A 72,089-nucleotide genomic window follows, 5' to 3' on the forward strand; every position below is an offset into this window, starting at 1 on the left:
AGGCATCACCTTGGCCCATTTGGTAAAATAGTCAACTGCGACTATGATATACCCATGCCCCCTGGTCGAGGTGGGGTTACATGTCATGAAATCAATGCCCCATTTGGCGAATGGCCCAACCGCAACTATTGGCTGCAGAGGTGCGGGTGGTCTTTTGGTTTTGCTATCGAAAATTTGACAAGAATGGCAACTTCTGACTGCGGTTATGCAATCTTTGAACATTGTTGGCCAGAAGTATCCTACTCGTAAGATTTTTTGCGTTGTAGCATATCAAGACTGATGCCCCCCACACGCGCCTGAATGACAATCATTCAAGACTTTTTCGGCCTCCTCATGGGTGAGGCACCTTCTCAGAACTGTATCGATACCACGACGGTAAAGCATATCACCGACGATCATGTAGTCTTTTGCTTGGTATCGAATACGTTTTTTTTCGGAGTGTGAGGTGTTTGGCCTGTATTTTTGGGTTTGGAGATAAATTATTATATCTCCATACTACTCATTGCTTGCAGATATCAGAAACAAATTTTCGTCCACGATTGTTTCTTCGGATGTGTCATCGTTGGACGACGATGGCAGATCGCATAATAATTCTGCAAATACTAGAGTTTTCTTCGACTTGGATTTTACAAATTCCAAATCAAACTCTTGTAGGATTGCTATCCATTTTGAATACTTACCCCCCAGCAACTGTCGCGACAATATATAAGTCATGGGGTTGTAATCTGACAGAATGGTAGTTTCCCGAAAGAGGACATAGTGTCGAAATCTCTGTATCGCTTGAACAGCTGCAAGTGCTAGCTTTTCAACGTAAGAATATTTGCTTTCTATATCATTTATGTTTTTACTTAAATAATATATAGGATGTTCAATTCCATCGACTTCTTGAACTAAAACCATTGCGATGGTTGTATCCGCTGCAGCCAGATATAGGTTAAAATCTTTTTGATAATCAGGAGCGTACATTAATGATGCTTTCATTAGGGATTCTTTTAAAGCATCAAAGGAAGCTTGCACGACCTGATCCCAGACAAAGGGCACTTCTTTTTTCAAAAGGCGTGTATAACCTTTAGCAAGTCCGGCGTAATTTGGAATGAACCTCCTCAGAAAGTTTGCTTTCCCTTGGAGTTTCTGAATCTGAAGCAAATTCGAAGGTGGAGGCAAATTTATGATTGCCTGGACCTTACAGGGGTCGAGACGAATTCCGTCCTTTGAGACTAGAAAGCCAAGCAAACGACCAGAACTGACGCAAAATACACATTTGTGTGGATTAAGTCATATCTTGTAGTGTCGGCAACGTAGAAATATCGCTCTTAAATGCTGCGGATGATCAGTCCGCTTTAGCGAATGAGCCGGAAGGTCGTTGAGGTATGGTTGAACGATGTTCTTGATGTCATGGAAGGCATAATTCATTGCCCTTTGAAACGTCGCCCCTGCGTTCTTCAAACCAAAGGGTAATTTTCGATATGCGAATGTGCCCCACGAACAAATAAATGCAGTCTTTGACTGGTCCTGTGGGTGGATATTTATTTGATTATACCCGGAGAATCCATCCATGAATGAAAAGATTTTGCATCCGGTGCATTCATCAATTATCTGGTCGATGAAGGGTGTAGCGTAGTTGTCTTTAGGACAAGCTTGATTTACATCCCTATAATCAACGCACACTCTAATTGTTCCTTGTTTTTTCATAACAGGGACAATATTCGATACTCAATCGGTTAGAGGAACCGGGTAGATGAAACCAGCATGGAGAAGTTTTTCAACTTCTGCCTTAATGGCAGCGGCTTTCTTGGGTTGCACCTGCCTTAGCCGTTGTCGTACTGGTTTGACATCTGGATACATCTTAATTTCGTGTTCAACGATACTCGAGTCAATGCCTGGCATTTCAATGTATGACCAAGCAAAGACATCTCTGAATTCACGAAAAAGAGCGTTTATATATTTCCAGTTCTGAAGGAGAACAACATTTGCCAACATAAATATTCTCTACAACCTCTGTTTTGGTCGAGATATTTATGGCGATTGTTTCTTCAATGTTGGACAAGTTTCGCTCGGAATCCACCGTGTTTACAGTATTTGATAGGAATTCAAAAACTGAAGGATGATAAAGGTCATCTTGATTATCTTCTCCACAATCCGGAAGAAGGGAACGATGGTGGGAATCATTCCATGGTGCCCCTTCAATTACCATTGATTGGACAATTCCTTCGTCGGTGACATGCACTCGCGACCAAGGATCTGAAGGGGTACCATATTCTCTAGACCTATCTATCCAAACGCTTGATGAGCGCTGATTTGGGTTTGCCTCCCATGCTAGGAACATTGATTGCTACAATATTTCCGTTGGGCTTGGGGGAAAAACCACTGCATGATCCATGTCGATATCGTTTTCTGAGATCTTTTTAGAAGATATCATGTTGCAGGTTCCTATCGACGCTACTTCCGCCAGATTGATTGGAGGTGGAAGGGTGAAAGTTCCCATTAGTATAGGATCTTTTAGTAGGCCTACTCCAATATTTTGAAGCGAATGGGGGCTTCCATGGATCATAGGAATGCTTCCTGTAACTTGAGAACCATTGGGGAGGAAGTTCTGTTGATCGACGATTGTAATCCCTCCTTGAAAGGGAAATGCAATCTTCCTAAAATAGGTCGACACAACAGCTGCCATGGCATATATCCATGGTCTTCCTAGTAGGATGTTGTAATCAAGATTCCCATCGATGACTTCAACATCTATTTCTACCGTTTTCCCTCCTAGTTCAACTTTCAAGTTACTTAGGATACCATATGGGGTATATGTCCTTCCGTCGAATGCTTTTAATGTCGTCGAAGATCGTGATAAGGTTGGAGATCCTAAAGTTTTCCAGCAACTCATCGACATAATGCATGTAGATGCCCCCTCATCAATAATTGTTCGATGAACAGTTTTGTTGAGGGCTTTCACTTGAACAAGGAAAGCTAGTTGAGCTGGTAATTGAGGATCGTATCCTTTATGATCGAAGGATACAAGATTGGAATCCTTTGGGTCTATCCCACCAATGGCTGATAATAAAGCCTGCCTTTGGGATGGACAATTCTGTAGTACTTCAAGAATCGACATAGCGGATGGCGATTGGGCCAAATCTTCCACTATATCATAATGTTGTGCCGCTCTATCGCAAGGATTGAACATTGACTTGTGTACTACTCCCTTTGGCAGTTTTATTGTCAATTCAGGGATGATGGGTGGTGCAACTTCTGTCGAAGTTGTTGTCGAACTACTAAGTTGATCTTTATCCTTGTTGTTCGACAGCTGTGGATTCCCATAATCTTTGTTCCTTGTCGATATCAAAGCATCATTTTACTGTTTTGAAACCGACAACATTAGCACTTGAGACAGGGAAGCATTTCTACTTTCAACCAGATTTGTTCCTGGATTTGGAAACGGATCAGTTAACACTGCGGAGGTTTTCGAATTCTTGAAGAATTTCTTAAGCTCAACCCTGTGTGGACAATTTGCGGTCCGATGATCATCATCGCATATCATGCATGGAAATTTTAGTTTCCTATCTCCAGGAGGGTTTGAAGAAGATTTTTCAGGTGATGATTCCTCCTGTTTCTTCTTCTTCCCTTTGCCTTTTTTCTTGCTCCCTGGTTGTTTGGTTTCTTTGCCTTTATCTATCGATACGGCATTTACTTCCGAAGCAAGAAGTTCATCTTTTGCATTTTGACCTGAAATCTTACGGGCCTTTTTGGATGTAGCCTTTGTCGATTTCGTGTCTGTTGTGCCAATCACGCCATCGCCGGCATGAGAGTCATTGTTCGATTTAGGAGGAGGAGGAATTGAGAATTCCGGTCTAGGGGCGTCAGGTATTTTATCATAGAGCGTGCCGGACTGAGTGTAAATCAAATCCAGATATTGCGCACGAGCGATAACTTGCTCTTCTGTTACGACTCCCCCCTTTGCCACATCTTCCGTGATGGAAGGTAGTAATGACTTGATAAACCATTCAGCTAAGAGCTGATCGGGGACATACGTTTTTACCATTCTACGACGACGTCGCCATTCATGTATATGATCAGATATGTGAGTGGCCATCGTCTGTTTGAAATTGGTAAGAAGTTTTGTTCCCGTTTCGTACCTTATTGGTAACTAAAAATGGGTTAAAAAGGTTGTGGCTAAGGTACTGAAGTTGTCGAACGAAGCTCTAGGCAATTCGATGTACCATTTTGCCGCCGGACCCGTTAACGTCCTCTGAAAGAGGCGAAGTCTTATCGAATCATCATTTAGGGTGTTTGATGAACACCATAGATGAAAGGTCATCATGTGATTCGATGGATCTTCACCCGGATTTCCATTAAATTTAGGAATATCTGATGGAAGTTTATGCGGAATCGCTGGCCACCAAGGGGTGTAAGCAATTGGATCGTTGGTTAACCAGTTTAAATCAGGTAACTCCAAGGTTGCCACAAAGGGTAACTGTTGATTCAGGTTAGGTGAAGCATACCCAGGATAAGATGGGATTGCCTGAGCAGTTGGTCTTTGCATACTGGCATAATGCATTTGATGCTGGTATGTTTGGTAAGGTTGGTGGACATGACCATTGTAAAATGGTTGATTTTGACCATTTTTAATGTACGGCTGTCCACTGTTAGCAAAGATTTGTTGCTCAAAACCTTGGTATACTTGTTGGAATTGCGGTTGTTGGTATTGCACCATCCATGGTTGTGAAGCCATGTGTTGTTGTCCAATACTAACAGTTTGACCAAGATGAGGGGTAATTGTACCCGTTTTAACCTGTGTTGTTCCACTGGTCGGTGATTGTGGTTGAGTCGCAGGGTCAAGGGGTTGTTGCATTACAGCCTGAGAAACCTGAGGTTGGCATACAACAGGCAGCGCTTGAACTTGCGACACCGTCACAATAGCTGGTGTAGTTGGAATATTTGACGTAGGTAAGCATTGTTGCATCGAGTATACAACTCTTGGTTGTTGAGGAAGTATAGGTACCCAACCGCTTGAGGTAATTCCAGTATAACCTGAATGTTGTTGTGAACTCCCGTATGGATATCCTCCCGGAGGGGATAATGAAAGGGTATACTGCCCCCCATACGGTGGTAATCCAGAACTCAAGGGAATTGTTTGCCCTTGGGGGCCGGACTGCCCAAATTGACCTCCAAATGGATCAATTTGCTGAGACTCAACATAAGAGTTTCCGGATATTATTCCGGACGAACCAACAGGAACAGACCATACTGTCGAGATAGCCCCTGAGTGGACTCCTTCTAGTGGTTGAGAGCTAGTCGGGATAGATGGTATACCGGCGAACATTGTCGGAGTGATAGCAGGGAGTTCTGCCGTCGCTGTGTCAGACGACACAGTCCTAGATGTTGACAATTGTTCTGACATTTGTAGTCTATCCAAAATATTACCTAGCGATTCTACAAGAGCTTCCACTGGTGGTAGACTAACTTCTGACGAAGAAGGATATAGAGTGATCCCGACTCCAAATTGTGTTGGAGTACTTGTATGAGGATCTTCTACAATTTCTTCTATGGCAATCAGACCAGGTGGAAGGGGAAGACCGTCAGGTCCGTAGAATATTTCTGGTGCCAAAGAAGGTGTGAAATCGGCAGCGAAAAATGTTTGAAGAGCAAGACTCTCTGAACCGGTTGTAGATGGAACTGGTTCGGTAACACAAGTGTTTACTCTCAGACTAGGATCAGAATCACTGTCCTTCTGTGGCTGCTAAACTTCTTCTGTAGAGGCAGGGATTCCAAAAATGTTTGGAGTAACCGGAGTCTCTGATGTCGTTGGAACACTTGTTCTAACTTTAATAAGAGATTTGGAACCGGTTAAATGAGTTCGCTTTGTCCGTACTAGCTTCGATTCCGGAGACAAAGACGGTTGACTCGTAAGCCTCCGCGAACGACGGGGTTTCAATTGACTTTCTTCCACGATTGCGGATTACTCGATCAACTAGAATAAAGGGGAAGTATGTTTCTGAATTAAATGAATTTTAGATGCTTTGACACAACTTGTTTTTTCAGTTTTTAAGAGTCGAGAAAAAACAAAAGATGACTCTAGTCGCCTTCGATTTTTAATGAGCCTGAAGTGACAAGTGCCCAGATGGACCTTTTCCGTTAAGGAGTCTGAAAATGAACGAAAGGGACTACTCTGGAAGTCTAGGTAGAGGGAGTACCAAACCAATCGCAAAACTGCAGAATACTTTTTACGGTACGGTAGTCAATCTTCCCGAATGCTGTGTTCAGTGCATTGCGATCGATAGGGCAACAGACACGGCTTCCTATGGATAAAGGATTTAAGCTTATAGGGGTCTCCCAAAATATACTCGACGGTACGTGGGAGAACAAGTCCGTACTGGCACTTATCGTCTCAAAGTGGAGGAATCACCCAACCATCAGTGAGAACAACAGTTACCATGCTTTACGACGCCGGAGTACGTCTCTAGCCTAGACCTCTAAATGTTGTGTGTTAAGTTCCAAAGCGTTGTTAGATTCATTGAATTTATTTTAAGTTGATCTTGCTTATGAAGTTTTCCTTTCGGGTTCACCACGAGATGTAGATGTAATTCCTAAAATGCAATCTAAAGATGATAAACAAACTTTTTATCTCTTTTGTGCAATGAAAATCCTAGCTACTAGGGAAAAGAAAGACAGAATCTTTTCACAAAGAGCAAAGAGCACACTGTAAATGCACTTTCCTAAATCAAGCCAGACAGACTGTCTATATGCAAATGCACATGCATGTATTTGTTTTCGACTTTCTTAGTATATGGATGCTAAAAAGAAAGTTGATGTACAAATATGAATTTCTTTTCAAACGACAAATATAAACAAGCTTCTTTTCGAAATCAAAAATAGAGACAATTACGACACCTTACGATTTTGAAATGAATACTTGTTTTTGACACTAGAAAATTACAAATTCAGACCAAAAGCAATAGTAACAGGATAATCGACCATCAACAACAATCAAACTTTCTCCTACGATCGAAATCGACACTTGCGACAGATTCAAATCAAAGGACGACAATACGACTATGCTACTTTTGCAAAGGAGAACTGTAAATGACTCAACAAACACACAAAAACATCTACAGTTCTTTTGTACAAAGGAGGCGGAATAACAGCAAGGAAAAGGGGTTTCAAATAGACATATATTGATCACAAGCAGCAAAATTCAGGAATAGAACTGGAAAGGATGATCCGCAGAAGCCACAACTGCACAGAGCTAGTCTGATCAGCGCACCTGTAACACAGAGAATCTGAAATGCAACGCAGGTTGTCCACTCGGGAAGTGCGCTGAAATTTAGAATCTCTGAACAGTACCTACGCTGGGCCAGAAACGAGACTCTGTTCGGGTTCCGGGTCACAGTTTACAGTTCAGTTCTTGGTTTTTGGCCGAGTAAAAAGCAATCAGTAATGCAAAAATCAGGGGTAGATCTAAGGAGGATCTAAGAGCTATCATAAGGGCAATCAGATAGTTTGTGAATCAGTTATTTAAATCATAAACAGATCCAGTGGATGGATTGAAGCAGCAGTTATCTACTTTGCATTTGTTATGGCAAATGCAATTCGAATGCTACTCTTAAGTTTATGAAAGAAACAACAAAGAATGATAAACAAACAAACTAATTACTTCCCCAGCGGAGTCGCCATTTTGTTACAGAGAAAAGTGTCTATTTAGAAATGCTCTATCCCACTAAGGTGTGACAGCTGCCTTAGAAACAAACAGAGAAAAGCTACTTATGTTTTTCCTTTATGAATTATAGATAGAGAGGAATAGAAAGACCAACCTCTGTCTTGCGCTAATCCTTTGATTCGATCCCTCTCTTCTTTGATAGTCCCCAGTGACCTGCTCCCTTGCACGCCCAGCTTCACAGAGTACCTGTAAGATCACAGAAGCATAGCACTATACAAAGACATGGATCTATATTCATAAACAATCTAGGATCAGATGTAAATTGACCATACAAATGTAACAAGCATCAATGATACAAAAGCATGGAGGAAAACTCAAATAGCTTTTAATGATAAACAAGAAAAGATCCAGGAGGAGTTACAACCAGTTGTTCCGACCCATCATCAACCTCCCAGCAAAGAAGCCCCTCTTCACCTCAAACAAAGCTTATATCACCCAACAATCTGATGTTTGTCTCTAGAAACCAAAAGCAATTCCTTACAATATGCAAAATTCCAGCCTCTGGATCTCTGGGATGAGGGATCCATATATAGATATCTGTAAGGGGGATGAGTCAGCTTGTGATTTGATTAGTGTCTTCTCTCTGACAGTTCTTGCTTCCACTTGGAGACTGAGGGCCTCTTACTCATCCTTGGTCGAATTCAGTGAGGCAAGTGTCACAGGAGAAGATTCTGGAAGCTTCCATTGCCTCTCCACCTCGCGGAATGACACTGCCATTTGCCATTTCTCGCCCATCGCACCCCACAGAAGGGACTTTTGAAATGCAACGCACCCTCACAGTGTATTTGGGTGAGATGCAACGCACCTAGCCAGTGGAGCAGTTGCAATGATCCTGTTTTGACCAATTTTGAGTAGTTTCTCATGGAGAACTTCTGGGAGAAGTTGTAATCTGTTGACCTTGTTCCTTTAGGGGTTAGAACAACACTTTTAGGGACTTAGAAGCCCTTGGTTTATGGACATTTCATTCTTGGGGTTGTAGGGCACAAAAATGTCTATAACAAGAAGTTAGTCTACCACCAGCGGAAGCTCCTGTAGAATCGCTAGGTAGTCTTTTGGATAGACTAGAAATGTCTGAACAACCGTCAACATCTGGGACTGTGTCGTCTGACACGGCGACGGCAGAACTCCCTGCTATCACTCCAACAATGTTCGCCGGTATACCATCTGTCCCGACTAGCTCTCAACCACTAGAAGGAGCCCACTCAGGGGCCATTTCGACAGTATGGTCTGTTCATGTTTTTTCATCCGGAATAATATCCGGAAACTCTTATGTTGAGTCTCAACAAATTGATCCATTTGGAGGTCAATTTGGGCAGTCTGGCCCCCAAGGGCAAACCATTCCCTTGAGTTCTGGATTACCACCTTATGGGGGGCAGTATACCCTTTCATTATCCCCTCCGGGAGTATATCCATACGGGAGTTCACAACAACATTCGGGTTATACTAGAATTACCTCAAGCGGTTGGGTACCAATACTACCTCAACAACCAAGAGTTGTATATTCAATGCAACAATGCTTACCTATGTCAAATATACCAACTACGATAGCTATTGTGACGGTGTCACAAGTTCAAGCGCTGCCTGTTGTATGCCAACCTCAGGTTTCTCAGGTTGTAATGCAACAGCCCCTTGACCGTGCGACTCAACCACAATCGCCGACTGGTGGAATGACACAAGTTCAGACGGGTACAATTACCCCTCATCTTGGTCAAACTGTTAGTGTCAGGCAACAGCACATAGCTTCACAACCATGGCTAATACAATACCAACAACCGCAATTCCAACAAGTATACCAAGGTTCTGAGCAACAAATCTTTGCCAATAGTGGACAGTTGTACATTCAAAACGGTCAAAATCAACCATTTTACAATGGTCATGCCCACCAACCTTACCAAAGTTACCATCATCAAATGCATTATGCCGGTATGCAAAGACCAACTGCTCAGGCAATCCCATCTTATCCTGGGTATGATTCGTCTAACCTGAATCAGCAGTTACCCTTTGTGGCAACTTTAGAGTTACCTAATTTAAATCGGTTAATAAACGATCCAATCGCTTACGCCCCTTGGTGGCCAGCGATTCCGCATAAACTTCCATCAGACATTCCTAAATTTAATGGAAATCCGGGTGAAGATCCATCGAATCATGTGATGACCTTTCATCTATGGTGTTCATCAAACACCCTAAATGATGATTCGATAAGACTTCGCCTCTTTTAGAGGACGTTAACGGGTCCAGCGGAAAAATGGTACATCGAATTGCCTAGAGCTTCATTCGACAACTTCAGTACCTTAGCCACAACCTTTTTAACCCATTTTCAGTTACCAATAATGTACGAAACAGGAACAGAACTTCTTACCAACTTCAAACAGACAACGGCCACTCACATATCTGATCATATACATGAGTGGCGACGTCGTCGTAGAATGGTAAAAACGTATGTCCCCGATCAGCTCCTAGCTGAATGGTTTATCAAGCCATTACTACCTTCCATCATGGAAGATGTGGCAAAGGGGGGGGGGGTCGTAACATAAGAGCAAGTTATCGCTCGTGCACAATATTTGGACTTGATTTACACTCAGTCCGGCACACTCTACGATAAAATACCTGACGCCCCTAGACCGGAATTCTCAATTCCTCCTCCTCCTAAATCAAAAAATGACTCTCATGCCGGCGATGGCGTGATTGGCACGACAGACACGAAATCGACAAAGGCTACATCCAAAAATGCCCGTAAGATTTCAGGTCAAAATGCAAAAGATGAACTTCTTGCCTCGGAAGTAAATGTTGTATCGACAGATAAAGGCAAAGAAACCAAGCAACCAGGGGGCAAGAAGAAAGGAAAAGGGAAGAAGAAGAAACAGGAAGAATCATCACCTGAAAAATCTTCTGCAAACCCTCCTGGAGATAGGAAACTAAAATTTCCATGCATGATATGCGATGAGGATCATCGGACCGCAAATTGTCCACACAGAGCTGAGCTTAAAAAATTCTTCAAGAATTCAAAAACCTCTGCAGTGTTAACTGATCCATTTCCAAATCCAGGAACAAATCTGGTTGAGAGTGAAGATGCTTCCCGGTGTCAAGTGCTAATGTTGTCAGTTTCAAAACAGCAAAATGATGCTTTGATATTGACAAGGAACAAAGATTATGGGAATCCACAGCTGTCGAACAACAAGGATAAAGATCAACCTAGTAGTTCGACAACAACTTCGACAGAAGTTGCGCCGCCCATCATTCCTGAATTGACAATAAAACCGCCAAAGGGAGTAGTACACAAGTCGACGTTTAATCCCCGTGCTAGAGCGGCACAACATTATAATATAGTGGAAGATTTGGCCCAATCACCATCCGCTATGTCGACTCTTGAAGTACTACAGAATTGCCCATCTCAAAGGCAAGCTTTATTATCAGCCATTGGTGGGATAGACCCAAAGGATTCCAATCTTGTATCCTTCGACCATAAAGGATACGATCCTCAATTACCAGCTCAACTAGCTTTCCTTGTTCAAGTGAAAGTCCTCAACAAAACTGTTCATCGAACAATTATTGATGAGGGGGCATCTACATGCATTATGTCGATGAGTTGTTGGAAAACTTTAGGATCTCCAACCTTGTCACGATCTTCGACGACATTAAAAGCATTCGACGGAAGGACATATACCCCATATGGTATTCTAAGTAACTTGAAAGTTGAACTAGGAGGGAAAACGGTAAAAATAGATGTTGAAGTAATCGATGGAAATCTTGATTACAACATCCTACTAGGAAGACCATGGATATATGCTATGGCTACTGTTGTGTCGACCTATTTTAGGAAAATTGCATTTCCCTTTCAAGGAGGGATTACAATCGTCGATCAACAAAACTTCATCCCCAATGGTTCTCAAGTTACAGGAAGCATTCCCATGATCCATGGAAGCCCCCATTCGCTTCAAAATATCGGAGTAGGCCTACTAAAAGATCCTATATTAATGGGAACTTTCGCCCTTCCACCTGCAATTAACCTGGCGGAAGTAGCGTCAGTAGGAACCTGCAATATGATATCTTCTAAAAAGATCTCAGAAAACGATATCGACATGGATCATGCAATGGTTTTTCCCCCAAGCCCAACGGAAATATTGTAGCAATCAATGTTCCTAGCCTGGATGGCAAACCCAGATCAACGCTTATCAAGCGTTTGGATAGATAGGTCTAAAGAATATGGTACCCCTTCAGATCCTTTTTCGCAAGTGCATGTCACCTACGAAGGAATTGTCCAATCAATGGTAATTGAAGGAGCACCATGGAATGAATCCCACCATTGTTCCCTTCTTCCGAATTGTGTAGAAGATACTTCTGATGACCTTTATCATCCTTCAGTTTTTTATTTTCTATCAAATACTGTAAACACGGTGGATTCAGAGCGAAACTTGTCCAACATTGAAGAGACTATCGCCATAAATATCTCGACCAAAACAGATGTTGTAGAGAATATTTATGTTGGCAAATGTTGTTCTCCTTCAGAACTGGAAATATATAACGCTCTTTTTCGCGAATTCAGAGATGTCTTTGCTTGGTCATATAGTGAAATGCCAGGCATTGACTCGAGTATCGTTGAACACGAAATTAAGATGTATCCAGATGTCAAACCAGTACGACAACGGCTATGGCAGGTGCACCCCAAGAAAGCTGCTGCCATTAAGGCAGAATTTGAAAAACTTCTTCATGTTGGTTTGATTTACCCGGTTCCTCTAACCGATTGGGTATTGAATATTGTCCATGTTATGAAAAAACAAGGAACAATTAGAGAGTGCGTCGATTATAGGGATGTAAATCAAGCTTGTCCAAAAGACAACTACCCTACACCCTTCATCGACCAGATAATTGATGAATGTGCTGGATGCGAAATCTTTTCATTCATGGATGGATTCTCCGGGTATAATCAAATAAATATCCGCCCACGGGACCAGTCAAAGACAACATTTATTTGTCCGTGGGGCACATTCGCATATCGAAAATTACCCTTTGGTTTAAAGAACGCAGGGGCGACGTTTTAGAGGGCAATGAATTATGCCTTCCATGACATCAAAAACATCGTTCAACCATACATCGACGACCTTCCGGCTCATTCGCGAAAGCAGACTGATCACCCGCAGCATTTAAGAGCGATATTTCTACATTGCCGACACTACAAGATACGACTCAATCCACACAAATGTGTATTTTGCACCAGTTCTGGTCGTTTGCTTGGCTTTGTAGTCTCAAAGGATGGGATTCATCTCGACCCATGTAAGGTCTAGGAAATCATAAATTTGCCTCCACCTTCGAATTTGCTTCAGATTTAGAAACTCCAAGGGAAAGAGAACTTTCTGAGGAGGTTCATTCCAAATTACGCCGAACTTGCTAAAGGTTATACACGTCTTTTGAAAAAGGAAGTACCCTTTGTCTGGGATTAGGTTACACAAGCTTCCTTTGATGCTTTAAAAGAATCCCTAATGAAAGCATCATTAATGTACGCTCTTGATTATCAAAAAGAGTTTAACCTGTATCTAGCTGCAGCGGATACGACCATCGCAATGGTTTTAGTTCAAGAATTCAATGGAATTGAACATCCTATATATTATTTAAGTAAAAACTTAAATGATACAGAAAGCAAATATTCTTACGTTGAAATGCTAGCACTCGCAGCTGTTCAAGCGATACAGAGATTTCGACACTATGTCCTCTTTCGGAAAACTACCATTCTGTCAGATTGCAACCCCATGACTTATATATTGTCGCGACAATTGCTGGGGGGCAAATATTCAAAATGGATAGCAATCCTGCAAGAGTTTAATCTGGAATTTGTAAAATCCAAGTCAAAGAAAGCTCTAGTTTTCGCAAAATTATTGTGCGATCACCCATCGTCGTCCAACGATGAAACATCCGAAGAAACAATCGTGGACGAAAGTTTGTTTATGATATCTTCAAGCAATGAGTGGTATGGGGATATAATCATTTATCTCCAAACCCAAAAATACAGACCAAACACCTCCCGCTCCGAACAAAAACGTATTCGATACCAAGCAAAAGACTACATGATCGTCGATGATACACTTTACTGTCGTGGTATCGATACAGTTCTGAGAAGGTGCCTCACCCATGAGGAGGCCAAAAAAGTCCTGAATGATTGTCATTCAGGCGCGTGTGGGGGGCATCAATCCGAATATGCTACAGCGCAAAAAATCTTACGAGCAGGAAACTTCTGGCCAACAATGTTCAAAGATTGCATAACCGCAGTCAGAAGTTGCCATGCTTGTCAAATTTTCGATAGAAAAACCAGAAGACCACCCGCACCTCTGCAGCCAATAGTTGATGTTGGGCCATTTTCCAAATGGGGCATCGATTTCATGAAATGTAACCCCACCTCGACCGGGGGCATGGGTATATCATAGTCGCAGTTGACTATGTATTGGTCGATCAACAAATAACATCGTTGAATATAGCGCGTTGATAGAACTTCTCTCTGATGCCATCAAACATGGTATACGCCGACTAATTGTCAGGCTAAACGAACAAGTTGAAGCAATCAACAAGGTCCTGAAACGCATGTTGCAAAGGATGATTGGAGTTCACAAGAGAAGATGGAACCTAATCCTGTACCCATCTTTGTGGGCTTACCGAACATCGGTAAGGAATGCAACCGGGTTTACACCTTTCCAACTGGTATATGGCCTGGAAGCAGTCTTACCAATCCAGTGCGAAATCTCGTCTCTCAAACTCGCAATTGATCTCCTCCCCGGAACTTCAGAAGAAGAAGCTCGTTTCTTGGAATTAATCCAATTGGATGAAACCCGTCGTGATGTCGCTTTGGCTAACGAAGCCCATAAGAAACGAGTCAAGGCGCAGTTCGACAAAAATGTCAAACCCCGTGTCTTCTCAGAAGGTGAATTGGTCTTACTTTACGACCAAGAATCCGATAAATTGGGAGCAGGTAAATTTAAGTCTTTATGGATGGGCCCCTATATTGTTAAAAGGGTGTTGGCAAAAGGAGCCTACGAGTTAATGGATTATGACGGAATTCCACTGGCGCAACCTCGTAACGGGTTGTACCTCAAGCGTTACTATGCGTAATGGTAACCTGTATGCTTTTGTTATGTTTTTGTTTTCGCTAAAGTGTTTATTTTGGTAAAGTAATCCACTTTTTACATTTGTTGCAGATGTCAAACCTATTGGAGTCATGTGTTGGATATGCCGACGGAGCGAGTCGTAGTTCGCGGAACCTATCTTCCGCAGCCTGGGCTATTTTTGATCCAAGCGGCGAGTAAGCTTCAGAGGGGTATGTATTGGTCGATCAACAAATAACATCGTTGAATATAGCGCGTTGATAGAACTTCTCTCTGATGCCATCACACATGGTATACGCCGACTAATTGTCAGGCTAGACTCACAACTCGTAATACTACAACTCACCGGTATCTATTCCGTCCGAAACCCAACTATTTATCACGTGTTCCTAAGGGTTAAAATTTTGGAAAGACAATTTGATTTTATTCAATATCAACACATTTCCAGAAACTTAAACACATTAACTGACTCGTTAGAAAATTATGTGTTAGATAGACATTTGCAACATTTATAAAAAGAAACATACCATCAATGTTTGCATAACCAAAATAAAACTCCGAAAATCAAAAATATATATAACTGTTTATGGTTTATACATAATGTTCTGTAACCAAGACAAAATCAGTCAAGTGACCAAAAACTCAAAATGCTAGGGGGCACCCTAGTCTAATGATGCTCGTGATAGCAAGTCACAGCCTGTGCGATCATGCGTAAGAGACGAGTCCATCGTCTTGGCACACCAGTAGTATGCCGCTGTAACCTCAAAGGTAGCTCGTCAGTCCTCACATCTGGAATACCAAGAGTGAGGCCCTCAACCTGCTCCTGTAATGCTGTGAGAGTCTCGGCCACATCGAGGTCACGAAGGATAGCCCTTCCAACAGCCTCTCCTGCTGGGGCGGCAGCTGGTACTCTCAGGCGAGCTACTGGACGAACAGGACCAACATCTGCATGTACACATGAGTTTGATTAAAGTCTTGATAGAATAAAGCACAAGGACATTATAAATGAAAAACGATAAACATGAATATGGTCAAAAATTTTACCAATGGCGCCCCACTGTTTTCCATCCGGCAGTACTAGATCTGGATCACCCCGGAAGTCCATGCCAGCATATGAATACTCGGAATAAACCATCTCCTGACAATCAAACCACCTGAAGAAGGTATCATAAAATGAAATCTGAGACTGACCAGCATGCCTAGACATATGGTCAACCCATTTTTGCATACGTGGTTCAGTAGGTGAAGGTAAATCGAGTGCAATATATTGCGGCTGCATCAGTGGTATCTTCTCCAAGGCAAAGGCGGTCAAAATAGAACCATACCCAAAGTTCTTCAACCTCCCACTCTTTATCTTGGTCAACTGTTCTTTCATCACAAGAAGTACTGCGTCGCACCAGTTGAACACCTTTGGTTGGAGGCATTCCAAGGCATACTGCATATAAGATCGGTTGGCTACATGAAGAGCCGCACCACCGGCCATCCTACCAAAAGTAAACAGAATAGTCCTGAGGGACCTGTCAGTGACATCACGGATGATGATCTTGCCGTCTTTACTCGGCTGAGATCCTTCTCTGCAGTACCGACGAACATAATCTCTCACAGAGTCGCCTCCTCGGGCCGAACCTGATAAAGAGATGGGGGCACCCCGCCTCGACAAGCCAGTCAAGAAATAGATGTCTACTACAGTCAAGGGGATAGATTTTCCCCTGATCTGGAAAACCTGGTTGGTAGGATCCCAAGCATCGAGCAAATACTGCAGTAAGTTGATATGTTGTCTCATGCTAGAAATGCGGAAAAACTTCAGCAAGCCACAGTTCCGCAGTGCGTTTACTGTAACCGGATCATGTAGGGCAAGCATGTCCTCTTCTTCATGCTCGCGTTCTCACCATGTAATGGTCATCTTACTCCAAAGATCTCTGAAAAACAAACAAGAGAAGAGTTAGATCCTGATTTTGGTAAGAAACAGGCAAAATTTCCATCAAAAATTGTGCACAGAATTCCTTCTCTGCGCCCATCGCACCTACAGTAGTGCTCTGGGTGCGTTGCATGTCAGATGCCCTTTAGACAGGCCAACATTCAACGCACCTTTCGATACACAGAGGGTGCGCTGAAGGCAGAACGAGTTTTTCAAACCCCAGAGGCTCAGAAAAACTAGGAATCAAGCTCAGAATGTAAAATGGAAACCATGAAATGAAAGAGCTCAGGTTTAGCTCCTACCTGGTCTAGACGGCGCCGAGAATCGTCCACAGAATCTCCCGAAATCAGCTGATGAAAATCAAAGGGAGAAAGCACCTCCAAAGCTCCAACAAACCAAAGTTCAAATGAAATGGTAAAATGAGAGGTAAAAACACTTTTTCATTACTTTTTACGTAGTTCAAAGTAAAATATTAGTGTTCTAACTCGTTTTCAAACATATATTGTTCATTTCTGACTAGTTTGATGAAGCATTTGAAAATACAGTACAATCTTTGAAAGAACAAAGCTATTTATGGTAAAATCAAAAAGGGACCATTCAATCGAGCAGTTTTAGCACATAGTTCAAGCTCGTTAAAAAATAAACATAAGCCATGAGCAAATGTTTCCCCCCGCGTTTAAGCTCGTTAAAAAATGAACTATTCCCCGGTAAATAACCATCGTGAATGTAGTACTTCAGCCATTAAAGCCTTGTTCGTGCTTGCACCGTCACCTCCACTTTTTCATTGGCCGATCATTCACCCCCATTTGATTGTTTACCCATTTTGAGGAACAGCTACGAAGAGTGATCTCACTAGCCATCCTTGTGACACTGCCGTGATTGGAAAATTCCAAACCTTACCTGGAATCAGCTGCTACCCATTTTATCACTCGTTCCTCAAAAGACGAGTCTCCTTTAAGCTCTTTTCAACTGACTCGTAAAATATGAAAAGATTGTCGAGCCATTGGCCTCTCTAGCTCGTTAAAGGGACGGGAAGTGCTATCCCTCCTCTAGATTTTAATGTTTTTGGACCTGAGGGATTATTACACAAAAAGATCGAGCGCTTGTTTTGTTCGGCTCGTTAAAAGTATCGAAAATTCATCCCTTCTATATTGTTTTATACTTTTTCGGACTTAAGGGATTAGATGATGAAAAAGGAATTTTGGAGTTACCTTTACGTTCCTTTTCAGACTCTCTAAAATTTAAAAGGACCGAGTTATCTTTGTCGTTAAACTCGTTAAAAGTGTAATAGCGACAAACTTGTCTATAGACGAGAACGAGTTTCACTATCGCTAGGCTCGTTAAAACATAGCGATGGGTTTGCCCGAAGGGCAAATTATAGAACAAGCATATGTTATCCTCCTCAAGCTTGACAAAAATAAAGAGGTACTGGTCAGCAATGACTGGGGAAAATTGGGAAGAAAACTTGAAGAAACCTTGTTGGTAGCAAGTCACTCTTGAACATGACACTTCCACTCCGTGTCCGAGTCGGGTTGAGTTGTTTCATTCACCAGTCACATCACCATGGTCCCATCATACCATCCACATTTGGGGTTAATGCTACCAATCCATCACAACAGTGTCGCCGATATGTTCAAGAGAAGTCATTCAGATAATTCACCTGTGTCTCACCCACTACCATACATTATACTCCATTCTTTCATGATCGCCACCCTGAACCTTATATCACCAGATCATTTTCACCTCCATTAAAATCATTTGCTCCGTTCCGTGTCATTGATGTGGGATTCATTAAGGCCCTCCTGTGATGGATCACTTCTTGTCGACATCAGCTCATTATCCAAGAAGTTGATATAAGAACACCACATTCAGTACTTTGAAGCTTGCATGCATCAATGGCAAGTTTCTCACTTCCGGCGACAGGTTTACATCAATGGCCTTCGACCGAAAGATTTTGCGTGGTGTTCGACGCCAAGTCCTTTATTCACACCACGTAAATTGTACTCCAGTACCTTGAGGGTCATTATCATTATCGGTGATTCCTCTCGCGCTTGTTAACAATTTACATCATTGGCTGGTAATCAAGCGATGTCTTTCCATGTTCGACTTCAGAACATTTCTCACATGGATCGACTTGTACTCCGAGTGAAGATCGAACGAGATTGAAGACCCCGGATCTAGTCTCATCCATTCGGGCTGCGATATATATTCAGGGAAAATAAAGACATCAAATGTACATCATTGCTGCACAGATAATCATCCAATCAAAAGGATGATGGCTCTATCAGAATCATCAGTCTACACTCAGACGATTGTATGTCCTATGTACATGAAAATGAATTTATAAAGCTGAGCATGGGAATGCCCGCCTCAGCTAGATCATGAAAATATTATGAAGATAATGTATTGTATTGTATCTTATTACAGGTCTCCTCCCAGCATTGAAAGAACTTCGGATCCTCATAATAAAGCATTTCACTCGACATCAAAAGATTAACGACCTCATGCTTTAGGGGGCAACTGTTATAGACATTTTTGGGCCCTACAACCCCAAGCATGAAATGTCCATAAACCAAGGGCTCCTAAGTCCCTAAAAGTGTTGTTATAACCCCTAAAGGAACAAGGTCAACAGATTACAACTTCTCCCAGAAGTTCTCCATGAAAAACTGCTCAGAATTGGTCAAAACAAGATCATTTCAGCTGCTCCACTGGCTAAGTGCGTTGCATCTCACCTAAATACACTAGGTGGGTGCGTTGCATTTCAAAAATCCCTTCTGTGGGGTGCGATGGGCAAGAAATGACAAATGGCAGTGTCATTCCGCGAGGTGGAAAGGCAATGGAAGCTTCCAGAATCTTCTCCTGTGACACTTGCCTCACTGAATTCGACCAAGGATGAGTAAGAGACCATCAATCTCCAAGTGGAAGCAAGAACTATCAGAGGGAAGACACTAATCAAATCTTGAGCTGACTCATCTCCATTACAAACATCTATATATGGATCCCTCATCCTAGAGATCCAGAGGCTGGAATTTTGCATATTGTAAGGAATTGTTGTTGGTTTCTTTAGACAAACATCAGATTGTTGGGTGAACTAAGCTTTGTTCAGAAACAAGCATTCCAGCATTCTTTGATTATAAAAGCTCTCAACATATACAACGCAAGTCTCGAAAGAGGAAATCAACCAACCAACCCTTTAAACAATGAACAGGGTGGTATATATAGAGAAAATATCCAAAAAATATCTACAACAGGAGATCTTAAACAAATCTGAGGGAATAAGCGCCTTTAATCTAACTTATCCTGAAATAAATGCATAAAAGATCTATCTAACTGCTGCGCTGGGGCAGCTGCCTCAAAAATGAGTAAATATGATGTCCTTTGAGCTCTGTGCTGTTCACTTGGCCCTTACTGTGCCTCGGCTTTTGATCTATTCCTTTTATCCGGCTTCAATGTTCATCGATCCTAATTAGATTTAGCTTTTAATAGCCTTTAACTTTGTACTGCTACTCATTGACTTTGTTGGATGTTCTTTAATGTTCCTTTGATGTGGCTTTAATTCTCCACTGATTTTCTTTAACTGATACTCTTTTCCGCTACAAAATCTCCCTTGCCTGCCACTTTATGGCAAGATTTGACTGCTATTGTGCCTTTCGTGGCCTTTAGAACTGTTTCAGCGCTTGGCCGATCAAAACATTATCAAAACTGAAGAAATATTGCAAAAAAGAGGAGGAATGGACGTTGATAGCCTACTGAGGCAAAGACCCTGCTGTTTAGAGCCAATTTGTGGTGGAGCGATCCAAAATTGATGCAGAATGATTAAGCTTCCCTTGGAGCTGAAGCGCACGCAGGCGCTGAACAAAACCATGAAGAAATGCCCTTTTCCCTATATAAAGTGAAAAATCACTTTACACAGAAAAATCGATGAAAAATGGAGCGGGAGCGACACTGTAGCGGAAATTAAATCCGGGCCGTTGGATCGCGCGAAGGCAGATCCAACGGTTGGCGCGCAATCGGCGATCGGCGATCGGCGGATCTCCAAACCACAATGCCTCCGAAACGCGATGAACCCCGCGGACCCGATATCTCCTTCAAAACTGTTCTTTATAGTATTTCGGCTCCGGAATATGGAGCTGTATATGGGGCCATGACTTAATGAGGACCGTTGATCTGAGTGCCCGAACGGGCGGCTACGATTAAATCGGCGTTTCGATATCGGCGGGGACATGGGGGTGGGGCTTTATATATATGCGATCGCCAAAATGGGGCGATCGCCGATAAGATCTAGGTCATTGAATGAGCGGGGGCAACCCAACGGTTAAGATTAAGTCGGCGATCGGAAATCGACGAGGTGGAGGGTGCGGGCCTTTGTATACGCCGACAGCGAAATAGTGATGCGATAAGGCTTGCGATAAACGGGAAATATTGCGGAAACGCATGAAAATTGCGATAAGGTGGAAAAATACAGATAAAGGGAGAAAGCGATAGGATTGGCTTTGCGATAGCGATATCACTTTCGGGTGTGATAGCGATATCGCATCGGTGCACGAAGAATGGGGGCATATATGAACAGGGGCCAACACTGTTATTACCTCCGACAGCGATATCATGTCGGAGGGGGGGAATTTCATTCGGAGGAGGGTTTATATGCATTAAAAGGGGTTTTTAAAGCATCGGAAGGGTTTTCATGCCTTGAAAAAGGTTTAATGAAATCGGAGGAAGGTTGTTAATGCATCGGAAGGGGTCTGAAGCATGGAAGATGGTTTAAGGAGGAAAATGAGGGTTCTTACTAAGTTTCAAATAAACTTAGTAATTCCCAAGCAATAGTTATGGTTATATTTCAACCAAAGGGAGGGGATATGTATATAAGGGGGATATTTAACATATTTTAGTTAGGGGAAGGGGAAATAAATGGGGATTTATATAATAAAGTTAGAAGTTAATATGAATTTTGATCAGAAAAGCGCTAAGGATATAAATCTTAGACTTCAAAGGGAAAATAGGACTTGTAGAAGAAATATAAGCATCCTTAAGCAAAGTAGACCTTTACTTAGGCAATATTTATGGAATATGATGAATTTTAAAGATATTAAGTAGATCTTAACATCTTTAGGGGAAGTTAGTGAATGATCTGAGGGAAAGGAAGAAGGGGAAGTTAGACATGCCTCGCTTGATCTGCTCCGAATAGATTTGCCTTATACTTGTGATCATAATAGATTTAACACTTAAAAACTTGAAACGGATCACAATTCCTCATTCTGCCACCACAAAACTACTTACCCGGCCTACTTACTTAGCATTTTCACTTCTTTTTGGTTTGGGTGCATTTGAACTAGCAAACCCAGCTTTTCAACTTTCTTTTTTTGGATGTCCTCCTATCTAAATCTACCCTTATTGCATCCAGGGGCTCAGATTAATCTGTTGAGCGCCCTTGCTTCTCTACCTATCTAATGATCTGCCAAGATTAAACAGTTTGTACAGATATTATTCTCTATTTTCTAAAACAAGAAATTTAAACCTAGGGAAGCCAAGATTAAGCTGTTTGGCCTTCCCTTAACTGAGAAATCCTTCAAAAATGGAACTTTTGCAGCATGGAAAAGATGAACATTTTTGGGACTTCCACTGTCAATCATGAAAAATTACACCTATTGCAATAGGAGGCTAACAGTGGCTCCACTTGGGGATGGTTTTTCCTTGTGAAAATTCAAGAACAGCAGGTCAGATTGCCTTGACCTTCAACTATTTCCTAGATTCTGAAAACTTCCCTTTGTTGGCTGCTTTATTTATGAACATGACAGCAGATTTGAAGAGCTTAGGGCCTTCACTTCGGGCTTCAACTACAGCAAGCTTGCTATCCAAACAGAAATCAACAAATCCTACCTACTTACTCTATTTTATTGAAAACGAGGTTGAATTAAACAACGCAAAAGTGCCAATGAAGCCAATCAAGCAATTGCAGAAATAAATGAACTACTTGACTGACAGTCAGTGAAGTCAAAAGCATAATTCGATCATGTGCCCTCATAAACAAAATTGTGATAAAGAAAGGCCACTGCAGATATACTTGGTCCTCATAGAGAAAACATGTTAAAGATTTTGAGTTGAGAAGAAGCTCTATGTAATCTGCTATAGGATCAACAAAAGCATCATGTGGGATAGTTTCTTCTGGGCTTTCTTGGTCTAATGCAATAGCTGCATCCTTAGTAATAAACCCTGCAACTAATTTTTCAGTCTTTGTCTTGAAAGCATGATTATCCCCAATCGGTAAGTCAGAAGGTAGTACAATTTCCTCATGACTTGGAGAAAGAAGATTTTGCAAGAATTCTTTAGGATCGCGAAAATCATATGACTGAATTTGAGAATGCAAAAGTTCAATTTCATTTTCATATTTTTCAACAACTAAATCAAGAAAATACATTTTGATTTGAGGCTGTTCTATTGCTTTGACCGCTAAAAACACCACTTTGAAAGAATTGTCATCAAGCTCAAATTTTGATAACATCTTCCTGAACTCATCTAAAGCTTCCTCAACTGAAAAAACTTCCACAAACCCGGTCATCCTGTCTGACTATTAATTCTTTGGAATATGGACTATTTGGTTGTAGAATTGACCAAAAAACTTGAAGCTCTGGATCTTTAAACAAAAATGTTTTGAGATTTCTCTTTCAGGTTCGTTCCTCCAGTGGAGTCTTGATTGAAAATGATGTGGAGTCGCCAGGTGGATGATCCAGGTGGATGTTGGTGGCCACCCACCAACCCATTTGGACCCCCACAACTGTCTCTTTCAGCATTTTCAGTTTCCTTAATTGTAGCACAACTTACTATTTTTAGCAGTTTTTCGGGTCCTGAACTTCCGGAGCCGTTTTGAGGCCCTAAACGATGTTTTTTTGGGAATCTGGGGGCAACATGGGTCTATAGACCGATGTTGCCCTTCCCAAAGTGGTAGTGCTCAGATAGATCTTTCTAACGAGCTATTGTACGCGTCAAACGAAGATCGTATGCCAAAGTTACGACCCCGGGAAATTGATGTACCAATTTACCCAAACGGGGCCCACAATTTGGCGTTTCATCTTCTAGGGTTAGGTTTCGGGATGTGAAGGGTTTTCCATTGTTTCTCAACAATAAATAGGCCTTCGAGCCTCATTGTAATACAGTTCGGAACAGTTCAGAGGCATGTAGCCGCCACATCTCTTCTCAGAGATAAGCTACCATCGCCCTAGCTGGTTTCTTTCCATTTCTGTTTGTAAACATATTTCAGTATTTACAGTAATGAAATGAAGTATTATTTCCGCTGCATCTCTGTTTTTATGGTTATCGCATCTCTGTATTTATGGTTATCTCTGTAATCTATTGCGTTCCTATTTAAATCCGGATCAGTGGTATCGGAGCCAGGTTTGCTTTTTCTCTGTTTTTCTTTGCATGTCCCCAACGAGGTCGGGATATAAGGAGTTAGGGCTTGAACTGGTCGAACCTTTGCAAGACCAGCCTCGCAAATCCCGACGGCCTCCCATGGCGGATGAGAAGAAAGACGAGGGGGTAGGAGATCCTATCAAAATCTTGCTCGAAGAAGCGCTCGAGCGGCAAAGGAACGCGATGATGGATAGCTTTGCGCAGATTCTTCAGCGGCTACCCAGAGGCGACGCATCGGCTTCCAAAAGCGACTCTGGAAACGCCACACCCTTCAAGGTACAAGTTAATTTTGAAATCCCCATCTTCGAGGGTCAAATAGACGCAGATGCCGTAGATAAATGGTTAAATCTGCTAGATGGGTATTTTTCTGTTCATGAATTTTCAAGTCGGGAAAAGATTGTTTTCGCTCTTCTCAAAGCAGCCCCCCACGTCAAGGACTGGTGGGAAACCTACTGCGAGCAGAAGGATGAAAGTACAGGCTCACTATTTTCAGCCGCACCCACTTGGAATGACTTTCGGGATGCCATCAAGGAGCAGTATTACCCTGTCGGAAGCTATGAGGACAAATACATCAAATGGACCACACTGCGGCAGGGACGAGACCAAGATGTGCCAGAGTTCACAAACATTTTTCATACCCTTCGCACACAGTTGGGTATCAAAGATTCTGAGCTGCATCTGGTACTCAAATACCGTGGCTGCCTGCACAGATACATCCAGGAAGAGATGGTGTTCTTGAACATCTCCTCACTTGGCACAGCATACCGATACGCTGTCAAAATCGAGCAAAAGTTCAAACAGAAGAAGCGAGACTTTGGATCTGCAAATCCAAAGCCCAAAGGACAAAGCCAAGGCGGGGTGACCCAAGACAACCCGTCGAAGCCGCAAGAAAAGAACAACACCACGAAGCCGAAGAAGGACACAGGAAAGTGGTGTGAGTTCCACAAGAGTCCCACTCATAACACAAGTGAGTGTCGGACCAAGCAGTCGCTGGTGGCCGAGTTGAAGGCTTCCGAATCAGATGCATGTTCCGACCCTGAGCCAGAACTCGACAAGGGGAATGGTAAAGGGAAGCAGATCATTGATGCGGATCCCAGTGCCACTGTTGCCACCGCCAAGATCAAGAAAAATGAGCCCGAAGATCCAGAGGAGGGGGAGCGTCTTTTCCACTCACAGATGTGGGTGAAGGGTTCACCGCTGCGATTCATTGTCGACAGTGGTAGCCAAAAGAACCTGGTTTCAGCAGAGGTCGTGAAGCGGTTGGGCCTACCGACTACACCACACCCACAGCCGTACAGTATCGGGTGGCTTCATGAAGGACGAGATCTGAAAGTTCGCCAGCAGTGCCGCCTTCCCTACAGCATCAAACCATTCACAGACGAGGTATTGTGTGATGTTACACCTCTGGATGTTTGTGATGTATTATTAGGCCAGCCATACTTATGGAGGCGACATGCTGTGTATGAGTCAAGGCCTCGTGCTGTCATTATTTCTTTGAACAATTCATTATACAGGATACCAGAGGTAGCCCCACCTACTGCCACATCCTTGATCACTACCAAGAAAGGCAGCAAACTCATATCACAGACCAGGAAATTCATTTGTCTGGTTCACTCCCAAAATAAGGGGAAGATCGTTGCTACACCCATGACCCCTGCAAAGGGTTCCTCCATGCAGCAGCAGCAGCAAAAGGATACGGTCATGACAGAACACAGGAACAACTTCTCCTCACCCACAGGGGTACCACATAAGTTTCAGGTGGGCAACAAAGTCTGGTTGCATCGACAGAAAGAACGCCTTACCAGAACCCATCAGAAGCTCAGACCACACCGACATGGTCCTTATAGCAGTACCAAGGCTATGGGGAACAATGCTTTGGAGCACATAATTCCTCCATTCCTTCGCCTGCACCAAATGTTCAATGTGGACCATCGTCGACCATGCTTCCCACCATCACTGGACACATCAGAGATTGCAGGACAAGTTCAGCAGATGGAGGAACTCAACGCAATGGGGACCATTGCTTCCTAAGGGGGGAGGAATGATCCAGGTGGATGTTGGTGGCCACCCACCAACCCATTTGGACCCCCACAACTGTCTCTTTCAGCATTTTCAGTTTCCTTAATTGTAGCACAACTTACTATTTTTAGCAGTTTTTCGGGTCCTGAACTTCCGGAGCCGTTTTGAGGCCCTAAACGATGTTTTTTTGGGAATCTGGGGGCAACATGGGTCTATAGGCCCATGTTGCCCTTCCCAAAGTGGTAGTGCTCGGATAGATCTTTCTAACGAGCTATTGTACGCGTCAAACGAAGATCGTATGCCAAAGTTACGACCCCGGGAAATTGATGTACCAATTTACCCAAACGGGGCCCACAATTTGGCGTTTCATCTTCTAGGGTTAGGTTTCGGGATGTGAAGGGTTTTCCATTGTTTCTCAACAATAAATAGGCCTTCGAGCCTCATTGTAATACAGTTCGGAACAGTTCAGAGGCATGTAGCCGCCACATCTCTTCTCAGAGATAAGCTACCATCGCCCTAGCTGGTTTCTTTCCATTTCTGTTTGTAAACATATTTCAGTATTTACAGTAATGAAATGAAGTATTATTTCCGCTGCATCTCTGTTTTTATGGTTATCGCATCTCTGTATTTATGGTTATCTCTGTAATCTATTGCGTTCCTATTTAAATCCGGATCAGTGGATGAATTAACTTTGAAGTGCTTGATCCCTATCCACCATCACAGATCAGATCTAAACGATTGTATTTGATTCAAGGAACTGATCAAGTCTTTGGATTTGGAGAAATAAACAAATGATTCAGTTCCCCAGTCGAGTCGCCAATGATGTTAACACTCAGGTTGTTCCCTTTGACTCCTAAGGGAATACGGCCGAGGTAACCACAGACCAATCTTTGGATTGCAGGTCCTAGCCTACCTGCAATCAGAGAGGGCTCTCTCTTTATGATTTAGCTTTGTTTAGGGGTGATTTTAGGCTAGATATGAGTGCATGAGTTTGATTTAAGTTTGGTGGGATGGTTGATGCTTCAGACAGAGTTGGCATGCAAAGGATGAGAAATTCAGACCATTGGGCATGGAGTCAATGAATGTGAACTGAAGGGTGTGTTTTCTTTGGTAGAAGAGAGGAATACAGAGCAGGATAGCTACACATGGCACAATGTTAAATGCTGGAATTAAGATGAAATGGAGGTTAGGGGATGAGAGGCAATTAAGGATCTCTCATCCAACCAAAGAGGGAAAGTGGATGAAGGCTAAATAGGAGAAATGAAGGATTCCTAGAAAGCATTCAGAAATGAGAGAAATAGCTTAAACATGATCAATTAAGTATGCATATTCATCACTAATTCAGAGGAAAACATATAAAACCACAGAAATTGAGCACAGAGCATATAGAAAGAGTTCTGAGCTATTCTTTCTTTCTGCAGCTTAGATTGTGATATATAGATGATACAGGCACATATAAATTGAAAAACAGAGGTGGGAAAGACTTATTGAACCATGAGGAAGCACGAGAATTCCATATTAAGCTCTTCAGCCATTAAAACCACAACCAGCCAGTTCAGAAACAAGCATTCCAGCATTCTTTGATTATAAAATCTCTCAACATATACAGTGCAAGTCTTGAAAGATGAAATCAACTAACCAACCCTTTAAACAATGAACAGGGTGGTATATATAGAGAAAATATCCAAAAAATATCTACAACAGCAGATCTTAAACAGATCTGAGAGAATAAGCGCCTTTAATCTAACTTATCCTGAAATAAATGCATAAAAGATCTAACTGTTGCGCTGGGGCAGCTGCCTCAAAAATGAGTAAATATGATGTCCTTTGAGCTCTGTGTTGTTCACTTGGCCCTTACTATGCCTCGGCTTTTGATCTGTTCCTTTTAGCCAGCTTCAATGTTCATCGATCCTGATTAGATTTAGCTTTTAATAGCCTTTAACTTTGTACTGCTACTCATTGACTTTGTTGGATGTTCTTTAATGCTCCTTTGATGTGGCTTTAATTCTCCACTGATTTTCTTTAACTGATACTCTTTGCCGCTACAAAATCGCCCTTGCCTGCCACTTTATGGCAAGATTTGACTACTGTTGTGCCTTCCGTGGCCTTTAGAACTGTTTCGACGCTTGGCCGATCAAAACATTATCAAAACTGAAGAAATATTGCAAAAAAGAGGAGGAATGGACGCTGATAGCCTGTTAAGGCAAAGACCTTGCTGTTTAGAGCCAATTTGTGGTGGAGCGATCCAAAATTGATGCAGAATGATTAAGCTTCCCTTGGAGTTGAAGCGCGCAGGCGCCGAACAAAACCATGAATAAATGCCCTTTTCCCTATATAAAGTGAAAAATCACTTTACACAGAAAAATCGATGAAAAATGGAGCGGGAGCGACACTGTAGTGGAAATTAATTCTGGGCCGTTGGATCGTGCGAAGGCACGATCCAACGGTTGGCGTGCAATCGGCGATCAGCGATCGACGGATCTCCAAACCACAATGCCTCTGAAACGCGATGAACCCCGCGGACCCTGTTAGCGCTTGAAATTTCACCTCAGGCTGAGAAAGGTAAACCTCAAGGCTACATCAAACCATTCAGCCTCGTAGCTAGCCCTACGGGGCAGGAGAAGGCTCTCTCCGGTCAATCTCGGTAGATCTTCAATGGGATGAGATGACCAACAAGGTAATACTGATTTTAGGCTAGTAAACTGATTTTAAAAGGTTGATTTGGGGTTTTTGGGGGTTTTTGGTGGTAAATTGAGGAGCTGCAATTTAGGGTGTGGGGATTTGACACAGTTTCTGCAGGGGGGTCTTTGGGGCGAGGTAGGAGCCTGTATTGATGCCTTTAGTTGAAGTGGATGATTGGGAAAGAAAGAGGAGGAGCTAAAGAGAGCAAACAATGACTTTGAATTCTCTTTAGACAGCAGAAAACATAGAAATTAAACAAATTTAAAAGCAGAGCATGGCAGGCATGAATTCATACTTTATCACTTCATTTGTTTAATATGCAGAAGTAAAGAAAGGAGATGAAGCACATAAACACACTTACAAGTACATTAAGATACACATCATCAACACATGAGTCCACAAGAATCCCAAAGATGACTGCAAAACCCTGGTCTTCCTTAGCCAAAAATTGCAGAGATACAAGTGAAATAATACAATGATAGCTTCTCCCTCAAGAGTCCAACCATGAAAATGAGCAAGAAAGTACATAATATAGATGATCTAACCTCTTTCCCTACCTCCATGGGTCGAGCTCACTATCCTAGGAGCTGTTTGAACCACTTCTAAACTAAGCACTACAAAATAGGCAGTCAAAACAACTTGCCTCTATAAACTTGGAAACCAGTTCATACATTCAATTTTTACCCTTTACATGCAAGAATCTTCTAGAAGAGTTAAACAAGAGTAAAAATATCCAAAAAGTGTCACAATTACATCCAAGAGGACCACCATCCACCTTAAAAAGTCAAACTGGAGCCAAACTGCGTTTTCTGGGCTGAACTGGTCAAATCTGGCAAAGTTTCCTCAACGGGTCCCGCACTTTGGAGCTCTGTTTGGAGGCCTTCCCGGTGTCAGAATCAGGTGCAGGATAGCTCGTTGGAAAGGTATCTGAGTCTACTTTCCAATACAACTGGAATTTTTGGATTTGGAGGTCATTTGCCTAGTCAAAAGTCAATTCTCCCAAGACTGCTTCTGCAACTCAAAAAAGGGGCAGAAAGTCAAATTTTGCCTGTATTTTGACCTTCTGGAGGCCCAAATCCCCATAAAAACTCAAGTCCATCCATAGGCATGTGTAACTTTGCATGAAAAATCTAGAAATGTTGATTTTTTGCAAAACGGAGCTACGATGACAAAGGGTCTCACCGGGGGTGAGACCCGTTGAGAAGCCAAAACCTGTAAATTTCCCAAAAATACCAAAATTACCCAAAATTCTCAAAAAAAATTGGGATTTGTGCTGTAGCTGATGCTAGTGAGTGCCATGATCTTTGAGGGATGCCTCAGCCAAGATACGAAGTGGATTTGGCCTTCTTCTCCGTTTTAGTGCCTCGGTCAACCTCCTTTGAAAAACTTTCATTTTAGCCTTGCAGACATGCATCCTTGCCCAATAGTGATTTTTCATGTTTCTCAGCAGCTTTTTCTCTTGGTTGGCCTTAGCCAACAGCCTCTCCAAGTGGGCATTCTCCTGAATGAGCAGTGACTCTCGGTCAGTAGGCAATGGATCACCGGGTCTTCTACGGTTCAAGACTCGGTCGCTACGAATCCTCCATAGCTCATCAAGTGCCTTCTCCTCCTCTAACTGTGTGTTCTGCTGCTCCAGGTAGGTGATGGTCCATTGGGCACCCTCAAGTCTCCTCTGCAAAACCTCATTCTCGGCCCTGAGATGCTGAATGATCTCCTTTGCCTCTTGGCTAGGAGAACTGGCCTCGAGATCAATCACCAGATCCTCATGAATCATGGGCTCTTTGCCCCTCTGCAGTACCTGTGTTGGTGAAGAAAGCGAGGTCCCTTCCACCTGATGTGGAGATAACACTCGCTGAGCTGAAGATGTAGGCGAGACCCCTTCCACCTGCTGTGGAGATAGTACTCGCCTAGCTGCTGCAAATAAGGCCCTTGGGCCTTTCTGATAAGTGACCAAAGGAGTGGAACTGACATGTCCGGTGACGGGAGCATCAGGCTGCAGAGATGGTCCTCTCTCCTCATGAATGACCTCCTGATGTGGCTGAGGTGGCACTGTGAAAAACTCACGGGAGATGAACTCCTCCCATGAGATGCCCTGCTGAGTCAACTGATGTGAGACTATGAGCTGAATCAAACCATAATGACACAAGCTCCTGTACTGCTGGGCCGGGGTCTTCCTCTGCAACATGGGCACCATCCTCTGAATGTTATGAAACAAGAAGACCGGGATGTTCATCATCCTCACTCGGGTGAAATGCATCAAAAGGCGAATGTGATATGAGTACACCTGTGAAAATCTGCCCTCACAGGTAAAATAATGCATAATAAGCCTCATGAGGGGAGCATACTCGCTCCGGAGAAATCTGAATGGGAAAACACCCGTCAAAAGTCTCACAAATGATGGCCGGACATAGGGCTCAAAATGAACAAAATCAAGCAACCTGTGCTTAGGCCACACCTCACCCACATTTGGTATCCCTGTAGCCTGTGAGATCACCTCAGGTGTCAATGTGAAATTCACCCCTGCCAGAGTGACATGTCCATCATGGAGGTGTTGGACAAACAAGCGGGCCAACTCTCTATGATGCTGAATCCGAGAGATCCTCTCACAAAACTGTTAGCAAGACATGTACTGGAAGCAATTCACTGCCAAAGGACAGGCCTGTAATTCTGCCAAAGAAGTAGGCTCCTCCCGCTTATGATGTCCTCCCTTACCCCCTCTACGAGGCCTCCTCTGTTCCTCCACCTCTGTAGATGATGAATGGTCATCACTTTGCTCATAAGTTTCGGTTTCTGACATGGTTTTGGAGCAAAGTGGACAAACTGAACTGCTGTCTCTGCCTGCAAAAAGTGCTGAAATCTATGCCGTTTCAAGGGGAACCAAACATGAGGGAAATGTTAGGGGAGGGATCTTTTAACAAGGAATGGGAATATATAAAGATAACAGGGAATTTCTAGGGGAAATTTTGCAAATCATATTCATAAAGGAACACATATTTGTGATAGGGAAATCATTTGCAAAGATTGTTGCATATGGGAAAAAACATGCATAAAAGTGAACATGGGAACATATGCATACATGTTTAATAGGAAGGTAAACCATACACCACACATGTTGACATTTTACCAACAATTTTTGTTATCTTGCATATGCATATGGTAGAGGGGAATTAGGGTTTTCATCTTGTTTTGTTTTTTGATGATTTGGGAGGGGTAGGGTTTTCAGTTTTTAGTGATTTAGGGATGGGAAGGGGATTTGTATTTCATTTATAAAATAATCATGGGGAAAAGAAATGTACATATGAGTATGGGCAAAAGGGAAGGGAAGGAAACCAATCAAAGGGAAAAACAGCTTGAAACACCATAAACCCTAACACAATTTGCACATGAATATTGCAGCCATATAAGTCTTTTCATTTGCATGATTTGAGGTTAAAATCATAGCATGAGGGCTTACATCCATCATTAACCTCCAAGACAATGTGTAAAGAGCCTACCTCGATCAATTTGGATGATTTGAAGGGAGATTGAAGAATGTTGTTGAAGTTTGGAGGCAAACAGCTCAACGGGTCGCGCAGGCCTCCCAACGGGTCGCGCACCTCCCAACGGGTCGCGCCCGTAGTATTTCTGCACTGCTGAGGGGTCCTGGACGGGTCGCGCACCGCCCAACAGGTCGCGCACCTCCTTCAACGGGTCGCGCACCACTCTGCTGCCCGAAATCACTGCGATTTTGCTCCTTTCGCCTATCACTCTCTCAAACCTCTCTTCCAAGCGTTGAGATGCATAATGAGAGTAAAAGGAGGGAAGTTGAACCTTTATAAACTCCATTTGAAAAAAATTCATCCATAAACCCACTTTATAAAGTTTATTTTTGACACTTTTTAAAACACTGATTTTTTGGTTTCCTTTATCCTGAATTTGACTTTTTGAGTGCTTTGACTTGATTCTTTTTGCAGGTAGATCATCTGAGGGACTGTGGCAAGGGGACCAGGGTTATTGTTGCCTTTTTGAAGACTTTTTGAAATTTCATTCTTTTTACAAAAATTTAACATGACCTTGGCTTTAAAAACAGAGTTTTTAAATCCAAGGTTAAAAATGAACTGTACATGATGAAAATATCAAAGAAACATGTTTACCATCCTCCCTCTGGCTTGCTGGGCATTCAAGGACTTTCAAATACATAACCTTGCAAAGATAAATGACCAAAACCCTAGACCTAGGACTTTGACCTCAAGACCTAACAAGACAAATTTTGAAATGCTTAATGACTGATATGACCAGATCCAGCAAAGCCAAGAGGGGCATAATAGACCAGCTCCTCCATCAGGGTAATGGCATGCCTAACGGGATGCAAAATTTGACACTGATGAGACACCGACACTGATGAGACACCTACTAATGCAAATGCAAAGAGCTTTGATCACTGATGGAGGGCTTTCAAGACCGACACTAACAGACTCGATATCTCCTTCAAAACTGTTCTTTATAGTATTTCGGCTCTGAAATATAGAGCTATATATGGGGCCGCGACTTAATGAGGATCGTTGATCTGAAGGCCCGAATGGGTGGCTACGATTAAATTGGCATTTCGCTATCAGCGGGGACATGGGAGTGGGGCTTTATATATATGCTATCGCCGAAATGGGGCGATCGCCGATAAGATCTGGGTCGTTGAATGAGCGGGGGCAATCCAACGATTAAGATTAAGTCGGCGTTCAGAAATCGGCGGGGTGGAGGGTGCGGGCCTTTGTATATGCCGACAGCGAAATAGCGATGCGATAAGGCTTGCAATAAAAGGGAAATATTGCGGAAACGCATTAAAATTGCAATAAGGTGGAAAAATATTGATAAAGGGAGAAAGCGATAGGATTGGATTTGCGATAGCGATATCACTTTCGAGTGTGATAGCGATATCGCATTGGTGCACGAAGAATGGGGGCATATATGAAAAGGGGCCAACACCGTTATTACCTCTGACAGCGATATCGCGTCGGAGGGGGGTAATTTCACTCGGAGGAGGGTTTATATGCATTAAAAGGGGTTTTTAAAGCATCGGAAGGGTTTTCATGCCTTGAAAAAGGTTTAATGAAATCGGAGGAGGGTTGTTAATGCATCGGAAGGGGTCTGAAGCATGGAAGATGGTTTAAGGAGGAAAATGAGGGTTCTTACTAAGTTTCAAATAAACTTAATAATTCCCAAGCAATACTTATGGTTATATTTCAACCAAAGGGAGGGGATATGTATATAAGGGGGATATTTAACATATTTTAGTTAGGGGAAGGGGAAATAGATGGGGATTTACATAATAATGTTAGAAGTTAATATGAATTTTGATCAGAAAAGTGCTAAGGATAGAAATCTTAGGCTTCAAAGAGAAAATAGACTTGTAGAAGAAATATAAGCATCCTTAAGCAAAGTAGACCTTTACTTAGGCAATATTTATGGAATATGATGAATTTTAAAGATATTAAGCAGATCTTAACATCTTTAGGGGACGTTAGTGAATGATTTGAGGGAAAGGAAGAAGGGGAAGTTAGACATGCCTCGCTTGAGCTGCTCTCAATGGATTTGCCTTATACTTGTGATCAGAATAGATTTAACACTTGAAAACTTGAAACGGATCACAATTCCTCATTCTACCACCACAAAACTACTTACCCGACCTACTTACTTAGCATTTTCACTTCTTTTTGGTTTGGGTGCATTTGAACTAGCAAACCCAGCTTTTCAACTTTTCTTTTTGGCTTTCCTCCTATCTAAATCTACCCTTATTGCATCCAGGGGCTCAGATTAATCTGTTGAGCGCCCTTGCTTCTCTACCTATCTAACGATCTGCCAAGATTAAACAGTTTGGACAGATATTATTCTCTATTTTCTAAAACAAGAAATTTAAACCTAGGGAAGCCAAGATTAAGCTGTTTGGCCTTCCCTTAACTAAGAAATCCTTCAAAAATGGAACTTTTGCAGCATGGAAAAGATGATCATTTTTGGGACTTCCACTGTCAATCATGAAAAATGACACCTGTTGCAATAGGAGGCTAACAAAGTGGACAACCTCTACTACTCTAAATATGTCGAGATCCCTCTTCCGCCTCATTAAGTAAATAAGTTGCTATGCACATTTCTTTGAATAAAAATACAAAATGTAAAAAATAATAAAAGACAAAAGAAGAGAAATACTTCCTGTGCAGGGAGGTGAAACAAACAACTCTGTCGGGGTATTGTCTAGGCTCACTGGTAGTGAAGCAATGTTTGTGTCTCTAAAGTGACTCCATTGGGGTATTTTCTAGGCTTACTAGCAGCGGAGCAACACCAAAGATGAAAACCAATACTTTAAAAATCATTTTCCACTTGTGTATCTATATACTCCCATCTTTGTTATGTGGAATTTTGCATCTACGGATAAACACCACTTCCCTAAGTTGGTAGCTACACTTAGAACAACAGAATTAAAGAGTTTAACCTTTTCCTATAGAAAATAAATAAGACAAGAGATCCACTTGTTATCTTTCACTTCCCTTTGTATCCTTTGAATATCTCCCATCACTCCTTCTCGAACTGAATCCACTCGATCAGTACCTGCAATCAAAAACAAAGGACAAAAACCAATCAAAGCAAGAGATCTATCTACTATAAGCAAATGGAATTGAAATCATTTACACATATAATCATCATACATAAAGACAAGAATATGGAAAAAGGTGTAAACAACTTTATTAAGTATAAGGAAGAGTTACAACCAAAGAACTCTGATCCCATGTCACTCATCCAGCTTGAGTTCCATCCTTCATCACACCAAAATCACAACACTCCGACAACACAACAATACTTGCTTATGATCTTAAACCTCAAACCAACAATATCTCCTTACAATTCTTCAAAGTCTAGCCCCCTCATCACTATGATGAGTGCTCAATTTATAGGGAAATGGAGGTGATTTTGTCATAAATTCTACATTGAATGGCTTTTCAATTTGGGAGTTAGTTTCCATGGAGGAAGGGACGACAGGATAGAAGGTTATTTGATTCATTCCCTATCCAATTTTGAGCTCATAGGAGAGGATAAGAGGTGGGAATATTCTAGAATGGTCTAGAATATAGGAATATTCCAATAACCCTATGAATATTTCGCTCAATCTCGCCCAGCGCAAGTCAAAGTGGGCCTAGGTGCTTTGTAGAGTAGTCTTGAATGGGCCTAAGTGCTTTGTAGCACATTTACCCCTGACCAAGGTTGTGCTGGTCCCTCAAGGAGTCATTTCAGGATGTCTTCAGGCCAGGAAACTCTCAAGAATGATGGCATTAAATGTGATGACTTGTCTAGGGCATGTAACAACTGAATTAGGGTTTGATGAGCCCTAATAACATTGATCTAAATGTTGGGAGTGATGTGCCCAAATAGACCTATAATAGCTTCCCCCTAAAGCATGAAGTCGAAAATGATAATGTCGAGTGATATGCTTTACGATGTGATGAGGAGGTTTTGAAGCAGATGGTGACTTGCATCAATTACAATACATAATATCATGATATTTTGGATTTTTCATGAATCGCTGAGGGAAGGCATACCCATGCTCAGCATATAAAATTTTCATTACATGTACATAAATCAAATATTCGTCTACAGATATAGACCCATGATAGGAGAACCATCTGTGTAAAGCAATCGTACAAATGATTTAGTACTCTCCTGCACTCACAACCCGGATGGATGAAACTATATCTGGGGTCTTCTATCTCGTTCAATCATTTGCTCGAGTATGAGTCTAACCATGTGAATATGTGATCTGGAGTCAAACATGGGAAGACACCGTCTGATTACCAGCCAATGATGTAAGTTGTTAACAGACGCAAGAGAAATCACTGATAATGATAATGATCCTCAAGGTACTGCAGTACATTCTGCATGGTGTGAATGGATGTTTAGATGTCGAACACCATATAAAGTCTTTCAGTCGAAGGCTAGTGATGTCAACCTATTACCGGAAGCGAGAAACTTGCCATTGATGTATGCAAGCCTCAAGGTACTGGAAGGGTGTTTCGAAGTCAACTTCTTGGATAATGTGTTGACATCGACAAGAAGCAACTCATTGTAGGAGGGCCTTGATGTATCCCACATCAACAACACGAAATGAGTGTAATTATTTTTGGAGACAGAATGTAACTAATGACATAAGGTTCAGGAATGGCAGTGATAAAAATGAAGGTTTATGAGTATTGCAAAGGATGAATTTAATTGAGTGACTTCTGTTGAACATGTCGGTGACACTGAATGAATTGGAAGCATTGACCCAAAACCAAAGTAATGGATGATATGATTGACCATAGGTATGATAACCATTAAGCAGATAACCCAACCCAAGTAGTCACAAAGACGAAGTGAAAGTGTCATGTTTAGGAGTGACCTGTTACCATAAAGTGATTTATTCATTTTCCCATTTTCCCCAGTCATTGCTGATCAGTACCTCTTTATTTTTTAACAAGCTTGAGGAGGATAACATATGCTTGTAGTATAATTCCACCCTTCGGGTGAATCCATCGCTATGTGATGTTTCAACGAGTCTAGCAAAGGTGAAAATCGGTCTTGTCGTGATGGACAAGTTTGTCGCTATTTGATGTTTTAACAAGTTTAACGACAATGAGAACTCCACAACTCCACAACTTCCGAAAACTCCACAACTTCTTTTTCGTAAATTTGTCTCTTAAGCATGAAAAAGAATAAAATAATACAAGAGAGAACCTATTGACCATGTTCGATCAACGCATTCATTTTTCGTAAGTAATATATCTCAATCTGGGAAAGGGTTAAACTTATATTGAGTAGATGTCATTTTCAATCCGTTAACAAGCTGAAAAGGACAAGCGCTTGTCAATCTTTTCATATTTCGAGAGTCCGAAAAGAGCTTAAAGAGGACTCCAAGGGGGTTCCTTTTTCGATGTTTAACATAGCTCGAAAAAGAGATAAAAGTATGCTTTGTGGTCAAAGATACAATTCACGATCGTGCACATCAAATTCAGTAAGTCAGTTATAAATGTGTTCAAAGAAACACCAAACGGATCAAACATACTTGTTTCATTCGTAAAAATAGGTAAAGACTAAAGTTTGTTCATTTTAATGATCATGAAATAAACATAAAACAAGAATTTACCATGCTATTTTCACCATTTGATATTTACCATTCAGTTTTGTACTTTGAACTAGTTTTTTACCTCTAACTTCAGTAGCTGATTATGAGATATTCTGTGGATCATTTATCGTGCCATGTGGACTAGGTAGAAGATCTACCCCTTCTCTTTCTTTTCATGTCATTCTTTTGCAGTTTCAGGATTTTTTTTAGCTTTTTAGGGCCCCCGGGGTTAGTATATTTTGCCCTGGGATCAGTGCAACCTTCCACATAGAAAACTACGCTGCAAAGCACCCAAACAAAAGGGTACCTACTTTGCAGTGCACTGTCTCCTAACCTGGGCTTCGCTGGGCGAGTTTCACAAATTTGTTTCACCTGTTTGACAAAAAATTCTCCAGTTTTTTGCATGAAATGGATCCTAACTAAGCTTATGGTTTGATTTCAGGATTTCATCAAATAATAATGTCTATTACTTGGCGAGAAAGAGAGCATGAAGAATAATTCATGGTTGCCCTAAATGATCCGGGTACTGTTGAGGCCCTCAGAAACTGTGGGTTGCTCAAATACTTCAGATTGTCTGGGATGAGGCAACAATTAGAACTATTGCAGTTCTCAGTTCATGCATGGGATCCAATGGATCAGGTTTTTCACATAAAGGAGAAAGTGGTCCCTATTATTATCGATGATTTTTACTTTCTTATCGGGTTTTCGAGACGTGGTGCCCCCATTTCTCTTTCAGGATTTGCCCGTGGGGTGAATCGGTGAGGGACTACATTCGACAGTTTTGTCGGCCAGGTACACAGCCTAGCAAGGATGGGAAAATAAACATCAGGGATGTACGTGATTTGCCTTTGAGAACAATCCTTTTCACTATTGCAAAGTTGGCAGGCAATGTGACACTTCATTTGGCGAATAGATCATACATGCAGTATGCGCTTGAGTGTCTTGAGCCAACTGTATTCAACTGGTGTGAGGCCATACTTTATTCAATGAAAGAGCAGCTGACAAAGGTAAAGAGCGGTAAGACGAATAATTTTATCTATGGACTAATCTTAATCGCTTTTACCTTAGAGAAAATTCCATTGATGCAACCTCAACATGTGACATTGGGTGTAGCTGGTCCTAGAGATCCACTGATGCAGAGGTGGGTTGAATTGATGGCTAGACATGTTAGTCTATCAGCAATCACATTTTCTACTACATTCTTCAGTTGGCTACAACACATTGTCATTGAGGAGCATCCATACAGAGGGATGGATTTTTGTGGAGATCCAGGTTTGAGTTTACCAATGGGCGTTTAATGGGGTACTATAGGTAAATTGTTTTTGACCAAATGTTTTTGATTTTTAAGTTTCTACATGTTTTTGTGTTTTTTATGTTTCCAAGACTAAACTAAAATCATTCTCATGCATACATATGTTGGTATTGTTTGACCTATGGGACATCAATAGGAGGCAGGTGGACCAGCATGGAGAAATGTTGGGAGAGCAGTTCTCTAGGATTTGGATTTGACTGAGACACTAGCTGAGTTGCAGGATCATGTAGAGGGGTTAACCCTCGTTATTTCAGATGTTCGGATTGAGTTACCTATGAGGTTGCAACGCCATAATATTGGTATTTCTAGCCATTGGACGAGGCTATTGCGCATGATAGCTCAGGCTGTGACCTGTTATCATGAGCATCACTAGGTCTACTTAGGATGATTTTTGTATGCATTTAATCTCCATAATGGTGATGACGTGACTTCTAGAAATCTTGCAACCAATTTACTAAGAGCTTGATAAGTATAAGGGTCACTATCATAGTCAATGTTTGGAATATTGAAACTATAGGGAATATCTGCAATAACTAGGGAATAATCCCTTTTAGGTATGAGTTTAGCAATGTCTTCACAGTCGCCTTGTATTACTTGATATTGAATAGTGTCAAGCCCATTCCAAATGAAATGAGTAAGAGTTGGATCAAGTTCGACGTTCTTAAGACGTTACTTCTTCAGTCTTTCAATCTTAATTTTTCAATAAAGGTTCTGAAACTATCTGGTGCTCCATTTGCATCCTTCTTCATATTTTATAAAATAAACAAATATGTGTAAGTTATAAATTAAAATAGTATACAGATAAATAAAAAGGAATGTATAAATCAACATACCTTTTTAAATGCAAGATGAAAAAAAAATTAAAAATAAATAAAAATAAAAATTAATGTTGATGTAGAACTTGAATCTAGATAGTTGCGTATAACATCATCCCAACTATCTTCATTCAACAATTTAACCATTTGTTCTTGAATTTTCATATAAACTTTGTGACTGCATAGATAAAGTAAAAACAGTTAATATAATGATATGTATAACAAATACAACAAAGAACAATATGTTATATTTAAAAGAAAATTATAATTTAGAAATAAATAAAAATAATTCAACAAACTTACTTTTGAAATTTTTTAGACATTTCCTCCAATGATAATTCCCCTGACCTCACACGAGATAATATTGTTTTAACAAGTTTTTCATCATTCACTCCTTGCAATGCTCTCCAAGGTGTGATAGTCATATTTTCTGGAAGTTGCTTCATTTTAGGACTTGATTTACTGTTGCTACAGATCAATGGTTTAGACCTTTTGACCTTCTGGTTTTTAATGTTAATGTTTTCCCACATGCTAAAAATCTCATTAATCAACTCCCATATCTCTCCAGTTCTAAATGCCAATTGGAAAATGTTATCAACACCTCTGAATAAATCACTAACTTTGCCACCTTTGCCACTTTTTGAATTGATTTTCTCTTCAATTTGATAACCTATTTCCATACAACATTCCCTTCGGAAATCTACAGTAACATTTATCTTATCTCCACCACATTTTTCTTCAAATTCACTATGAATAAATCTAACCCTTTGGATGAAAGTCATAGACATCCTATATTCATTATTTGAATTATGATCCCATGCCACTAACTTTGCTTTTGTATCTGATAAACCAACATAAATGATACATTTCATTGTTTCAAAACGTAGGTTATTGGGATATTCCTCCATCAATTGTCTTTGAGCTTCTACAGAATGGTTCCCCCCAAGCACATAATAATTGTATTCAAAACATTTTGACTCATCAAAATGATTCTTGGTTGGGAACTTGAACTAAATCAACAAGAAGAACATAATTAACCACATGAACATATGGATTGTACCTCATCAATGTCTTCAAGTTGTGAACATGCAGATGGTGTGACTTTCTGATTTGATATTTACATTGTCCTTCACTTGCCTTATAGATTTGACTGACATTGAGCTAAAATGCACTACCACCCTCAATTAAGTTTCTCTTTGTCAAGTTTTTTCGAATGGCATTTTGTTTTGTTTTGATAATGTCATCCTCTAAATCAGCTCCTGGTGTAATGATTTCTCTGCTTTCTTTTGAAGTTTCACTAGGTTCTTGATTGTTGGTAATGACTACTTCAAAATGTTCAACTTTAATTTTCTTCCTCATAACATTCTCATCATTAACTGGAAAAAATTTATTCTTGGGCATTGTGACTTTTGGTCTTGTACGACTCTTTTCAGTTCCAATGTCATCCTTAGTAATGACAACATATTCTTCATTGCCATTTTCAACTTCCTCGTCTTCAAAAGTAATTGTCTACCTTTGCTAGATTTATCCACTAGAGGCTTTTTTTTTTTTTTTTTCTGATCCCTTGGATGTAGTTTTGTAGCATCATGAATTACTACATTTTGCTTGTTTGCCATATCTTCTTCTGACACTGAGTAGAAACTGTTGACAACTTTCATAATATCATGCTCTATGAAATGAATGCCTCCCAACCTAATTGAACAACTTTCAACAAAATTCTGCCAAACAAAATATCATATATCAATAAAAACAAAGTTATAAAAATATAATGAGACAGTTACAAGAACACAAAACACAAATATAAATAACAATACTTACGATATTTTGTGTCATCTCATTTACAATTTGTTTACACAACTTTGTAGATACCTCTCTCATGTCATACAATGAATATGATAACTGGTATTCAAAAATTTCATGTGACTTGGGCGGTTTTGTAAGTATGTAAACAACTTCACTGTCCTGTACCAAACACATGTCTATGACCTTTCCCATCACCTCATAAATTCCATTATCATTAGGTATATCAACATATAGATATATCTGCACATTTTGGATTTCTCTTTATTTCACATACCAGACATTTGATGGAAGTTTCACTTCTTTTGATTTCTTCCAGTATGAAATCATCTTCTTATTGTTTGAGGCACTTGAAAGATTTGTAGCCATCAGCTCAGGTGGGGTTCGTTCACCAATGGTTTTAAAGATCCACTTTTAAGAGTCTTTGGTCCATAAAGATTCACAGAAATCTTATTTGATGCCATTTTCATGAAAAAAGACACATAAATCAGTAAATCACAAAAAACTAATAACTTAAATTAACAACGAAAATGATAAATGATAATTAAATTTATAATCCATAACAATTAAAAAAAAAATTAAAAAATGCATTGCCCTCCCGCTACAGCTTGAAAATCGGTCGGCCAACCGAGTTGGGTCGTTGGGTCCAGCCCCCCTAGCCCACCCTGGCGGCCCAAAACTACCCCCCTCCCGAACCCCAGCCCCACCCCACCCCGGCGGCCCAACGACCCGCGGGAATGGCGGGGTGATTCCGAGAATTGCCCCGCCACCCCCATGGGCCGTTGGGCCTCCGAGGTGGGGCAGAGGTTGTCCACATCCCCCCGCCCCACCCCAGTGGCCCAATAGCGTGCGGTGGTGGCGGGTGATTCCCAAAATCACCCCGCCACTGCCGCACCGCCATGGTGGGGAGGAGGGTTGCGAAGGTGGGGCGGGGGTTGTCTGCAACCACCCACCCCACCCCGGTGGCCCAACGGTTCGCAGGGGTGGAGGGGCGATTCCGAGAATTTCCCAGCCACCCTTACGGGCCGTTGGGCTACCCAGGTGGGGCAGGGTACCGGGTAGCCAGCCCCACCGCCCCTAACCTATGGGCCTGTTTGGCCGCCGTGATCATTACCGGGCCTGCCATGCCCACTGCAGACATGGTAAATTTGGCCCACAAAAATTTTTGATTTAAAAAAAAAAAAAAAAAAAAAAAAACCTTCATTAAACTTATTTAATTTTAAAATTTGCATAGCAGAAAAATTAACTAACCTTTCAAATGTGAGAATCCTCTGTTGAATATGTTTTTGATAGAAATGTAGCTGCTCCACAAATTCGCTCCAAATCTTCTAACGAACCTCGGAAAACCTTGATGTGATGTGAGTAATAGTGATAATGAAATTTATTATATAGGTGAAATTATGGAAATGTTTTACCGTACAGTTAATGTGGGATTAATTTATTTTTAAAAAAATTTAACATGTTAATTTTGTTATGGCAATATAAGAAACTATGATAAAGCGAATATTATGGAATTTTTTTACAGCACAACAAATGTGGAATTAATTTGTTTTAGAAGGTATTATAAAAAGTAAAAATAAAAACATTCAATTGTCTAGTAAATATTATATAGTTTAACTATTAAATTAATTTAGGTAAAAGATTTAGTTTATAATTTAAATTTAAAGATTTATTTAATTAAAAAAAAATTGTTAAAATTTTTCAATAAATTGTAGAATAAAATAATGGAGGGAAATACATGAGTGAAAATTTTTGGAGGGAAAATTTCATTTTTTAAGCTATATAATATCATTAGGAGAGTCTACATTTGTATCATTCAACCTCTTCTATTTGAAAGGGATGGATTCTTCTAATAGTGAAGTTTCGCTTTGTGAAGCATCAACATCTTCGTTGCGTAACAACTCTATTCATATTGATGAATATAACAGAAATTCTTCCACTATGAATAGAAAATCAATTCGTCCACTTAGTCCTAATCCTAAGGATTATGAGAGCAATTTTGATGAGGAGCATGATGAAGAATTTCAAAAGAATGGAGTGTCATGATGTGCACTTAGTCCTAATCCTATGGACTATGAGAGCAGCAGTGATGAAAAGCATGATGACAAATTTCAAAAGAATGGAGTTTCACGGTGTCCACTCAATGCTAATCCTTTGGACTATGAGAATAGCAGTGATGAAGAGCATGATGATGAATTTCAAAAGAATGGAGTGTCACGATGTCCACTTAGTCCTAATCCTATGGACTATGAGAGCAGAAGTGATGAAGGGCATGATGAAAAATTTCAAAATAATGGAGTGTCATGGTGTCCTCTTAGTCCTAATCATATGGACTATGAGATCAGTAGTGATGAAGAACAGGATGAACCATTTAGTCCTAATCCTAAGGACTATGAGAGTAGCAGTGACAAAGGACAGGATGTAGCATTTTCAGTAAGCAAATAGTCACATTTTCGATGTAGTCCTAATTCTATGGACTATGAGAGCACCACTGACAATGCACATGAGGAAGAATATCCAATAAACATCGAGTCAAATTTTCCATTTAGTCCCAATTCTAAGGACTATGACAGTGGCACTGAAGAAGGGGAAGATGAAGAATATCCTCCAAGTTAGTATTTGAAAAGCATAGTTGATCATACTGTGGATAACATTCCAAGGTTCTCTGGAGAGGAGGATCTCTTCTGTCAATATTCGGTGATGACGGTGGCTAGGTTATCAGATAGGATGGTGGCCCAATTCATAATGTCAGAATTAACACAGGCATCAATCAAAGGAATCCATTCTATGGAAAACTTAGCATTATTAGGTAACCTGTATAGTCTACATAACATAGCACTACATAGTTGTAGGGGTTTTCCAAAGAGGCTATAGGATACATACTCGTTTTATCAAATTTGAACTTGTTCTCCAGTACTCTCCAACCTTGGATCATCTTGAAGGGTTCTTCATTCTTCTTTGCGAAGTTGGCCAAGTATTTTTTATCATATGTATCATGAGGGCCAGGTATATGGTACATTTGCTTCAGGTCTTCTACTCTGAATGACCCCATGAGTTCCATTCTCGAGTTTCTGAATTGCCTATCTTCAATGGTGAGGTTTTCCACCACCCACCTAATCATATCAGTGTATGGGAGGATTTTTGCTCTCACTCCTATTCTATGAAGGAAATAACAAGTAGCATCCTTGAATTGGAGTCCCGAAGGTCTTATTGAGTCAACTGTTGCTTTTGTGACAGTAATCTTGGGACACTTGTCCTCAAGCCTATTGCATATGACCTCCCAATTTTTTTCTCCCCCATCAGAACTGCAGATCGTATCAGAGAATATAGGAGACATTTCTTTTAGCTCGGACTCAGTAATGCTCTGTGTTTTCTGTTTCTGCATCACCTTCCGCAATGACATATCTTTTGTAGCTTTCCTAAAATGGACGAGATATATCAACGCAAAAAATATTGGGAAATTAAGGTTGAAAGCTTTGTGAAATGAATTTGAATCATGGGAGGATTTCAAATGAGATACTCAACGTTAACTAGCCATAACTTGGAAAATCATTACCTCTCCTCGGGCCGCTAAACATGTCAAACCGTTCATTATTATATTAAAACATAGTTACTTCCCACGCTTGTTTCTTTATTTGCGCATCACAGTTTTTAAAACGATGTTATATAGCATTGCCTGCTTATAATGTAAAATGTGATTGGGAATATCGCATTTCGCAATGATTAATGGATGACATAGTGGCAGGTATTATTTACTTGCGACTCCTATGAAATGCGATTGCGATTTCTTAAGGGGTTTTGATTGGTATGTCGCAGCGAGAGGTTTGATCGCATATCGCAATTTCTTTAAGGTGTTTATGATCATCACATGGAAAATGTGATTTGCAATTTGCGATGAGGATCCTAAACTTGGGTCATTCTAAGAGTTTTCAAGGAAATTTCTTAGAGTTAGGATTTGTTTTTTAAAGACTAAAAAATTTAAAAAAAGGTCCCCATTTATATGTCTAACATTAACTATTACTATATATAAATGGGGGGGGAGGGTTGTTTCATATTACAACAGAGCCCCACTCGAAGATACTCCACGTTGCCTCTACATGAAATCTTTATTCTCCTATCAAGAATTGAGTCTCCCTACAACTCATTTAAATATTCTCGAGAAAAATATTCTATAGACTGAATATGAACATTCTCTTTATGATCATCAATAATTGGAGGCTCATAAAATATCAAGTTTCCCACATTCACAACAGTATAAATTTGCATGTTAGGTGGCAAATCTAATCGGAAAGTGTTGTTACCAATATTCTCCAAGATTTTGAAAGGATCATATCTAATTGGCTTAAGATTCTTACCTTTACCTTTAAGTCTTTACTTGTTGATATACAACCAAACTTGATCTCCCACTTGGAAATCATGATAAACTTGATGCTTGTCATGTCTTGCTTTATACTTTGCTTTGTTTTTCTTTAGTTGCTCATGTACTCTTTGATGCACTAGTTGAATTTGTTCAATGAAGTGCTTGGCTTTTTCCACATTACTATGTCCATCTAATGTAATATCTTTACCAAGTATGAAATCCAAAGGATAATTTGGAAAATAACTTCTTGTAGCGACTACAACCACCCTCCAAAATTTTGCCTATGCTTCAATTTTGGAGCCTTCCCTTCTTAACCACAGCAACTCATCTCATACTGATCCATGTATTCATGCTTTTATTGAGACTTATATTCTCATTCTTGCTTGTGCTTTCTTACTTAGCTAATTTTTCTAAGTCACAAGTTGATCTCCCAACTTGGTCTCATAGTAGTTCTGGGCTTACCTCTAGACACTGAATAATCCTTGAGGGAAAGTAACTGTTGGGCCTTAGTTTTAGTCTTATTTTTGCTCTAAGAAACTTACTAATCCATCTATTTGCCATCCATTTTCCCTTCATTCATCCCATTTTGATGTATATTTGATATCCATTCAGGTATTTAATTTTAATTTTTCAATTTCTAAAGTTTTTATGAAAGTTTGGTTTTTAGTGCAAAATTGGCAGATTCAGAAATTCCCGTAATAGCTCTATGGTTGATATGGTTGCAGGACACTTGGGCACGAATTGAATGCATGGATGGACAGCTTGGGAACTAGGACTAAGCCAGCTATTCTTAGTTCGAACAGAACAAGCTTTATTAGGCCCATTTGGTGCTAGTCAATCATGAATAGTCATTCAGAAATCCCATAGAAATAGGGCAGTTTTGAGATTCTATAGGATTGGTCATATTTCTTGGGATGGGAGTAATGAATTCAACTTAGATAGGTGGATAAGAGTAGATGGTTTTGTTTGAGTGAATATAGATCAGTTTGTTTCATGAGACTTCTTATTTAAGAGCCAAAACTTTGATGGCTTATGTATTGACTTATTATACTTTTATGTTGTGACACCTTTGGATTGAAGAGTTAATTTGAAGACTTGTGTTATTATTATTTTGCTGTTCAATGCTATGGATGTGTGACTGAATTTGAGTTTCTGATATCACCTCTCAAGTGTGCAAGGCAAGGGTGGAGGGCCCCCATTCCAAGCTAAATACACTTCCTTGTTAACTAGTTTTATTTCTTGTAATCTGGTTATTGTAGAACTGGTTTTTCAAAGCTTCATTTCAGATTGCTTTATGGTTCATGCATGGTGGTTGATTTCATTAGTTCTTAGCTTATTCATCACTTTATTAAGTTGGAAAAACAAGTGTTCAAGTTCAACATCCCTTCTACTAAAATGATGAATTAAAACTAGTTTCCTTTGTTTACATGCAAGTAGTTTCTTATTGAGATTTTGATATTGAGATGAATGAATTATGATGAAATACCTTATGTGTCTCTTAAGTTAAGAGCTTATTTCATTAATAATTTATCCATATTAAGTTCTTGGTTTTAACCTCTGATTCATTAAGTGGTAATTGAGGCAAAAGTGGACTTCTTGAGTCAAGAACCATTTCAATGTTTTTCCTCTTTTAAACTAATTGAATTAGAGTTGTAGGATGTATTACTTTAAGCTTTTGAATAACTTATCTTTCAAGGTTTGATTACATCTAATCTTCAAATATAGTGAACTTGCCTCAAAGCATAAACAACCCAGATTGATAAGAAATAATTGTGTTAATTTAGGTACACAAATTAGCTCAACATTTTGGCGTCGTTGTCGGGGAGGCAAATATCGGCATAGTTAATAGAAAGATAAATTTCAAAACAAACAAAAACATTAGTTACATCCCTTTTTAGTTATGTTTCTTTATGCCTAGATATAGAGATCCTCAAGGTAAATTTATTAAAAACCCCCCACAAATAGAGATAGGATCATCAAACACCCCAGTTACTGGTAATCCAATAATTGAGGAATTGGCAGAAAAACAAAGAACTGGACAAAGATTAACTTTGATTGAGAGGCAAACTTTGTTAGCTTGGGAAGCAAAGCAAAAACAATCTTCAATTTCTGGAAAACAAAAAGAAATTATCAAAGGAAAACAACCTGTCTTTCTATCCATAAATCCCCCTATCTTTCAACAATCTGAATCTCCACTCAAAATTGAAACAAATCAACCAATGGCAGAAGAGGGACATGGATCTGTTATTTTCACTCTTGAACAACGAGCTGAATATGAAAGACAACAAAGAGAATAGAGAAGAAAGAGAGAGGAGGAGGCAAAACAAGAAAATGATAGAAATATAGAAAACGATCGGAAAAGACAAGAAGATGGTAATGATCAAGAGGCTACCTTTGGCTTTCCAATAGTAGACACAAGTGCAATATTAGGAGAAGAAGTGAAAATGAAAAATATTCCACCTTCTGTATTGCCAAATTTTTATGGAATGTCCACGGAAGATCCTGATGCATTTATGTTTGAATTTGATATTTTATGTAGAACATATGGATACACTCATGACATTCATAAACTTCGTCTTTTCCCTGCAACATTAAAAGCAGTGGCTTTGAAATGGTTTATGGGTTTAGGAGAACAAACAATAGCTTCTTGGGATGATATGAGATTAGTATTCCTTAAAAAATATCAAGCTTATTGTAGATCTAGAGATTCAAAGGAAGATGTTTTTAGAATGACACAACAAGAAGATGAAAGTTTAGAAGAATATTTGGAAAGATTTGCATATAATCTACAAAAATCTAAACAACACTCTCTAAATCAAGAAACCATTCGAACAATATTTCTCAAGGGAGTAAGGGATGAATACCTTGACATTTTGAATGTGATGGGTAAAGGAGACATTTCAAACCTACCATTCGAAGAAATTGTTGAGTTATGTCAAAAATATTCTAGAGGAAGATCAAAATCAGGAAAAAGAGAAGCAAGTTCAAAAGCAGCAAAGTTAGCTGCAGGAGGGATAACAAGAGCTGAAATAGGAAGCTTATTGGAAAACTTCAAAACAGACCTCTTGAGTACATTAGGGACACAAGTAGATGTGCTAAAGGCAAACAAGAAGAACAAGAACAAGCTCTAGCAATCTTTTGTTCCAAATGTAGAAAGAAACATCCATTGAGAGAATGTCCTTTGGATAGTATTCAGGTTTGTGGTCTTTGTATAGAAAATCATTCCACAGAAAATTGTCTAAGATTGAAAGAATTACAAATGAACTCAATGGAAGAAGTGCCAGGAATATAAGGTTTTTATTATGTAGCACCACGAAGACCATGGCAACCTAGGATGCCTCAACAAAATCAACAACAATTCCCTCAACAAAATTACCTCTATCCACCTCAAAATCCTTGGACCCCTCCAATGCCATGGCAAGCTTGGCCTCCACAAAAATATTCACAACAACCTGCACAAGGTTGGAGAGGATATGGTTATCGAAACCAGCCACCTCAGCAGTATCAACAACAATACCAACAGCCATTTGCATATCCACAATATTCACAATCCATACCATTTCAACAACAACATTCTGCATATCCACAATCCATGCCATTTCCACAGCAGAGTCCACCACCGTTGTTGACCCAACCACAACAGTTACAGCTACCCACAAATCAACCCAGACCAACTCAATTACCAGCCCAATCAATGGCAAATCCGAATAATAAGGTGGACAAATCTGCATACATTGTAGAGGAAGCAACATGTTTTCCCACATATTCGATTCTTCCTCTTAATGATGTCCATCTAAGGTTTGGAAAAGTGCTTAAAAAGGATTCTCCTCCAATCATAGAAGAACCAACTGAACAAGGAGAATCACTTGAAACATCACAAACTGAGATACAAATTCAGAAAGGAAAAAACATTACAACACAAACACCACCTTATCCTGAAAGGTTAGTGGAACAACAAAAAGAAATAACCCTTCCTGAATTTGATATTTTAGATGAGTTAAAAAATGCTTATGTAAAAATTCCTTTGTTGAAGGCAATTAAAGAAATACCAATATATGCTAAAACAATAAAGGAATTGTGCATTAAGAAATCAGGGAAAAAGAAGAAGGATCCTACTATAATCCAAGTCATTGGTAAACTAGCAAGCCTCATGTCTACACAAACCATAGTAGAGAAATATATTGATCCTGGTATCCCTATGGTTACTATATCAATAAATAATTTCTCAATACCAAACACATTAATAGACTTGGGAGCAGCTATAAATGTAATGACAATGGAGACAATGAAAACTTTGCATTTAAACAACATTAGATCAACTTCTACAATTTTAGAACTAGCAAACAGATCTAAAGTTGTTCCTGAAGGAATATTAGAAGATATCATGGTCTCTTTGGATTCATCGGAGTATCCTGTTGACTTCCTTATCTTGCAACCAAAAACAAATTTGGGAGGACATCCTCTAATCTTAGGCAGACCATGGTTAGCTACCGCTGATGCCTTCATAGGATGCAGATCAGGAAGCATGATTATTTCACATGGAGATGAAAGGAAACACATTGCTCTTTATTCACTTGCACAATCAACTTCTTTAGAATCAGTGCTTGAAACTCAAGAAAAATAGCAAAATAAATCAGTTTTAAGTATAAATCAATTCTTTGATTTTAGAGAAGAAGAAGAGAATGAAGACTTAATGGATCTTTTCATTTCAGAACCAAGTATTTCAGAGCAGCTTAGAGAAGTCCAATATGAAGCTGCAAGTAACCTTTTTAATCAATGCTTTCAAGAAACTTGTACTATTCAAACTTTGCGGAATTCTTTATAGACATCTTTCCTGTAAACACAATCTCCAATCCAACAATAAAAACAATTGAGGTATATCCTGAAAAACATTTAAACATTGGAAACCAGTTGCAATCAGCACAAGAGCAAGAGGTAATTGCATTATTACAGAAATATTCAAAAGCTTTTGCCTGGGATTATACTGACATGCAAGGAATCCATCCTAGCACATGTATCGACCACATCTATACAGATGATCAACTCAAACCTGTAAGGCAACCTCAAAGACGAATGAATCCCGTGATGAAAGAAATAGTGAAAGAGGAACTGCGAAAATTGTTAAATGTTGGATTCATCTATCCTATTTCAGATAGTCAATGGGTTTCTCCACTGGTTATTGTACCAAAGAAAAATGGAAAGTGGAGGGTATGTGTGGACTATCGGGAACTAAACAAAGCTACACTAAAAGACCATTTTCCTCTACCATTCATTGATCAAGTGTTAGACTCATTAGTTGGAAAGAAATTTTTCTCCTTCTTCGATGGGTTTAGCGGATACAACCAGATAAGAATAGCAACAGAAGACCAATACAAGACAACATTCACTTGCCCATGGGGAACCTATGCATATAATGTTTTGCCATTTGGTTTATGCAATGCACCTGCAACTTTTCAACGAGCAGTGCTTGCAATATTTGCTGATCTAATTCATGAATGTGTAGAGGTTTATATGGATGACTTCACAGTTTATGGAAACACATATAATGATTGCCTAAATAACCTTGAGAAAGTTCTGAAACGATGCATTGAAAAAAATTTGTCATTAAGCAATGAGAAATGCTATATGATGTTGACAGAAGGAATAGTTCTGGGACACCATATTTCCGCTTCAGGAATTAAGGTGGATCCAACAAAAATCCAAGTCTTAGTTAACTTAATGCCTCCTACAACACAAAAAGAGGTAAGAAGTTTCTTAGGCTATGCAAGCTATTATAGACGATTCATTGAAAACTTCAGTAAAATAGCCCAACCTCTGTTCAAACTATTAGCAAAAGATATTGAATTTCACTGGACAAATGATTGTCAAAATGAATTTCAAATTCTGAAAGAAAAATTATCAGTTGCACCCATTCTCCGTGGGCCAAACTGGTCTTTGCCATTTCATATATCAATTGATGCATCTGATACCGCGATAGGTGTCTCTCTTGGACAGAAAGAGAACTTGTTCAATTATGCAATATACTTTATAAGCAAGAATCTAACACCTGCAGAATTGAACTACACAGTCACAGAGAAAGAAATGTTAGCCGTTATACATGCAGTAAACAAATTCAGACACTATATAACAGGATATCAAGTTTTCATTCATACAGATCATTCAGCAGTCAAATACTTGATGAATAAACCCATCACCAATGGAAGAATAACAAGATGGTTATTGTTATTGCAAGAATTTAATATCACAATACAAGATCGGCCAGGCAAGGAAAATCAAGTGGCTGACTTTCTGTCCCGCATTCATTCACCCAACGATCCAAATCCGGTTGTAGATAACTTTCCAGATGAACCCATGTTTGCCATAACAGTAAAAACACCATGGTTTGTAGACATTGCAAACTATTTATCTTCTGGAAAGTTTCCAACTCAATTCTCTAAAAAGCAAAAACAAAAAATTGTTAGAGAAAGTTCTAGGTATAGTTGGGTAAATGGTGATTTATTTTATACTAGTTCAAATCTGATGATTAGAAAATGTGTGCGAGAAGATGAAATATTAGACATTCTGAGAGCATGTCATGATGAACCATGTGGTGGTCATTTTGCAGACAAACAAACAGCATATAAGGTGCTGCAATTGGGCTATTATTGGCCATCCATCTTCAGAGACTCTAAGGCATATGTCAAGCAATGTGATAGTTGCTAGAGAACAGGGAGACCAATCACATCATCTGAGATGCCGCTCAAGCCACAGGTCCTCATAGAACCATTTGAGCAATGGGCACTTGACTTTGTTGGACCTATTAATCCACCATCAAATGGAAAGAGGTACATCCTAGTATGTACAGATTATGTAACCAAATGGGCAGAGGCTAAAGTAGTGAACAGAGCAACAGAAGATACAGTGGTCACCTTTCTCTTTGAAGAAATCTTTGTCAGATACGGAGTACCTAGACAAATTGTAACAGATCAAGGGGCACAGTTTACATCAAAGCTGGTACAAGATCTAACAGAGAAATACAAGATCAAACACAGGAAATCTACACCATATCATCCTCAAGCAAATGGGTAGGTTGAATCAACAAATAAAGTCCTAGAAAATATCATGACTAAAACAGTACAGCTGAACAGAAGAGATTGGTCTGAAAAATTAAAAGATGCACTATGGGCCTACAGAATCACATGGAAGAATACAACTGGTTTTAGTCCATACCAGTTAGTATATGGAAAAGAGGCCTTATTGCCTATAGAGTTTCAGATACAAACATATAGACTAGCAGCTGAACTAGGACTAGACCTGACTGAAGCACAGCAGCAGCGGATCATGGAACTGAATCAATTAGATGAGCATCGTCAACAAGCCATAGAACATACTACATTGGTGCAACAACAAAGAATGAAGTGGCACGACAGATATATCAAAACAAAGACATTTCACAAGGGAGACTGGGCATTACTTTTTTACTCCAAATTCAAAGAATTCAAAGCAAAGTTCACAACACACTGGCTAGGCCCATATGAAATTGACGAAATCTTTGACAATGGAGCAGTAAAGATCAGGACAATCGACCAGGACTCCACCTCATTTATAGTGAATGGACATAGGCTCAAAGTTTATAATAGGCCTATCAGTAAAGAAGCATTTATGAAACAACTGATAGAAGATACAGAACTGGAAATCATGGCACACCAGGCTCAACCATCTTCCAGTCTTGTAGTTGAATAAAAAAAAAAAACAAACAAACAAAACAAAACAAAAACAAAAACATATAAAAAAATATAAAAAAACAAATAATTTGTTTGCTAGTGAAAACCAGGAAACTGGCACTCAGCAAACATGAATTCATAGGGGAAAACCAGGGCAACTTGGACTCTATGAATTTCTTATTCTTGTTCTACTGTTCTCACATAATTTCAATGCAGGAACTCTCCACAGACAACTGACTTGAGGACAAGTCACATCCTAAACAAGGGGGAGAATTGCATAAGATCTTTAGCTGGAAAGCTGAAGTATAGAAGGAACTTGTATTGTCAACAGAGGGACCTGAAATAAGAAATCATTGCCGAGGGACCTGAAAAACCTGTCAATGTCAAAACAACATGTACATATTCCATAAGCATTGCAGAGGGACCTGAAACAAGAAATCATTACAGAGGGACCTGAACAACAATTCAAGAACCAGAGCATGAAGAACAAGGAGCAGCAATAAAGTTTACTTTTCAATCCATCTACAACATTTGATCAATTGATTTCATCCCACTTGTACAGACATCATCCAGGGGAGTATATGTATAGTCATTTTGTGCTTGAAAATTCAAATTTTTCTTAGAAATTTTTAGTTTTTGTTAAGTTGAAATTAGTACCTGAGGATATTCATTATCATTTCATATCCTATATTCCCTATACATACCCTATAACCCTTATACATCATATTCCATTTCATCTCCATACATATTCCCTATTTATTTCATGATCATTAACCCCTAAGTATTTTTCTTTAGAAGCATAAAAAGACCAAACTGGGACAACTTTTCAACCTGCACATACAACTCAAGAATTAGTAATGGTGATAATTTTAAATATGACCCAAGATGGTCATTTTAAAATTATAAAGATGTGCATATAATCAAAACAAAAAAAATCATGCGCTATATGAAAATCAAAGCAAATATATGCCATATGAAAATATATGCCATAGTCCAAATGGTTTGCATGTGCTATAGTCATACATATATCATAACCCAAAGCGCATATATATGATATAAATCAAAGCATATATATATATGGTATAAACTAAAGGCATGTAAGGAAGGGCGCATATAATATAAGGTATGGTGTATAAAGGGAAGGTCGCGTGCAAACCATATGGCACGACTGCGTATATAATATAGGAGTATTGCATATGTGGCAGCGGGGTATTGTTTAAATGATAACTGCACATCAAACTCATTGCAATACGAACACATTGTTAAACATCATTGCATATGAGAACGCGTGAGGAGCACGGGTATGAATCCACGACGGTGGCAATCATATTGTATGCAGCCATAGGTTAAGCACTGAATGACACAACATCAACGAAACACAAATCCTGGCCAGCACACAGGTACGGGGTAAACACCATGGCATGGCGACTGTTTGTCATTGGACTGTGCACTGTACAGGAGTTATGCGCATGACTTTCAAACTAAAACGATGATTCGGCCATCCTCATGACACTTTCGGGCGACTGGTCAAATAGGACACCCATACCAACCACACACTGTAAGACCAATAAACAAGAGTGCACAGTACACCCATGAAACGGTCATGGACTGACCGACGGTTCTTGCACTGTTTAACCTCATTCTTCATTGCCGAATAGCTCAGAATGATGGTGTTTGGAGCTGCAAACTAGTGAAAAGGAGATTGAAGCGGGTTTGAGCGGATTTAAGAAGGAAAATTATCCCGGCTTTAACGACAAGTGATCACTGATTTTCGGGATTCATTCAGGTAATGGAATAGTTTGTTTAAACTCGGCAACTGTGGAGTATAGTTGTAAACTGTCTGTTATTAATGGTTAAATTATTCTGCCCTTGCCACCAGTCAGTTGAACGAATGAACAGGGATTTGGAGCGCCGTTTAACATTCCTCAGCGCTCGTTGACAACCAGGTAACGCCGAAACCATGCATTAACCCCAGCAATAAGTCGGTTGATTCACTGCGTAAATTATGGCATAAAACACTAGTGAATCGCGCAGAATTTAAATGTAAACTTATTGCATGGATAACACGTTAGGGTATGGAATCGCATGTGAAGTTTTAACGGCGTGCAGTGTTGTAAATCACAACGAAATCTATAAACAGAGGAGGCACCGAAATGTGATTTTTGTGGCGTGTTTGTGTTGATTGGCACTGTTGGTTGAATGGCACTATTTGTTGCATGGCACTGTTGGTTGAATGCGCATTGTTGGTTGAATGCGCACTATTGTTTGACTGCGCATTGTTTTGATTGCACATTTTGTTTTATTGCGTGCTGTCCTCATTCATATAACTGATATATCATATGCATGGAAACGGCTGAATGGTAAACAAACTTAAGGCATGTGTCTCTGTTATGAACCCTTTTTGCTGTTGTGCGTCTTTGTTTTGACCAAAACAATGGATTGAAGTTTATGTGGGCCGAACGAGCCATGTCATGTTCAAACAAAGAGCTGTGCGATTTAGTTGTTGTGTAATGTGTCTAAGACCGAGCGTTGATTGCCAAAGGGAGTAGGGCCGAGCCATTTAAAATTCATTTTAAATGCGCTATTTTTTTTTTTTAAATTTGTTTTGAGGTCGAGAGCATTTCGGCGATTTTCAAATTTTTATGATGAGGCCGAGAGCCATGTGAATGCGCTGCTAGTCAAAACACTGTTTGTTTTTAATGATTGTATATACACAGTGAAAATATGGCTTGATTTTGGTACACAGTGTAGGGTGATGAGCATACATGGAACAATATGAAAAATTGTTTTCATATGTATTTTGTTTACCAGAACAGAGATTAGCATATTGACAAGGATATACAGGTGTTTGATTGCTTGAACATGGAGTTAAAACAGTGCTGCTGCAGAGAAAGAGTAAACAGAGGCTAAAGAAATCAAAGTTAAATTGTTGTGAGGAGGAAGGTAAGCTTCTTTGCTTTCAGAATTTCATTTTGAAAAAGAACAATAGTCATAAATTTTTATTGTCAAGATGAAATTAGTAACAACAGAAGCATACATTCACTGGTTTTCAGAAACAATGTCAGCCAGAGTAGAGCCAAAATTTCAGATAGAGAGCTGGGGGAAGGAAACTATAGAAAAACTTTACCAAGCAGGGATGATAGGCTTTTTACAAAAATTTGATGGCCACTCTGAAGAGATAACCAGGGACTTTATAAATAATTTCAGTCAGGACCAGACACAGGTAGGAGATGTTATTATTCATGTGACTCAGGAATATCTTTCCCAAGCTTTAGATCTACCCATGATAGGTGAGAAATATTACAAAGGCCTGCACTTCAAGGAGAAAGCATGGACTTTCTTTCTTGAGAAGAACCGGAAAGGGACTTTTGATAGAACAAAGGGGATACCAAGGGAATGGTTCAATGAACCATGGGGTGAGTTGGTTTTGGTTATCCAGAATTTTTTGACTTGTGATAGAGGATATAGTGTTGCCCCCTTGTATCATGTCAGGCTTCTACAACATATTAAGGGAGAGGATAGGATTAACTTGCCATATTTCCTATATAGGAGCCTCTTGAGAATGATTGAAACAGTGAAACATGAACACAGGCCTAAAGCAGGACAGATTTACCACCAAGGATTGATCAAAATCCTAGTTGAGTATCAGGTGAGGTCACAAGGCATAGTATGGAGAGAGTTCATGTCTAAAAATCAGTTCATTGAACAGATTAATGAAGTACAGGATAAAATAGAGCAGGAAAACAGAGGATTGATGAATTCACCCTTGTATCCCAGAACAAGAGCTAAACAGCAAAATAACATGGCCATGCAGGAAAATGAAACATCTGTTATGTCTATTCCTAGAAGATTTAGGAATAAAAGTCCCATTGACTTAGACAAGGAAGTAGAAACATATTCTCCAAGACAACAAGAAGAAAATGACATTGCACAAGAAGTATTTGAGAGGGATTCTTCATATGATGATGCAGTAGCAACATCATTAATGAAAACAACACAAGATTTTGAAAAAGAAATCAATTTGGGAAGAATCAGGGACTTAACTGACCAATTGGAAATTAGCAAAATCCTGGAAAAACAATTAAAAGAGGAAAACAAGGCAAATAAGAAAGATAATGCTAAGTTGGTCAAGGCAAATGAAAAGTTAAATGAAGAGTTGGGGAGACTGAAACGGAAAAATGATCTACTTTCTAAGCAAGCATTTAAATGGCTAAAGGAAAAGAATATGCGGCAGGCAAAGTATGAAAAACAGAAGGTAAAAGCAGCTTTGTTCAGGGAAAGACATGACACCGGTTTGGATTGTTGGTCAGAGCAGCACAACAGGAAGCATCTACAGGTACAACATCTACTACAGAGAGAAGAAGATCAAAGATGAGTAAGCAAGCATGGGGACATGCTTGATGATAAGCAAGGGAGAGATGTTGGGCCTTAGTTTTGGTCTTATTTTTGCTCTAAGAAACTTACTAATCCATCTATTTGCCATCCATTTTCCGTTCATTCATCCCATTTTGATGTATATTTGATATCAATTCAGGTATTTAATTTTAATTGTTCAATTTCTAAAGTTTTTATGAAAGTTTGGTTTTTGGTGCAAAATTGGCAGATTCAGAAATTCCCGTAATAGCTCTATGGTTGATATGGTTGCAGGACACTTGGGCACGAATTGAATGCATGGATGGACAGCTTGGGAACTAGGACTAAGCCAGCTATTCTTAGTTCGAACAGAACAAGCTTTATTAGGCCCATTTGGTGCTAGTCAATCATGACTAGTCATTCAAAAATCCCATAGAAATAGGGCAGTTTTGAGATTCTATAGGATTGGTCATATTTCTTGGGATGGGAGTAATGAATTCGACTTAGATAGGTGGATGAGAGTAGATGGGTTTGTTTGGGTGAATATAGATCAGTTTGTTTCATGAGACTTCTTATTTAAGAGCCAAAACTTTGATGGCTTATGTATTGACTTATTATACTTTTATGTTGTGACACCTTTGGATTGAAGAGTTAATTTGAAGACTTGTGTTATTATTATTTTTCTATTCAATGCTATGGATGTGTGACTGAATTTGAGCTTCTGATATCACCTCTCAAGTGTGCAAGGCAAGGGTGGAGGGACCCCATTCCAAGCTAAGTACACTTCCTTGTTAACTAGTTTTATTTCTTGTAATCTGGTTATTGTAGAACTGGTTTTTCAAAGCTTTATTTCAGATTGCTTTATGGTTCATGCATGGTGATTGATTTCATTAGTTCTTAGCTTATTCATCACTTTATTAAGTTGGAAAAACAAGTGTTCAAGTTTAGCATCCCTTCTACTAAAATGATGAATTAAAACTAGTTTCCTTTGTTTGCATGCAAGTAGTTTCTTATTGAGATTTTGATATTGAGATGAATGAATTATGATGAAATGACTTATGTGTCTCTTAAGTTAAGAGCTTCTTTCATTAATAATTTATCCATCTTAAGTTCTTGGTTTTAACCTCTGATTCATTAAGCGGTAATTGAGGCAAAAGTGGACTTCTTGAGTCAAGAACCATTTCAATGTTTTTCCTCTTTTAAACTAATTGAATTAGAGTTGTAGGATGTATTACTTTAAGCTTTTGAATAACTTATCTTTCAAGGTTTGATTACATCTGATCTTCACATATAGTGAACTTGCCTCAAAGCATAAACAACCCGGATTGATAAGAAATAATTGTGTTAATTTAGTAGGTGCACAAATTAGCTCAACAGTAACTTCGATGATGGGAATTGCATAGTCCTAACTTCCAATGAGTCTTGTGATAAGAAACTATGTAGTCATGCACAGCCCAGCAATGAGCCAAGAAATTGTGCAACCCTCATTGAGCTCAAAAACTGTAGAATGCACTGAGTCGGATAGCTGCCCAGTTCCCTAGAACTGCACAGTCTTTCTCGGTAGTGTGCATGGAAAGTTTCCCCGAGAAAGAAAAAAAACATCCCTAAAAAATAGGGATCTTAGTATCTCGAAGGAGGCACTTGCGTTATTTTAGAAACTTCTGTCAAGTGTCACTTTTTCCATGATTTTAGGCATGCGTGTCATAAACACTAATTTGTCCAAATCTATTTAAACGATGATTCTAGAGCTCATTTTCACATTCGATCTTGGGGCTCTAACATTCCTGAGGAGATCAAGGAACCTTCGGTGTGATCGTCATCACTTTTCCGGGTGAGTTTTGCTTTTGTCATCTTTTGTCGCTTTTTCTATCGCTTTTTGTTGTTTGGCTTGTGAGTGTTGTTTCACTTGTTTCTCTCCATGGTTTTTGGCATTTTGACATGCTTTAAATTTTAGAAGTGTTGTTTTAAGTTTTAGATTTTCTTTCCCAAGTGTCACATTAGTTTTCTTGTTTTTACACCAATGGTTGTCGTTGCAACGACTCTCCTCACATACTTCATTTTCCTTCCGTTTGATTAATTGTTGCACTTGATTCACATGCATTTATCTACACTTAGTCATATTTTCACACTATCTCTCGAATCTGCTTGTTTTCCACCCTTCCCTTAGCCAAGTCTGGGTTTCCCTTAGCCAGTTTTCACTTTTCCCAGCTGGAACTGTGCAATCCTAACGCTCAAGCCACAAGATTGGCCTCCAGGAGTCATCTTGTCATCTTGGCCCTTAAGTCTATGTAATGCACAATCTCTCCTAGGTTGAACTATGAATTGTCTAGTTTCAACCATCAAGCTTCCACCTTGGTTGTTGGGAGTGCACAGTTCCCATAGGCAGCCAAACCCTCTTGTCAGAAAAATTTGTATAATCCTCCCCATCTAGTGCCCGGTTTGCTGATTGAACATGCCTTGTAAGTTGTTTTTCTTAAAACTGACATTTTCTTTCCATGAGTGTAATTTATGTCCCACATGTACAAAAATTGTTGAGCACCTATCCAGCAGTCATTGTTACCATGTCATATAAGAGAGTTGCATCAAAGGAAACCATTGAGAGGAGTATTAGGGAAGCAGTTGAGAAAACATCAACAGATTCGCCAGTGTATGTAGATACTTAGTTTTTAATAGAGAAAGGATCATCACTAACATGGCAGCAGATTAAAGATGCTTTTGCAAAAGACTTTGAGGCACACTTAGAGGATTGATAGGTTTATCTCAGCATCATGCAGTTAGGGCTATATGAGGTTGCATGTAGGTATCCCGCCTTCCCATGTGCAGATATCATCAGCTGGATTGTCTCACACATGGATGAGAAGACCATGACATTGAGCAGTTCCAACAAGAAGAAGCTTGCCACCTTCCGGGTAGAAGACTTTCAACAGATGTATCACTTTCCCAAGCGAGTAGAGCGCATGGACTCACTCTTCTATGCCACCCAAAGCTATGTGAACACAAGAGACATTGTCAAACGTGAGGTGAAAGAGCAATATAAGTTTTTATAGACACCCACCGATGTGAACAAGACAAATTCCCTCAGGAAGGCTTACCAACTCTTGGTCATCTTTGCTTCCATAATCCATGGTCAAGAGAGAACTTCAACCTTTCCCGAAGGGTGGGTAGTCTTCTAAGACCATTTGGTGAGCAATGGGAGGTCATTCAGCTAGTCACATTTGTTGGCTCAACAATTTAAGTCCCATGTAGCACAGACTCAAAATATACCCAAGGGTGAGAGAGTAAGGTTCGATATGTCTGCATACTTACTGGATGCAATTTGTGTGTAACAGCAGTTCCTTGGCATGAACTGGGCATGGACGCTATGAGAACCTGTCGTGCACATCTATTGCAAGTTTCTTTCGGAATGCAGTTATCGAGGAGTAATGGCACGACTAACTGACCACTTCATCATCTCATTTTAAAAGCTTATCTTTGAAGAAGATCCACCTTACATGTCACAAGAAGCAACGGAGGTGATAATAGACATCGCAGATTGGTATGCCACACCAAGAGGAACCTTCATTAGAGTGTTTGGTGGAGAGAAGCCTCTGCATTTCTTACCAAGGTATGTCACTGACAAATTAATCATGCAATAAGTATCATACCATCTCGCTACAGGGTTGTCAGTGGTACTGCACACAAACAAGAAAGCACCATGGCCCACTCTTCCTTTGGAGATTGGATTATACGAGATAAATAACTTGAAATTCACAGATGTTGAGGCTAAGGAGATAGTGAGATTTGAATTCGGCACTAAATTCATTAATTTGTATGATCCCCCTGGTATTTTCAAGGACCACTATATGATAGTTTACTTTTTGTGGATCGGTAAGGAATTTTATTGGACAAAGGAGGATCCTTGGAGGTACTTCTTCAATGCCTCCAAACTCAATGATCTGGTCAATTTAGCAAGGAATTCACATTTTGCTCCACAGACAACAACAGTTCCAGAAGCAACAATAGTAGAAGGCAATAATCCCATGCAGGATAAGGGAAAGGGGAAGTTTGTTGACAATCTAAAGGGAGAACAAATTTTCAAGATGAAAGAAGATGCTCTTATCAAGAAGGAAGCTTTGGCAGCAGAAGTAAAGAGGAAGCAAAGGATACAAAGAGTAGAGTGGAGGAAGAGAGAAGAGGATAGATTTTAGGAAGTAGAATTGAAGTTGCAAGAGATAGAGAAAAAGATTAAGGAAGAACAGTTTTTGAGGAGGAGAGAACTAGAAGAGAAGAAGAAGCAGAAGTAGCAAGAAGAACAAAGGCAAGGAATTATGATAGAGGAAGAAGTGTTGATACAGGTTGAGGAACAGGAACAACCAGCAGCTGAGGGGGAAGTGAACAGATGCAGGATTGGGAGCTTGCTCAACAGATTCAGCAATTGATGGAAATGTGACAAACATGGATTTGGAACAAGATCTGCAGCATGAAGATGTTGACCTGATGCCAAGAGCACCATAGGTCATCCCTCAATCTCCACCACCTCCAGTAGCAGATTCAGCCCCGAGTGAGCAAGGAGATTTTATTATCCTTGATGATGATCTAGAGATGGATGTGTACAATCTATCATTCGATGAGTTTTAAAAGAGGATTGTACAAGCATGGAGAAAACACTTTCCGAATGATCACGCATCACCTACATTCATTATAGAAAGGGTGATAGTGTCAGACATCAGGAAGCATCCAAATGTCATTGCCTTAGCCAACTTGGCCTATGCATGGGAAACAAGATTAAATGTTCAGTATTTGACGGATGAGAATGAGCAACTAGCACAAAACTTGCAGGTTGTCAGGAAAGAGCAAGAACAACTCCAAGCAGCAGTGAAAAATGTAGTTTCCCAATTGGGGGAGATGAGAGTAGTGATACTTGCTGAAGTATCAACACTTGGAGAAACCATGCGAAAGCTCTATGACAAGTTTGTTATCATAAATAAATCAGTTTTTTGTTTGCATGGCTTACACTAGCAAAGAAAAGAGTTTGTTAAGACTCTCAAAATTATACAAGATGTCATTTCCTATGTGCAAGAGTGGAAAATGTGGTACAAAGGGGCCCCGCTTGACTTAGTGAAGAAAATGAAGCCACAAGCAGAACTGGAGAAAGCGAAGGTTTGAATGTTGATCTAGAAAAACAAGCAACTTGCCTCATTCATTGGCAACATTCAGGCCTCATATGTACGGTTGTACATTAGTTTGGATGTCTTGGTGATAACACACCAAATCCCATCAGTCGGTTCCCTCACCAAAGTTAAACCCAAGAACCAAGTCTGGTAAGAGGTCGAAGAGTACTTGAAGCAGCTGAGACAGAATCCCACCAGGGAAGACTTGGATCTGAAAGCACATAACATGCATAATTTCATTGGTGGTCCTATCAAAGTTAGAATAATGTTGCTCATGCTTCAGAATGAGTTGGACATAGGTTCCAAGATAGTGTACCTGTATGCCATGGAGGCTAGAGTTTTCTTCCAGCAAGACATCATTAAGCAGTTTGGGGAAACCATCACACAGTACCAAGCTTGGCACCAATATGTGACATAGAAGTAGCTAGTGGAGGTTGTCGAGCTAGACTTCTCTCAAACTCTGACATCATAGTGTTGCATCTTGTTAGGTTTTCAAGTTGTCTCTACCCTATTTTGTCTTATAGGGGTACAACTGTAAAATTCAATATTATTTGTAATTATATTGTAAGTGAAATTCCAAGTGTCAATATTGGAATATGACAAGTCATCATGTAATGCAATGTGTTATTTTGTGAAGAAGTTAAAGAGTCATGAGGGTAGTCCAAATGTCACAAAGGGGAGTTGAAGAGTCACACCCTCTTATTATAAATAGAACCTCATAACTCATGTAAGGGGCTTTTGGGAACCAATATTTTGGCTAGGCTTAGGCTTAGAAAGAGCTTGGGAGTATTGTGAAGAGACTTGGCTTCTCAGTAGCATAGAGAGAATATACTTCTTTGGAGGAGCAGGTATTCTTTATTATAATGTTCCACTACTAGGGCTAGTGGTCGTCAATGGTGTATGTATGAATGGAACTTTCACTTGTAATAATAAAATAATAGCCAACACACTTTCATGCATATCTTGTTAATATAGTAGGACTATTCTTGTTATATTAGCCATGTATTTTATTTAACTTACACATATGCTTATGAACTATTTCGTTTGAATTTGTATGAATCTTTGAATTCATGTTGTTGTATTAAGTCATCAATTTAACTTGTGGACTATTCTGCATCTTAGCTTGTGATGTCATTTCGCTTGTGTGTTCCTTTCAAATTGCGTACTATTACAAGCTTCCAAGGGGTGCACTTCTTTTTCACTTCGTGTGTTGGAACCTCCATGCATCTCACTTGACTCTCCATATGATCACACACTTGCTCTCACCCAGAGTTATCATACTTACTTTGCGCGTTCCCGCAGTCAAGGCATCACATTACCACCCACTACTGGGACTCCTACTCCAAACGGTGTGAGGTCTAGTTGGGATTTCATATCGAGGAAATCCCCTGAATGTTGGCGGGTCGATCACTGTCAACATTTATGATGCTAGAAGGAGGTCCAGATGACAAGATGACCCCTTGAATTTTGTTTTGAATTTATGCACACATTCAATGACTTCTCACCAAATCATAACCTTGGCATGTTTTTCCAAACATGCAAAACTGAAAGTGCCTGCGAGAATTATTAATGACTTATCCAATCTAAAATTTAATGGCAAGGGAGAAACAACCTTATTTGACCACACCGCATAGTTTCTTGATTTTTCACAAAGTACAACATCCACTGTGAGGATGTTGGCTCTAGGTTATTTATTCTCACATTCGAAGGGCACGCGCAAGACTGGTGTAACATATTGTCTAATGACTTCATTCACTCTTTTGAACATATTTGAATATAGTCATGTCAAGCTTTTGATCTTTGTGATCATAAAGCCCTTAATAAGAAAATTTTGAAATTCTGAAAAGAACCCGATGAATCTGTTCATGATTTTCATGATCATTTCATTTATTACTGCTTTGAATTTCCTGAAGATGAAGTTGATTGGTCTTTCTTGGTAGGCAAATTTCTATATCTTGTTCACATTTTCAAAAATCCACACGAGTTAGAATCTTTTAAACCTCTCCCAACATATCTCAGTGTTAGATCTTCTACAACTGAGACGGACAAGGTTCATGTTCCAACTAACCCTTTGTCCCCCTCTCATTAAACAACTCTAATGTCGTAGGTCAAGGTGGGGGAAGTTGAGAATTCATCTATTAATCTACCGCCATCTCCTCTTACCCCACTTACTCAGAATTTCAGTGCAAATTTGGAATTTGAGTCTAATGGTTGTGATGAAGTGTTATCTCCTCGTCCTCCATCCTTTGTTCCCTCTGATCCTCCATATTTTGATGTGTTTTGTTCGCATGTTTCGAATCTCTCTTCTGATGTTCACAAGGATCAAGTTCTAGATGGAGTTGGTGTTGAACATCCAACCTGTAATATCATTTTTTATGAGTATGTGTGGGAGTCTAAACAAGAATCTACGGTGAAGGATGACCTCCTTCCATCCACACCTCTTCCACATTACCCTAACATTTTCCACGATTTTGTCACTTCTATTCAATCTTGCAAAAATTCATTTTTGGATGTTACTACTTGTGATCATTCACAGAACATGTGGAATGCCATCTTTTCATTTGAACGTGAAGAGGACAAATCTATTTTCCCTGATCCTCCCAATCTCTCATTTTTTCTTTCTGAGAACATGGAGGGTGAAGTTTCTCATTCTCCATTATACCCTTTTTACGATTCATCAGATCATGAGGATGTCGTTGTTTGTGATCTTGATATTTCTAATCGTAGCTTTCGTGATCTCTTCATTGACTCACTTGATCATGATTCTGATTCTTCCATTGTTGATATTTCCAAGCCACCAATCTTTGATGATCCATCTTCTAATGAACTGGAACATCCCCAAGTTGTCGAGGCACTTCAACCCAAGTTGATTGTTATGTCAAGTTCACATAGTCTTGAGGTTAGTTCCACTTCCAATAAGAAGTCTATTGAATCTTCCCAGGCTCTTCATCACTCCAATGTACACCTTGAAAATAAATCTATCTTACAATTTTTTCATCCTCCATCTGTATCACACGATCCTATCACTCAGTCATTGGAGGAGTCATACATAGCAAGCACTATTGCAAAATAGAAATTTCCTTCTTTCTTCATGTTTGCTCATTTTTCAAGTTTGAAAGTTTGCACCTGTTTGTCTTCAACTCGCAATGTCTTTGAACACCATGGTACATCCCCAAAGTTCCTTTCATGCGCTTTCCATTCTTTCTTTTTTGCAGGTTCATTAAAACTTTGAACGTTCTGGTTTGTATTGGTTTATCTTTCTTGTTTTTTGGTTTGCATGTATATCCTTTTTGGCATACATGCTCTCACCTACATAGGTTAGTCAATGCGTCGATGGCTGCATTAGAAGTATCACTTTAAGTAAGTTGGCCTATGCTCTGATTAGGTTAGGAGTAGGAGTAGTTGTTTTATTTTCTTATTTGTTTCTTTGATTTGCTTTCATTCACCTTTACCCCGCTTCTTTCCTTTAGTTTGTATTCTTTTACAATTGGAGGTTAGTTTTCGCATGAAATCGTGTTTGGATTCTTAGACAAGCTAAGTGAATTCCAAGAGGAACTTGTACTGCTATCAACACTTGGTTATTTGTCTATTCACTCCCTTTATGTGAACCTTATGTTTCTTCTATTCAATGATACCCTGATGGAAAATACGTTCCTTTCAGAGAGATTCATTGTGAAATCACAATGCTTTCCCTTTTAACTATTACCGCCTACTCTAATCGATCTTTAATTTTCGGTTGAACCTTCTCAACTAAGTTGAGTAGAGTAAGAAGAGGGGGGAAACCTTAACAAGTGTATCGGATGTATATATAAAAATGCTTCTCTGAAGGGACAACCTCTTCTACTCTCAATAATTCAAGATCCCTATTCTGCCCCATGAAAGAAATAAGTTCCTATGCACATTTATTTGAACAAATGAAACTGAAAAAATGAAATAAAGGGAGAAAGAAGAGAAAGGCTTCTTGTGCAAAGAGGTGAAGCAAGTAACTCTATTGGGGTATTATCCAGGCTTGCTGGCAACAGAGCAATGCTTGTGTTCTTCAAGTGACTATGTCGGGGTATTGTCAAGGCTTGCTAGTAGGCGAGCAACTCCGGAGATGAAGCTATAGCTCTGACAATCTATTTTACTTGTGAATCTATATATCGCCCATCCCCAATCAAAACAAATCAGTTTGACTTGGCTTCGTATGTGTGTTGTTGATGAAGAGAATGGTAAGGACTACATCTTTAACTCAATATAAGTGAAAGAGCTATGACGATCAAAGAACTGAACAATACTTCCAGAATATTTAGACTTGCTTTGCATGAGACAAGGTCCATACAGAGAGTTGGAGTTCTACTAGTGTGTCGTCAATGTTGTAGTGGCTACAACCACCCTCTAAATTTCTCCTACACTTAGATTTTGGAGCCTTCCCTTCTTAACCATAGCAGCTCATCTCGTACTGATCCAGGTATTCATGTTTCAATTGAGACTTATATTTTCATTCTTGCTTGTATTTTTTTACTTAGTTGATTTTTCTAAGTCACAAGTTGATCTCCCAACTTGGTCACATAGCAGTTCTGGGCTTGCCTCCAAAAACTGTGCAATCCTTTAGGGAAAGCAGCCTTGATAATGGGAATTGCGCAGTCCTAATTGCTAGTAAGCCTTGGGCTCAAAAACTGTGCATTCATGTGAGGAAGAGTAGCACTAAGCCCAGAAATTGTGCAACCCTCATTGAGCTCAAAAACTGCACAATGCACTGAGCCGGAGAGTTACATAGTTCCCTCGAATTGCGCAGTCTTTCCTGACAGTGTGCATGGCAAGTTTCTCCAAAAAAGAAAAAAAAAATCCCTTTAAAATAGGGATCTATTTTTAGTATCCCAAAGGAGGCACTTGCGCTATTTTAGAAACTTCTACCAATTATCGCTTTTTCCTTGATTTTAGGCATGCACGTCATAAATCCTAATTTGTCCAAATCTATTTAATTGACACTTCTAGAGCTCATTTTCACATTCCATCTTGGAGTTCTAGCATTCCCGAGGATATCAAGGAACCTTTAGTGCGATCGTCATCGCTTTTCCGGGTGAGTTTTGCTTTTGTCATCTTTTGTCGTTTTTCTATCGCTTTTTGTTGTTTGGCTTGTGTGAGTGTTGTTTCACTTGTTTCTCTTCATGGTTTTTATTTTTTTGACATGCTTTAACTTGTAGAAGTGTTTTTTTAAGTTTTAGATTGCCTTTCCCAAGTGTTGCATTAGTTTTCTTGTTTTTGCACCAATGGTCATTGTTGCAACGACTCTCCTCACATACTTCATTTTCCTTCCATTTGATTAATTTCTACACTTGATTCACATGAATTTATCTACACTTAGTCATATTTTCACTTAGCTTCACGTTATCTCTCAAATCTACTTGTTTTCCACACTTCCCTTGGGCATATCTGGGTTTCCCTTGGTCGGTTTTCAATTTTCCCAGCTAGAAGTGCACAATCCTAAGGCTCAAGCCACAAGCTTGGCCTCTAGAATTACGTAATATGCCGTCCAAGCTAGCTCCAACTTTTCACTGTGTGGTTCCAAGAGACAATCTATCATCTTGGCCAATAAGATTGCACAATGCGTAGTCTCTCCCAGGCCTCTGCCCAGGCTAAACTATAAATTGTGTGGTTTCAACCATTAGGATTCCACCTTGGCTACTGGGAATGCATAGTGCATAGTTCCCATAGGTAGCTAGACCCTCTTGTCAGAAAAAATTGCACAATTCTCCCCATCTAATGCCTGGTTTTCTGCTTGAACTTGCCTTGTAAGTTGTTTTTCTTAAAACTAACATTTATTGTCCATGAGTGTCCTTTATGTCCCATAGGTGCAACAGTTGTTGAGAACCTCTCCAACAGTCACTATTACCGTCGCATCTAAGAGAGTTTCATCAAAGAAAACCACTAAGAGCAGTACTAGGGAGGTGGTTGAGCAAACCTGAGTTAATTTTCCAGTGTATGTAGATACTCAATTGTTTATAGATAAAGTATCATCACTAACATGGCAGCATATTAAAGATGCTTTTTCAAAAGACTTTGAGTCAGAATTAGAGAACCGACAGATTTATCTTAGCATCCGGTAGTGAGGACTATATAAGGTTATATGCAGATATGTGGCCTTCCCGTGTGCATATTTCATCAGTTGAATTGTCTCACACATGGATGAGAAGACCATGACATTGAGCAGTGAAAATGGGCATAAGCTTACCACCTTATGGGCAGAAGACTTTTAGCAGATGTATCACTTTCTCGAGCCAGTAGAGTGCATGGATCACTCTTTTATGCCACCGACATCTATGTGAACACAAGAGACATTGTCAAACGTTGGTTGAAAGATCCATCGAAGTTTCGATAGACACCCACCCATGTGTACAAGACAAAGTCCCTTAGGAAGGCTTACCAACTCTTGGTCATCTTTGCTTGCATAATCCATGGTCAAGAGAGCACTGAAGCCTTTCCTAAAGGGTGGCAAGTCTTATTAGACCAGTTTATGAGCGATGGGAGGTCGTTCAACTAGTCAAATTTGTTGGCTCAACAATTGAAGTCCCATGTAGCATAGGCTCGGAATCCACCCAAGTATGAGCAAAAAAGGTTCTATATACCTACATACTTACTGGATGCAATATGTGCACAATAGCAATTCCCTAGCATGAACTGGACATGGACACCACGAGAACCTTTCATGCACATATATTGCAAGTTTCTTTCGGAATGCAGTTATAAAGGAGTAATGGGACAGTTAACTAACCACTTCATCATCCCATTGTAAAAGAATATATTTGAAGAAGATCCACCTTGCATGTCACGAGAAGTAATGGAGGTGATAGTAGACATTGCAGATTGGTATGCCTCACCAGGTGGCACCTTCATTAGAGTGTTTGGTAGAGAGAAGCCTCTGCATGTCTTACCAAGATATGCCATTGAAAATTGATCATGCAAGAAGTATCATACCATCTCACTATAGGGTTGTCAATAGCACTACATAGGAAGAAGAAAGCACCATGGCCCACTCTTCCTTTGCAGATTGGATTATACGAGATAAATAACTTGAAAGTCGCAGATTCCAAGGCTAAGGAGATAGTGATATTGGAATTTGACACTAAGTACTTTAATCGGTATGATCCCCATGGTATTTGCAAGGACCACTATAAAAGAGTTTACTTTCCATGGATTGGCAGGGCATTTCATTGGCCAGAGGAGGCTCCATGGAGGTACTGCTTCAATTCCTTTAGACTCAATGAGCTAGTCAGTTTAGCAAGGACTTCAGAGGTTGTTCCATAAACAGTAGCAGCTCTAGAAGCAACAACAACGGAAGGTAGCAATCCCATGTAGGACAAGGGAAAGAGGAAGATTGTTGACAGTCTGAAGGGAGAACAAATTTGCAAGATGAAATCAGATGCTCTTTCTGAGAAGGAATCTTTGGCATCAGAAGCAAAGAGGAAGCAAAGGATACAAAGAGTAGAGTAGAGGAGAGAAAATTAGAGGTTGCAGGAAGCAGAACTAAAGTTGCAGGTTACAGAGAAGAAGAAGATTTGAGGAGGAGGGAATGAGAAGAGAAGCAGAAGTAGGAAGAATAACAAATGAAAGGTGCTATGACATATGAAATAGTGTTGATATAGGTTGAGGAACAGGAAAAACCAACAACTGAGGAGGAAGGTGAACAGATGCAGGATCGGGGGATTGCTTAGAAGATTGAGTAATTGATCAAAGTGACAGACATGGAGTTGGAACAAGAGTTGCAACATCAATATGTTGACCTGATGCTGAGAGCACCATAGGTCATCCCTCAATCGCCACCACCTCTAGCACTAGATCCAACCTCAAGTGAGAAAGGAGATGTTGTTCTCCTTAATGATGATTCAGTGATGGATGTGTACAATCTATTATTCGATGAGTTCCACAAGAGGATTGTACAATCACGGAGAAAACAATTTCTGGATGATCACTCATCACCTGCATTCATTAGAGAAAGGGTGATAGTGTCACACACGAGGAAGTATCAAAATTCCATTGTCAAAGGCAACTTGGCCTATGTAGGAGCAACAAGATCAAATGTTCGGTATTTGACAGCCGAGAATGATCAACTGGCAGAGAACTTGTAGGTTGTCAGGCAAGAGGAAGAAAAACTTCAAGCAACAATGCAAAATGCAGTTTCCGCAATAAGGGATATTAGAGGAGTGATACTTGTTGAAGTATCAACACTTGGAGAAACCATGAGGAAGCTCTATGACAAGTTTGTCACCATACATAAAACAGTTGTCTGTTTGCATGGCTTACAGTAGAAGAGCAAAGAGTTTGTTAAAACTATCAAAAACATACAAGTTTCCCATGCCTATGTGCAAGAGTGGATAATGTGGTAAAAAGGGGCCCCACTTGACTTAGTGAAGAAAATGAAGCCACAGGCAGAGCTGGAGAAAAACAAGTAGCTCACCCCATTCATTGGTAATATTCAGGCCTCATATGTATAGTTGTACAGTAGTTTGGATGTCTTGGTGAGAACACACCAAATCCCATTAGTCAATTGCTTCACCAAAGCTAAACCCAAGAACCAAGTCTGGCAGGAGGTCAAAGATTACTTAGCTGAGACAGAATGCCATCAGGGAAGACTTGGAGTTGAACGCACAGAACATGAAAAATTTCATCGGTGGTC

This window comes from Pinus tabuliformis, chromosome 3_2 (assembly GCF_031772625.1).
Source record: "Pinus tabuliformis cultivar Carrire ecotype Pingquan chromosome 3_2, CPIR1, whole genome shotgun sequence".
In the NCBI taxonomy this organism is placed as follows: Eukaryota; Viridiplantae; Streptophyta; class Pinopsida; order Pinales; family Pinaceae; genus Pinus; species Pinus tabuliformis.